This window comes from Amborella trichopoda, chromosome 3 (assembly GCF_054954075.1).
Source record: "Amborella trichopoda isolate Santa Cruz 75 chromosome 3, AtrichopodaSantaCruz75HAP2 v2.0, whole genome shotgun sequence".
NCBI lineage: Eukaryota > Viridiplantae > Streptophyta > Magnoliopsida > Amborellales > Amborellaceae > Amborella > Amborella trichopoda.
In genome coordinates, this window is record NC_142338.1 from 46,555,698 (window position 1) to 46,616,645 (window position 60,948).

A 60,948-nucleotide genomic window follows, 5' to 3' on the forward strand; every position below is an offset into this window, starting at 1 on the left:
GTAAAATTGAAATTTTAGCTAAAGGACAAAGGCACTCTATAAATAAAGTTCAAGGATACTACCTTCCAAAATGTCATTGTATTTTAGTGAAATTTTCAAATTTGCTTTAGCTTATTGGTAAAGTTACCTATTTTAATAATTTAAATAAAAAAGTAACTATTGTTTTGATAAATACACCCATAACAACCCCTTCTAACTTGTATTTTGAGAGGTTGTTAACTCTAGACAAAGCAACCCCTTCCAACTAGAACCTTTGGATTTTGAGGGGTTGTTAACTCTAAACAAACCGTTGTATTCTTTTCAAGGCTGTTAATACGTGAAGATTGCCTGCTAGACCATTGGAAAGAAAAATTCATAGCCGGTCTTCCATATCTATTTGCAGAAAAAGTCAAGGAAAGACTTCGCAAAAAACATAATGGAATAATAGTATATTCATCATATACCCTCGGAGAACTCTCCGCAGAAATTTGTGCAGAAGGCTTAGCCCTCTGTACTGATATGAAATTAAAAAGGCAAATAGATAAACAAAAGCTCACCAAGAAAAAAGAACTTGGAGACTTCTGTGAGCAATTTGGCTATTACTTAGATAGAAAAAATATGGCTGATTACGTCAAAAAGAAAAAGAAAAAATACAAAAAAGAAAAATATAGTACAGCCAAAAAGAAGAATAAGGATAAAGAATATTATAAAAAGTCAAAAAGAAATACAACGAAAAAGAAAAAACTCCCAGTATGCTATAAGTGTGGTAAAATAGGACATTATAAACACCAATGTAAATTAAAAAAGAAAATAGATTCTTTAAATTTAGATGACTCAACCAAAGCAAAATTAAAAAATATAATATCATATGATTCTTCTCCCTCTTCTTCAAGTGATTCTTATACTGAAAAAGAGACTAGTGAAATACCAACAATACCAAATCCTTCAGTTAATCTGATACCAACTCCTCTCCTCTCTTCCCAAAAAGCCGAAGCCTTCTCAGAGCCTCTATATATATATATATATATATATATATATATATATATATATATATATATATATATATATATATATATATATATATATATATATATATATATATATATATATATATATATAGTTGAGGGGTTGTTAACTCTAAACAAACCGTTAACAACAAACCCATATATATATATATATATATATATATATATATATATATATATATATATATATATATATATATATATATATATATATATATATATATATATATATATATATATGTGTGTGTGTGTGTGTGTGTGTGTGTGTGTGTGTTTATGTGTGTGTGTGTGTGAAAAAGTCTTCCCAACACCTACAGGCGAAATTGAATAGTGATTTTACCTACCCTCATCACCGTTCAAAGTTCGTCGCACGATCACGATTGCCAATATAATTTTTTTTTTCTTTTTCTTTTTTTAACAAAGATCTAAAATTTAGAACTTGTATACATCTAAGTAAGGCGTACCTAATAAAAATATCAAAAAAAAATTCACAAAAAATAAATTGATAAAAATACCCCTAAAACATTTTGAGGTTATTTTGGTCAATTAATTTCATGTAAAATATTTTTTTGATGTTTTTCGTAGATTTGACAATTTTTTATGAACACATGCTCCAAATTTCAGATTAATCCAATTTGTAAAAAAAAAATTAAAAATGAACAACTACCATATAATCGTGACTACGAAAAGAAGTTTGGATGGTGATGAAAGTACGCGAAATCATTATTCGTCAACCGTTATTCGAACCGAACTTGATTGCATTCCGCAAGGGCTTCATAAGTGTCTAGTGGTGGCCTCTCGAAGACTATGCGATATTTATGGGTTCAACCGTCTGACGGTGTCATGGAAGCTGCTATTTTTGCCTATAAGCGTTTTGTAGTATCTTCATATATATATATATATATATATATATATATATATATATATATATATATATATATATATATATATATATATATATATATATATATATATATATATATATATATATATATATATATATATATATATATAAATAAAAGAAAAAACTCATGTCAACCCATGAGCTCATGGAACAGTGTAAGCCCAACGGCCCAGATTGAATATGGACCGATCTAATGATCAAAATTGTATTTCTTAATTTAATTTCAATTTTTTTCTAGAAATCCAAATTACTTTAAATTTGAAGCATCTATTCTACAAGGATAGTCGAATCTAATAAAATTGTCAAAAAAATAATTCGCATAAATTAAATTGACCAAATAAACCTGAAAAGTTCCAGAGGTATTTTGATTAGTTTATTTTATGTGAATTATTTTTTTAATAGTTTATTTGGTGCACCTAGATGAAAAGAGTTTATGATCCAAATTTCACGCTATTTAGATTTATATAAAAATATTAAAATTACATTATTGATATACAATTCTGACAGCCAGATCAACTTTAGAAGGATTTTTTTTCTATTCAAAATTTTTAAATAGCTTTGTTATCATTAGATGAACAATTTTGAAAAAAAAAAAAAATTGATTTTCAGTTCAAAAGGCCTAGATTTTGAAATTGATCAAATGGATGGTCTATATTCATTAATGGAGAGGACTCATTTTAACCATATCTACAATACAAATTTAATTTTTCTTTTTTGGAAATTGACTATTGGTATGAAGAGAAGGTATATGCAATTGTTGGGGCGATACAAATGCTACAAACATGGTTGTTTAGAAGTGTAGTTGGATTATATTATTATACAACCGTTCCATAAAATTATTCCCCATATATATATATATATATATATATATATATATATATATATATATGCAATGATTTCATACAATCGTTGTATAATAATATGATGCAACAACCGTAAAAAACCATCTTATGGCCATTTGTTCGATCCAAATTTTGAAATATACACTCTTTTCATTCTAATGAACAATCACAAAAAAATAAAAAATTGAAAACACAACCTAAGAAATATTTTTTAGCCCAATTAACATAAGCCGTTCAATTTGGTGAAATACTTAGATCCAGGCCTTAGAAGGATTTTTTCATTTCCAATTTTTTTATATTTTTTATTTTTATATGGGGAAGCAATTAAAATATTTGGGGAAGCAATTAAAATATATAAGTCCATTATAAAGGCTTGATTCTACAATTCCTAAAAAGGAGTCAAAAAATTTATTACGACGTTCGTCTCTTAAACACATGAGGACAGAAATATACACTCTTTACATTCTAATGAACAATCACAAAAAAATAAAAAATTGAAAACACAACCTAAAAAGTATTTTTTAGCCCAATTAACATAGGCCGTTCAATTTGGTGAAATACTTAGATCCAGGCCTTAGAAGGATTTTTTCATTTCCAATTTTTTTATATTTTTTATTTTTATATGGGGAAGCAATTAAAATATTTGGGGAAGCAATTAAAATATATAAGTCCATTACAAAGGCTTGATTCTACAATTTCTAAAAAGGAGTCAGAAAATTTATTACGACGCTCGTTTCTTAAACACATGAGGACAGAATTATTTAAACGAAGTCGGGTTAATGGTTTTATTGCAATTTGAACAAGTCCTACATGTAAATATTTATAATCTTTATTTTTATGGTCTTGTATCATTCTATTTGAAAGAAATTGGAAACCATCTTGCTCATTAGTGATAGAAATACTTTGTTCTACAGTTTTGATGGCAAAACTTGATTTAAATTCAAAAATCCCTTTTTTGGATCAGAGAAAATATAAAAATAAAAAATATAAACCAGGTCCCAATAAAGCTGCTACCAAGGGAAAGTTTTCCAAAAAAATTTCCCCCAAAAGTAATTTCAAGAAAACCAGAGGAAAACGAAGAATACATGTTTACTATAATTGTGGTAAGGTAGGGCATTACAAAAATAAATGTAGAATCAAAAAGAAAATAGATGCCTTACAATTAGAAGATAATATTCGATATCAACTATTTCATATGTTACAAATAAATGAAGAATCTTCTGATAATTCTTCTAGTTCTGAAATGTTGGCTGGAGAAATAGAAGATGAAGATTTAATTCTCAACAGTTCGGACTCAGAAAATGATAATGCTGATACTAATTGTTTTTATAACACCCTTACCAAAGAAGAAATTTGATTATAGATATAATAGATAAAATAACAGACCCTGAGACTAAACGAGAAGCTTTAGTCCAATATATAAATATAGCTAAAATAAATAAAAAGCCCTCTCCTCCTTTAGTTCGAGCTCAAGAGGATTATAGTTTTGCAAAAATTCTTAAGAGAGTCGAGGATAAAAACAATAATCATAAGGAGCCTTCTGTCTCGGAATTAAGACAAGAAATTAATGAAGTTCGAGCTAACCTCCAACCCTGTGGAGGATAGCCCTGTAAATTCAGACAATGAAATAGAATTTAACAATATCATAAATAGTTATAAAAAGCCTCTACTGTCTAAAGCGGAAGAATTTCTCCCTAATATAGTTAATGATGAACCAGAATCTTCCAATGTGACACAGGATTGTAATTACGTCAGCCTCCTTGACGAAGTAATTACTCAAAAAATGGTTCACCATGATAAAATAATCGTCCAGAAAGAATATAGTTTCCAAACTCTTGCTTTAATAGATTTAGGAGCAGACTTGAATTGCATAAATGAAGGATTTGTTCCATACTAAATATTTTAATAAAACCACACAAGTCTTAAATACAGCAGATTTCAGCAGTATGATTGTAAATTATAAACTTTCAAATGCTGCAATTTGCAACAATGGTAAGTGCTTTCAATTCCCTTTTATAATGGTAAAAAGATTAAGCCAATCTGTAATCCTAGAAACTCCATTTTTAAATATGCTCTACCCAATAAAAATTGATAGTGCAGGGATTGAAGCTAATATAGAAGGACATAATGTGAAGTTTGAATTTCTTGATAAGCTCAAAGTTCGAGAAATCAACAATATTAAAGAGATAATTTCTAATAAGCAAAAATTCTTATATTACTTAAAAGAAGAAATAAAATATAGAACAACAGAAGCCAAGCTCTTACTCCCTGAGAATATAAGGCTAGTAGAAAATATTAAAAGTAATATTGAGAAAGAAATATGTGTTGAACTCCCAAATGCTTTTTGAGATAGGAAAAAGCATATCGTTGGCCTGCCTTATGAATCTGGTTTTCACGAAAATAAAATCCCAACCAAAGCCAGACCAATTCAAATGAATCCCCGGCTTTTAAAAATTTGCAAGAAAGAAATTGTTGATCTACTTCAGAAAAAGCGTATTAGGAAAAGCTCCTCTCCTTGAAGTTGCTCAGCATTTTATTGAGAAAAAGCTTCTGAGATAGAAAGGGGGGCTCCATGATTAGTAATAAACTATAAGCCACTCAATAAAGCCTTACGATGAATAAGGTATCCTATTCCTAATAAACGAGATATGCTAGATAGACTTGTGAATGCTTACATTTTCTCCAAGTTTGATATAAAATATGATTATTGGCAGATCCAAATAGTTGAAGACGACAGGTATAAGACCGCTTTTAATGTTCCTTTTGAGCAATATGAATGGAATGTTATGCCTTTTGGACTTAAAATGTCCCTTCAGAGTTCCAAAACATTATGAATGATATTCCAATCCTTATACAAAATTCATGATTGTTCACATAGATGATGTTCTAATATTTTCTGAAAACCTAGAACTTAAATGTTTTTGTTAAGGCAATTAAAATTGCTAGGCTAGTCATTTCTGCTAAAAAGATTAGTCTTTGCCAAATAAAGATTCAATTTTTAGGACACAATATTTTTCAAGGTAGAATAATTCCTATTGATAGAGCTATTGAATTTTCTAATAAATTGCCAGATATTATTTTAGACAAAACAAAGCTTCAACGATTTCTGGGACGTCTCAATTATATTGTTGATTTTTATAAAGACTAAGCCATTGATGCTAAACCATTATTTCAAAAGTTGAAAAAGAATCCTCCGGAATGGACGGATGTGCATACTTCGACTGTAAGAAAAAAAAAATCAAAGCCAAAGAATTACCCTGCCTTACACTCTCAAATCCTCTTGCTTTCAAAATAATTGAATGTGATGTTTCAGAAATAAGATTAGGAGGAATATTAAAACAAAGAATTTCAAACACAGAACAATTGGTTCATTTTACTTCTCGAGCTTGAAATCAGACACAGTAAAATTACTCTACGATTAAAAAAGAACTATTGGACACTGTCCACTGTGTCACCAAATTTCAAAATGACTTGCTCAACCAAAAATTCCTTATACGAACTGATTGTAAAACCGCTAAAGATATCCTCCATAAAGCTGTCAAAAACCTTGTCTCCAAATAGATTTTTGCACTCTGGCAAGGTGTCCTATCATCTTTCGAATTTGAGATTGAACATATTAAAAGTACTACTAATTATCTTCCCGATTTTTTAACCCGTGAGTTTTTGCAGGGGGAACAGGTGGATAGTACTACCAAACAAGGGAAAGGGAAAAATGGAAATAGCTCATGTGCTAGGCAAGGCTCTGGCAACTTCACCAATAATAACCCCAAACCAACTGATTAGAAAACAGGCGCAGGAAATAACATTCTCGCCTGAACCAATACCAATAGCTACGAACTCAGTCGGAGAAAAAAACAGGTTTTAGAAACCTCTTTTATACCTACTATTATAATAGAGGATATTCATAAAGATAAAGACGCATATGAAATAGCGATTATTTATTTAAATAATCACCTACATCCATCTAATAATGATAAAACCCGAGAATGGTATGAAGCCATCCTCCTTGAAACAGGGTCGATTACCATGGTCCATTTCCATAGAAAGAATACTAATATAATAGCATACTCAAAATTCCAAATACGCAAAATAATATCATATAAGGAATGGGGTATGGACTTGTCAAAACCCAGAAAATTGCAATCATAAGGGTTTAATAATAAATATTTTCAATATTCTGAATATATTGAAGCCTGGCATAAAATCTTTGCCTTTCAAAATAATAATAATTCTCATACATGGTTCATACAAACAAAAATACCAATAATGGGAGAATTTTCGAATTGGTTCAAAAACTGGTTCCGACTATGGGAATCAGGAACTGAAATATTGCCACCAAATATTCAAACTTCGCAAAGGAAGTTTATCGAATATAATAATAATGATACCAGAATAGATCTATATATGCATTTTATGGCTTTATACCAAATACCATGGCTTATGAAATGGTCCTACCATATATCAGATGATTATACAAATAATTGAGAATACATCCCAGAATTGGGCAGGCAAGTGTATATAAAGTGGTGGGATGTCTATGAAAATAAATCCCTTGATCCAGAAAATATAAAAATGAAGAAGGTGTCATTCTCACCCTCGGAAGCAGGAATTAATATGACCGATTATATAAATAAGATGCGCCAGCAGAACCCTACGGCCACAAAAGAAGAACTTAAAAAGAAATTGTTACAAATCTTCGATGAAGAAGAGGAGGCTATGTCTACATCTACACAAAACGAAGAAGATTATGCACAAGAAAATGAAGACATCGAGTTCAGCCTATCTCAAAGATGATAAAGATTCGGGCTATACTAAGGACGGAGCGACTGCAAACCAAAAGCACACGAGTCCTGAAAAACAAATAGTAAAAAGTTACCGACATCTTTTTGTCTCAACACCTTTTACTTTTCACTGTTCATACCTTTTGTCATATTACCGACACCTTTTTGTCTCATCACCTTTTATTGTTCACTGTTCATACCTTTTGTCATATCAACGACACCTTTTTGTCTCGTCACCCTTTACTTTTCCCTGCTCACACTTTCTATCTCATCAACGACACCTTTGGGGTCTTGTAAGTCAGCGAACTTGAAATAAATCTTTGGTGTCTGCCAACTATAAAACGGGGGTAGGAGCTCATTAAGGAACACCGCGAGTTTTTCCCCCTCAATCCTCCATCTCTGTAACCTTCTTCCATCTCTGCAACCTTCTTGCATCTCTACAGCCTTCTTGCACCTCATCTCTGCACCTCATCTTTGTACCTCATCTCTACACCTCAGCTTTGTACCTCATCTCGACAACCTCATCTCGGCAACCTTATATCTCTTATTTTATCCCTATGTTGTATATCTGGTGATGTATCTATCCACCTAGACTATACTTCTAAAAGTAAGTATATGAGTGTTTGATGTGTGATTGTAATTGGGACTCTCTGCCCAACTATTGTCCAGACGAGTGGAAGTTGTTTTCTAGTTTCTGTAAGTGTTACATGTAAGTGGTTTATTTGTGTTATTTCTTTATGTAGTTTAAGATAGTAATTTATGTAAAAGTTAAGGATGTCTTGTATATGAACTGGTTTGTTGTGGATATATCATTTCTTTTGTGCATCTTCTTTCTTATAGTGTTTATCTTTTGTTTTCTTAAATTTCAATTGAATATCCAAGTGTTTACGTTTTTATGTTTCCTGGTATCTCTTATATATATATATATATATATATATATATATATATATATATATATATATATATATATATATATATATATATATATATATATATATATATATATATATATATATATATATATATATATAGGTATGGTTTGCATAGAGCTAAGGCTTTAAACAATCAAAGTAACGCCCACCTTTAAATAGTGTGGACCAGTGTTTTAAAAAATGCCGAGTCGAACCAGAAAAGGGGACCGGATCGCCTAAAAAATCGAAAATCGTCCGGTTCTAGAGAGAACCGGACGATTCCGTACAGTGAATCGTCGATTCACTGTACGGAATCAACGAGTCCGAACAGTGAATCGGCGAGTCCCGTACGCAATTTTTTTTTTTTTTTTTTTTTTTTTTTTTTTTAATCCATGATAGATTTTTTTGTAATACTTGATCGATTTTTTTGTAATCCATGATCGAATTGTTTTTGTTTTTTGTAATCCATGATCGAATTTTTTGGTTTTTTGTAACCCAAAATAGAATTTTTTGTAATCCATGATCGAAATGTTTGTTTTCTTTTCTTGTAATCCATGATCAATTTTTTTGTTTTTTTTTTTTTTTTTGTAACCCATGATAGAATTTTTTGTAATCCATGATCGAATGTTTTGTAATACATGATCGAAATGTTTGTTTTTTTTTTGTAATCCATGATCGAAATGTTTGTTTTTTTTTTTGTAATCCATGATTGAATTTTTTATTTTTTGCTTTTTTTATAACCCATGATAGAGTTTTTTGTAATCCATGATTGATTTTTTTGTAATCCATGATCGAACTATTTTTTTCTTTTTTTGTAATCCACGATTGAATTTTTTGTTTCTTTTTGTTTGGTTTTTTTTGTTTTTTTTTGTTTGTTTTTTTTTGTAATCCATGATCGAATTTTATGTAATCCATGATCGAATTTTACGTAATCCATGATCGAATTTTATATAATCCATGATTGAATTTTTTGAAAATTTGAGATTTTTTTTTTTTAATCCATGATCGAATTTTTTTTTGTAATCCATGATAGAATTTTTTGAAAATTTGTGATTTTTTTTTTAATCCATGATCGATTTTTTTGAAAATTTGTTTTTTTTTTTTTTAATCCATATTATTCAAAGAGAAAATGAGAGAGATGATGATTCTGATGCCACCCTATCCCAGCCATATTATTCACATATCGAGTCCCAACAGCAACAGTGTAGGGATGATCACGAAATACTGTAAATTAAATGCTGAATGGCAGTTCATACAGGGAAAGAACATATCAATATTCGCATATTCATTCAAAAACATGAAAATTCTTAATGGAGTACCCTCATTTTTTATTGAATTCCTAAAAAACAATATTTATAATGAATTTTAATGATTTTTTCAAAATTTTTTTAAGCTTTATTCTGACCGATTCACCCGATTCCCGATCTGGATCGCCGATTCGCCGATCCGGATCGATTTTTTGGAAGCCCGATCCGAGTCACCGAACCGTTTTTTAAACCATTGGTGTGGACAAATATGGTTTCAACACTGAACTTTGTAATAGCCAAGCCAAGGCTCTAAATAATCAAAGTGAAGCCCACCTTTAAATAGTGTGGAGAAATATGGTTTCAATACTGAAAAACCTTAAAATATATTTTGATCTTTATTTATACAATTTAAAGCTTCAAAAATAGTGCAGATTGAACAGATATATGAAAACTTGAAAATATTGAAAATTGACAATCCAAAAATGCATCACAAGGTGCACTCTTTCTAAAACTTGAAATCCTTTTCTCATGTTGATACATCATTGATGTTGAGATGATCAATTTGAGGATATTTGGGTATCATAACCACCTCTTTTATTGAAATTTTTGTGGGCTCTAAATTGATTGTTTAGAGCTTCAGCTCTGTATAAACTTTTTCCTATATATATATATATATATATATATATATATATTGATCATGTGAACCAGTGGGCTCCCAAAAAAAAATGAGCCCAACGACCCAAATTACGATAATGTTCTAATTTTAATTTTTTTTCTACAAATCCAAATCACTTTAAATTTTAGTTGTGTGCTCTTCTCATTAAGCCGCACCTAATAAAATTATAGAAAAAATAATCAACAAAAAAAAATAGACCAAAATACCCCCAAAATTTTACTGAGGTATTTTGATCAATTTTTTTTATGTAAAATATTTTTTTGATATTTTTCGAAGATTTACCCATTTTTTATGAACTCAAAACTAAAATTTCAAATAATTTGGATTTGTAGAAAAAAAAAAAAAAAATTCAAACACTTTCGAATATCATGATCAGATCGGCCTAAATTCAATATAGACCGTTGGACTCATTTTTACTTGTGAGCCCACTGACTCACAAGATCATTTTCATATATATATATATATATATATATATATATATATATATATATGTGTGTGTAGATAGGAAGGGAGTAGATATACAATGTACTCGTGCAGAAGCACGAATTTTTTGGCATGAAAAAATGTGTTTGTAGAGATTAGACACAGGCTTTATATACTAAATTTCTTGAGCATACAATGTTTTGCCCCTTAACAATACTCCTAGATAAACTCCGGAGCATACAATATTTTGGCTCAAAAGCATTTGGTAAGTTGATCAAGTCATTCATCCCCTGGTAGATTCCAAAGCTTTTAAGACCAGAACATACCTCAACATCCATTCTTACAGGACATCCATGAATTTGGAGCTCCGAAAACAAAAGCAGAACCGATAATCTTTGAAGAATCAAAATGAAAGGTCTGACAAAATCAATACAAATAGTTTCTCTCTCTCAACGACTCAACAGCTCATTCAGGTATTATCAGTCATCAACCACCATAGAAGTCATCCCCTAACCTAGCATCTTTTCTCATCTCATAGGGAGGCCTCTCCACGCCTCCTCTATTATAATTCAGAGAAAGTCCCTTCACAATTTAAGAATGCCAGAGTCCAAAAATTGAGAAGCGAGAAGCATGAAGCATACTCATCAATTTGTTTTCAAGCAAGGTCACTCGCAGTCCAACAAAGAATAATAACCTTCGAGCCTCCCACATTCCAAGCTACTTCTTTCCCCACCAAAAATACACACACAAGAAAAAAGAAGGAAAAGAAATGGGCACGGGGAAAAGAACAACAAAAACCGCAGCAGCAGAAAAAAGAGGAAAAAGGGGAGGAGGCAGGTGTGGGCGAACATTTGGGAAAAGAAATCTCTCATCTCATCCCCACAAAACCAACCTTTCTCCAAGAAGCCAACCAGCTCTTAAAAACTCTTTACTAATGGGTCCAACAACATTTGGCTCAGCTTACTAAGGCACAGTGGTCGCCTTGGTATATGAAAATCGAAATGACACCCGCCCCAAGATAAAGAAAATAATTTCCACAGTAAAAAAGCCAGTTCACAAACTGCTTCAGATTTTCCATCGCTTTCATCTCTCACTTATTTTTTAATATAAAAACTATTCATAATATGCATAACTATATTATCCCATTCAACATTAAATAAGTCTTCCTTTCATATTTACAATACACAGAATGCCTGATTTCTTTCACTCCCAAAGCCTCGAGTCCAAGCACTCAACAGCAATCAAAACCATCTAAATTCACTTGTCTTAGGACAGACGGAGTCTAACAAAGGGTAATAGTAGATTCGAACCATCCGATGTCTCTACCTTAACGGTAATAATATTAAGATTCATCTAACTTCCCAAGAACAATGCTAATCCTTCTTAGGATGGTATTAGTCATTCCTTCTCAATCAAAGCCTTAACTAGATCTAACCTTTATTAAATAAAATAACTAAACCTGCACAGTTTGTACAAGACAATTTGCAGCCCCCAAGAAACGATATTAGAGGAAGATACGGAGAAAAATACAAAAGGAACCAATGGACATGCGAGATAATGAAGCATTCTTTACTATACAATCACACCAATAAGCATAACACTACAAAAATGGATTATGGGGTCGTACCATCAATCACTGTACAGCAAGCCGCTGAAGATGATCCATGAAAACTTCAAAACTTACATCATCAGTGAAAATAATATCACCTCCTGGTGGACGCGCATCAGAATTGTAGGTTGCAGAAGGATTCAATTTCACCAAGAGGAAACGAGCCTGATATTTATAAAAAATATTGGTCTCAATAGCATAATACAGCATCCGTTGGTCCGTACAGTGCACGTAAGCATAAATAGGTGTCCAATGATGCTAGTATTGACAACTCAAATGAAATGCAAAAAAATTACAAAACAAAGTAGAGTGAGTATAATGTGCTCCAGCAGGAGCACATTGTACACTTGCTCCCTCAGGAAAAAGACCCACTTCCTAGATCTAAAATAATGAGATCCAATTTAGAATCATTAGATAAGTAAATTTTAGAATCACTAAATAAGCAATTTTCCAAAAGAAAAGATTTTGAGTTAACTTGATAGCCTCATATAAACCCAGATCTAACCCCTCCAAAACTTGGACAGTCTTTGTTGAATCCAAGGGCATCACTTCTTTCAGGCACTTCTAGAGTGTATTTCCAAATTTTAATTCATGTTTTTTATTTTAAAGTTGGACGGAAGGTTGTGTAAATTTGCATCCCAACATTTGGGGTCCTAAAAGTACTAAGGTTTTACCTGCAGGAGCATAGAAGCTTTTCAGAACAAAAAATCATAACATAATATGTGCCTCCAGCAATAGATAGCGAATGGCCTGAGTAGCAGAAGCTAATTACTCTCTCTCATTGGATGCAAGTCAATTAGCTAGTTCTTAACTTGATAGCTTAATATAAACCTAGATCTAACCGTCCAAACAGTCATAGTTGAATCCAAGGGCATCACTTTTTTCAGGCACTTCTAGAGTGTGTTTGAAAATTTCATTTTCCTTTTATTTTTTATTTTTTTTAAGTTGGGCGCAAGATTGTGTAAAGCTATATCCCAACATTTGGGGTCCTAAGAATACTTCTAGCTAAGGTTTTACCTGCAGGAGCATAGAAGCTTTTCAAAACAAAAAATCATAACATAAAAGGAAAAAGCATCTCCAGCAATAGATAGTGAATGGCCTGAGTAGCAGAAGCTATTACTCTCTCAAATTGGATGCAAGTCAATTAGCCTATGCTATAGATAAGTAGTAGACTGTCATTTGGATATTAAGATCTAAGCAGAAATAATCAGCCACCACACCAATGCATTTCATTTCAGGACACGTATCGTTATAATTAGTATACTTCATTAAAGATAAAATCACTATGACAAAATTAGCCACTGAGTATGCGGACTTCCAATTGAATCAGTTCATTTTCAATAAAATCATCAGCAGACAATAGCAATGAAAGTTCAACTTACGAATACTGGGAAGCACAGCAAATCTGGAGTTACCTGGGAACCATGTTGGTCACAAATGACCAAGCGAGGAACAGGAAATCGTTCCTTTATAATAGTATCTGCTTCATCTCGAGGAGCTTGTAATAATAGGGCAAAAATCTGTACAACGATTAGAATCGCAATGTAATTTATTATGAAGTTACAGGTGCGAGCTCCCTCCCTCCCTCTCCCCTCTCTCATAAAAATGCTGTCTATGCTACACCATCCATGGCAAGGGCATCCACCATATGTCCTCATCAACAGACAGTGAAGATGAAGACTTCTTGAATTGAAGGACAAGAGCGGGGCTCTGTCACTACAGTGCAGCTCCACCATTTGCTGATGAGAAAAGGTGGATGCCACAGTTTTATATGGTCTATTAAGACATGGATCGGAACACTGCAATAGTCTTCTAAGAGGTTTGGGCCAAAACTAAAAAGAAAGACAATCATTTTAATTTTTAACAGCTGAAGAAATACATTTCATTAGGGTGATCAACAAATTATAATAAAATGGGAATCCAGGGTGCAAATTTTCCAAGTATGTAATTGAGCTGATGATATGCACAGAAGATTTACCTTGTGCTCTTCTTGGTTCTGGTAACCAGCATTTCGCCATTGAGCAACAGTAACCCCATGAAATATTACAACAGTAAAATAGGAATCTAAAAGAAGGATTCTATCAGCAGCAATGGAGGCAACATCAAGGAGGGCCGGTTCAGGGCCCGAGTGAAAGGAATAAGATATTAATGAAGGCTGAATCATTACAACTGAGTTGGTCACATTCTCTCGATTCAGAACCATGCGAAAATAAGCAGTTTCATCAGGACTGTTGTTAAAAACCTGCATCAATTTCCTAGTGAGAACCCAAGAAACAAATTTTGTGAAAACTGAACAAGACCACTTCTTGCTATGATGCACTTCAGAATTTATTCTAAGAAACCAGGTCAAAGCGGGTTGAACCAGATCGGACAGTCCTACCGGTTGGACGACCAACAAGTGCCTTGGCTGGTTTTGTCTAAAGAAAATCCATATTTGGTCGTAAACAAGCCAGAACCAAAGTTTGACCGGTTCTGGCAGGTCAGACCAGCAGGTTTTGACCAATTGGACAAGCAAACCAAGGTTGGGCCACTAATTTTGTAATATAGCTAATATTCTGAAACTATTCCCTATGTTCTCTTTATCTTTTTAAAATCCTGTCTAAATTGCTCAACTGGTAGTCCATCTGGTTTTGACAAAAGCAAATCCCTAACCAGTTAAAGGGCATGTCCAGTTCTGATACGATTAGTTTGAACAGTATCCCAGCAATTCTTAATCTTTTTTTAAGTCGTGTTTCATTATAATTAAATAAGTATTATGAAAATAATAAAATATTTTACTCAAACTTGTCCAAACCAGTTGGACTGGCATGTTCCAAAGAGAACCCTCCAAAATTCAAATAAAGAAAATGCCATCCAAAACTCAATAAAGAATACCTGGACAAACTGAGAGCGACGCAAATTAAAAATAAACTGAGGGAAGATTGAAAAACGAGGAGATAAGCTGAAAGATGAAGGGCTATCTTTCTGATAGTCTCCAAACTTTGAACATAAACGTATCAATGACCTATCAAGCCACCGAATGGCATCGAAATCAGCCTGTGGAAAAGATCATAGGTCAGTTTGAAAACATGTTAGTTGCACATTTAAAAGAATAAATATAAAACTTTAACAAGACAAACTAATTGCAAAAAAATTACAATTACCCACTGTGAAAATTCATGTAACTGTTACTGCTGTAAATAAATTGTGTTAAATATGTTTTGCCATGTCACCACCCAATAGAATTATGACTAACATTATGAATTTCCAACATTAGAAGAAAACACGATACATGTATACAAAAGTTAAGAGTTTCCAAAATTGTGTGAGCACTTTTTGGCCAAAATTGAAGTCATGTGCTCAAGGCTCCTCTTTGACATACAATTTAAGCCATCTTTTCAAACAAAGATTTAAAAAATAAATCAACAATCTTATCCCTTCCTCCCAAATTACAAAAATTAAAAAACGAGCGAACTTTTTCTACATCCACCGTCCAAATTTAATCCTTTCATGCTCTCGTACTTTAACAACTTTTGTTCTTATCTTAGACAAACAGTGTAAAATCACATTGACTGAGAATCCTCTACACCAAGGGGTAAGGCAACTAAGTCAAGAAAGTTATCCATGTGGTGAGTTCCGTGATGACTGTGTATACAGCGAGAGATATAAAATCTTACATATGGTTAAACATATAGTATACAGCAAGAGGCTAATTAGATTAAATGAAGCAGTATAAAACCAAGAAATATTGATATCTCTGCTCTGGAACCATCCATCACTCTGTAGCTTCCTAATTTTAAAGGCAAATCATAAAAATACACAGGAACATCATTACCATGCCCATAAGAGGGATTTTTCTTTGAAAATTGAATAAAAACTCAGAACAACCATAGTCTGAATCATGAATAGCATCAATGAGTTAAGTTCCTAGGAATAAAGAATCTCCCACAAACAAATCCAAATTCACTTAACATTTGTACTTTACCTCAGTTTCCATCTTTAGTGATACCAATCGCGCCATCACTACAACAGCTGTTTCTTGATCAAATCCAGCAATAAACTCCTACACATCCAAGCAAATTATCTATTTGTCATTAATTCTTATGAGAATCTGAAACAACCTAACATGCATTAATGCTTTAACACGAGTACCAAACCATCTAAGAAACTAACATTCAGAAGCTTGCATCAGCAAGTTGCCACCTGAAAACTAAAAACGTGTGCCATATCATAAGAACATTATAGATTATTTTCATTTCAGAGTTGATACGATTTCACATCTAAACTAAATCACAATGAGATGAACAGTGAAGACTCCTGGCAGTCTGCAATCCTTTGTTTTGTTTGCTAAGTGGTTGTCTTCAATCTTACAAAGGACGCACGATAGATCTTTCTAAGCAATTATTTATAACAAATTAAAGCATTGTTTGAAAAACATTGGACTTCGAGTACCGTATAGAAAGAATATGCAAGTGCATGCCTAGTGAGCACAAAAACATGACAAGTAAGACAATTCCAACAGGGTGGTTTACTCATTCTGCGTGAACTAAGGCAGACTCCATGTCCTTGTTGATGTCTTTATCGCCTAGAATAATTTTTAAGCCCTGAATTCTCAATGCTTAGAAAAAACTTAAAATAGGATATTTAATTGACTAGCGTGACAAGAAATTGCTACACTTTTAGAAATTAGATTTGTTCGGGGTTGCAGCTCAGAATATACTGATGTACACCATGTAATAGTACAAACATCAATTTCTACCACTATGTTATAAGAGGCCTTCAAGAACTAGTACATAGAAGTCATAAAAGTTAGTGGTTCCCCCAAATGTTCAAAAAGGGCAGTGGCAGCCACACCTTGCCCCCTCCAAGGCAGCGCCTCATGAATGACGCAGTCCAAAAGGAAGGAGGGAAAAAAGAAAAAGAGGGCCGGGGGGGGGGGAGAGAGGGAGGGGGGGCGATGGGTTCGAGGGGAATCTCAAACCGTTAGATATATTTGTAGTTTTGAACTTGTTAAATATAGAAAAAAAAATTATATAAGGTGTCAACCTTATAATATAGAAAGAGCAGATAAAGCAGATCTACAAGCACCTTGAAAATCTTGAAAATGGACAGGCTAGATAATATGATACAAGATGCATTATTTTTAGGACTCGAAATCCATTGTTTCTTTCATATCTATACATATCGAGGTCGAAATGATCAGTTGGAGCGTTATCCAGCATCCAAATAACCTTTTCTGATGGCGTTTCGAGTCTTCAAACTTTATAATTATGGGTGGAAATAGATTTTTCAGTTATAAAAAGACGTTCGCTACCGGAACTGCATCTTTCGGCCGAATTTAAAATTGCGATTTCCTTTGATGTTTAAAGTACGCACCTTATATACACCTCACTCTGAAAATATAGTTTTGAGCTACAGTCAATAGTATGATATTAATATATCGATAATATACCAATATATTGGTATCTGGTACAAAAATCATATAACACAGTCAATAATAAATATTTGAACTATTAATATTACATTGACAACAAATATTTATAATATATTGATATCTTAATATATTTGTACTATAACACTATGAATATATTATTAATCATTGTACAATGGCGCAAAACTTTTAATATAGTAGTACAGTATTAATATGTATTATTAATAGTAGTGCAGTATTATCCTATGTTCTCAATAACAGTATATATTACTGTTTTTTTTTTTTCATAAATAGTAATAGTATATATTAGAGGACCTGCCTAGGCTGCAAGGCAGAGGCGGGCGGGCGCCTTGTGGCATAGCCTAACTAGGAACCCCCATAAGCCAACTCATTTGGGTGAGGGACCTCAACCGCCTAGGCAGGCCTCTAGGCGAAGAGGTGATCAAATATTTTAACATTGGCCATACAGCAGATGGCAAAGAGGGAGAGGGGAGAGGGGGCGGGCAGGAAACCTTTCCAAGTAGAACGCAAAATGCCACTACTTAGCAGAGTAGCAGCATGTCGCATGACCGCCCCAATGCAAATTGGGAATAGCAAACCAATCCCCATTGGCCGGCTATACCATCTCATATAGCAGCATATTTCATTACATAAGCTTCCGCATATGCAGTCTTAGCTTATTTTAAATATGAGTTTTCAGCTAAATTTATTGCTTAGCTCGAATATGAGTTTTCAATTAACTTTTTTTCTTCATAAGGTTTTCATCCTGGGCGACAAATGGTGATTGAAAAGTTTGAGAATGAAATGAAAGATTCACCAAGAGTAAATAAGGGATTACATTCCTTCTGTACCAGAACATACATAAACAATGTTACTGAGTTACCCCTATGGAGAAACTTTCCTGCTTCTCTTTCCATGATAAAAAAGACAAGAAATATGCATAAGCTAAACATACACTTGTGAGCATCAAGAGTCCAGACATCAAAACCGATTCAGAAGTTTGTCATGAGATTAGAAAATTTTAGTTAAGTAGCATAAGCAAACACATACCTGTAGACTACCTGGTCCAGCCACCCATCTTCTAGAAACTGTTGTCACACGAGTTCTCATCTGCCCACTGCTATGTTGGTAACTGCACCAAAACAACTCTGACCATTGAAAACATTTCATACCCATATAATGGAAGAGATGAATACACCTAGGATCAATTAGAGGTCCAGTTTCCATACTAGGTTAAGAACTGGAAGTAGAACTGATTGCTCATGGATTGACCAATTGCACTTGGAATTTCCTTTTGCACAATCTCAAATAGCATGCAAAAAGAAGTTTTCTTATCGAGACCACACATCTTCCAGGCACTAGTACTGCCCTGACCAATAGCTAAATCAGAGCACAAAGGACCATTCTGTGCAAAAAAAAAAAAAATATCAATAGATCAATATATCATGCATGAATATTTCATGCAGTAGAGACTACACCAATTTTCAGCACACCTTTTCAAGAGATGCACAGGGACCAATTATGCCTTGTATCTTGACATCCTTTGAGCAGTTCACTTCAAATATACCACTGCAAATACAAATGGAGTATTTCAAGCAGTAACAACATCACTAAGAGAATAAAAAAAACGATATTTATTAAAAACATTATAATGAAACGGGGGTTATAGTTCCCGGTGACAGATTTGGAATAAATATAAAATCAAATGCAATAAATTAGGGATAGTCTCCTGGGTAATTGTACTATTGAAATGGCTTGCCCATCAAATCTTAAGTACCAAACATCATCATCCTTCATCATGCATACCTTGTCTAGCAGCCATATAAGGTCAGGACTGCCCCAGAAATACTAGAAGGAGATTAATGGTGGTGCAGGATCCACATAAAAATTTACCTAATGATTGAAATTTTTAAACTGACACATAACAAGAATCAAACTGGGCCCAGAAGACACCATAATCAATATTAAATTCTAGTGATTCATCGTCCCAAAACTAAAATTCAAATTCTACCCCTCAATTCTCTACAATATTGAAAAGACATAAATATCCCTTGGATAACTACAAAAATAAATGAGCAAATTACCCTAGTTTCAATCTCTTAAGAAAATAAAATAATATAAAAATAGAAAATCCTAACTACAATCTCTCAGGGTCTAGCTTCAATCGCCTAGAAACATAGTGATATAAAAATAAAAATAAAAGAAATAGAAAAAATTACCACATCAAATTTGTTTGCTTCATTCCCATTGAATAAAGCTCTAAAGCATGAAATCTAAAGGCATTGTTTGCCCAAAATTTGAATTTTAACTTCAAATACATAAATAAATAAATAAACAATTCAAAACAAACATATTCACCCTTTGGGGGCCTTTTCTATTTATGATCAGGGTACATCAATACCAGAGGACCCTTAAATGCTTTGTTAATTATATTTAACTATAATATTTGATTCATAAAACATCTGATTCTTCAATTACAATGGTTTATAAATAATACATAGAGAAAATTTGTTTGCCCCATATATTGCTTCCTTCTTGGTAATGTTTTCTCCTTTAAGATCTATCCAAATTACTAGTTTCAGTTTCTCACACTGATGTCTGCGATGTCAGAAGTCTCAGTGTTCTCCAATCTCTATGTTGTTTGTTACTGCATTCGAAGCTCAAGCTGTTTTGTTAAAATTCTAATTTTGGAAATGCGGTAATGGTTGCAGATAGCTAACAGAGGGTGGGACTTTTTCCAACTGCCACCGACAAATGCATTGATCCCAAGACACCTCTCATGAAGTGTCGATTGTACGTATTAAATGCTTAAGGGCATAATTGCCTATTTACTGTATTTTCTGTTTGATGTACTTAGCATTCTTGGACAAAAACGACCATGGCGACTTTTGGCTGCCCTAAACAGTAAAGCCACCTTTTTTAAACATGATTGAACATGGAACTCTGAGCTTTTTGCAACAATTTTATATGGGTTTTTGCCATTTTAATGCACTTTGTAGGCAGAGAGATGTATCATGGTATGTTGAATTCAATTTCATTAAAGGACTTAGGCTATCATTTGTATTTTAAAGGAATGTATCATTTTTTGGCAGCAGTTAAGACTATTCAGACACAGGCCACTTGAAGTTTGATCCCAATTTCTAGTTTATTACCAGAATTTGAATCCTTCAAGTTTCTTGACCTATTTGGTCATATTTGTAATTCCAAAGCCTATGGCTTTGAATATGTAATTATTAAATTGCTTGAACTTTGCCTCCAGACTTTAGGGCCAGAATGACTTTAGAATCACTCCACGATGTCTTGCTCTTTACCCAAACTACGATTTTTATCTTTGATCAGGTATGAGCTTGTTTCAGAGCTTGTTGCTCCAGACTTCATGAATCAAAGCTCGACCCCCCTTTTGGCTGCAGTCAAGCCTGTTTGAACTAGGGGTGATTCAAAAACACACCAAACAGGCATTCCATAAAAGTGGAAATTGATGCATGGGACCCAAACAACACCTAGGACTTTATGGCTTTGTAAGATTAAAACGGTATCCGATGAACCTATAACAAAGTATAAATCCAAGCTAGTAGCCAAGGGCTCTAGAGTTAAGAATACAAAGTAAACTATGAGACATTGTACATAAAGAGAATTTGACAACATGGATTGGTTCTGTCACTGCTGCTAGAAAATGGCCCCATGTCATGTTAGAATTTTATCTTATATCAAGTAGATTTTTTTAATAATTCCATCAATGTGATACTAAGAATGTTTTCCAACAGGCATCTCAATGGACACTATTTGAAACTTCCACCTGGTTATCCTAGACAACTTTCTTGTTTTGTAAACTATAAAAACATGTAGGGTTTGAAAGTGAATTACAGGAATAGGATAACCAATAAACCTGCCCAATCAATTGAAAAAACCCTCCTCCCTCCTCTAAATGGCAGGATGAAATTCATTAGACGTCAACCATTTCTACTCAATCCAAGGATCCAACCATTACTTACATGAGCTCACATTGGTTAAGCCCGAGAGGTGTCAGGCTTTCATTAGCTCAACCCCCCTAATTTTTGCTTTGATGGCTTCAATTGGTTCTCATCCCATGTGGCCATGTCTATGAGTGTGTATCAAACACTTCATTGTCCTGTTAGCAGTGTTCGCAAAATCGAACCGGAATGGTTAACAGGACATAAGTCTGGGAGAGCTTAGAACTGGAAACGGACTAACCGGGCAGTTAACTGGACTAACCGATCCGGTGGATTTTGAAAAAAAAAAAAAAAGAGTCAAAAACCCCAAAAACATTTAAAAAAGAAAAACTTAGATTAAGTGTATATTACCTTATTACCTACATTTATCTTACAAAAAAAAATTTGAAGCAACTTTTTACAAAAATTAATATATGAATACTATGGAGATATGCAAGGCAATTTATAATTTGACATTAATTTAATTGATGGTGTTACAAAGCCCAACTAACAATGGCTCGTAGTAATGAGAGCGGTATGGGGGGTCAGGGTATTCTTGTGTTTTTCCAATGTATTTTCTTTGTTTCTCTATTCCAACAAAAGTTTTGAAGTAATCATATTAACAGTTCATGACTACATTCATCAATTGAGCAGCAAAGTAAACGGCCATATCAGCAGTCCTTATGACAAAATAAGAAAATGGTAGGAAGGAACTGAGTATTATTGATCCTAAGTAAAATATCAGAATCCAAGACAGTTATTTAAAAGCAAGATCAATTTTTTTTGAAAACAAAAAAGTTTGAAATTGTGAATGCCTCTGCCAACACAATTATAATCCCATTTCCATTAAAAATTACAATCCCAATTCCATTATTACAACAATTAAATTACAATCCCATTTCCATTATTACAAATATAACTATATCATGCACTTGAAAAAAAAAGAAAAAAAATCGGACAAAAAAAAATGAAGCAAAAGTAAGACCGACATTATCATGCACTTATTTTTATGTTTGTTAGAAAAAAAAATATAACATTTAAACAAGAAGAATCGATTTTTTTGTCATATTCATCAAACAACATATTTTTATCATAAAAACATAATTTTATCAAAAAATATATAATTTTTGTAAGCAAAATAGAAAAACACTTCCCACATTCATCATAAAAAATAATTTTATTAACTTAACAATATTAAGTAAAATTATTTTTTTTTTGAAAAATCAGTTTCTCGAAAACCCCTAAAATCGAGTAACATTTCAAGCAAAAACAACCCTCAATGGTCAGAAAATCGAACAAATCAATACAAAAAATCTTTGCAAACGTTTCCATCTTGGTATTTTTTTATTTAATTTAAAAAATTGCAGAAAATTTAGACCTATGAAATTTTCATGACATCAAGCAAGAAATAAATTCATAAAAAAAAATTTACACAATTATACATCAACGTACCTATTTTATATGACAAATGAAGCCTTGATGATCAAACTCCATAAATTAATTTGATAAAAAAGACCAGTAAATTGATCCAAAATCTGTTTTTTGGATTGAACACAAGTTCTTCGAGCAGCAAATTTTGAGGCCATAATCAACCCCAAATATCTTGTTTTCTAACAAATTGAAACATGGATATGGTAACCAATTCGATTATGATTTAAAACCCTCAACTTTCATCAATAATCATTACCTATTGAAGATGAAATTAACGAAATGGTCGATAGAATTAGGGTTCTTCGAACAGCTCGAACACATGTTCTTCGAGCAAATTTTCAGGCCAAAATCAACCCCCTATATCTTGTTTGTTAAACAAATTGAAACAAGGATATGGTAAACAATTCGATTATGATTCAAAACTCTCAAATTTCATTGACAATCGTTACCTATTGAAGAAGAAATTGATGAAATGGCAGAAATTTCAAAGGGTTAGAAAATCCACCTCTTCAATCCACAAGAACTATTTTTATTTTTATCGTTGATTCGAATTTTGTTGTTTTATAGACAATCAATAATGGTTTACAACACTAGAGCACCAAAAACGCCAAAAAATGGCAAGGAAATCGAATCAAAAAAGCAAGAAAATTTGATTGACAGATCCTGTTGCAAATAACGGGCTCCATTTCAAAACACGGCCGTTATTTCGTTTTGCCTTTTTTTTGCCCAAAAAAAAACGTCGTTTTAACAGAAAACCGGTCCGATTAGATCAAAACGGGCCGGTTCGACCCCTAACCGTCTGGGTTTGGTCCGGACATTTTATGGGGTGATACCCAAGGTCCTTAGAACCGCAAAACTGCCCCTAACCGAACTCGGAACCATAGCGGTTCCGAGCCAACCGGCCGGTTCCGGTTAGAACCGGCCAGTTTTTCTAACAGTGCCTGTTAGGTATTTAAACACCATGATTGTTACTTACAGGCACGTGTTAATGAAGTATAGTGTCTCAAGCACATGCTAAAACTACAGTTTCACAATTCAGATGCAACTAATTGTGTTGCCATAATCTCTTGGTCGTAACGTTGCTTACTCAGCTAGGGCAATCATTGTCACATATAATGAGTCACCATCATCATCATCATCATCATAGCCTTTTCCCAATTATGTCACATATAATGAGTATGGCATGCAAATTAAATGCATAAAAGTTCTTGCATTAAAGACCGGACTTGGGCTCGGACTTGCCAGGGTTCCAAGCCCGTGTCAACCATTCTGACAAGGCCAAGTCTATGCGAGAAATACAAAGAGTGTATGTGACACAATGAGACTAACCCAAGTCTCAATGTTTTTCATCCCGATGTGGCATGATTCCTAGCCTGAGTCACTGACTTTTTAATCATACATACAAAGGAACTTAGCATAGATTCCTTAAGGCAACAGATTACTATATATCCTCAACACTGTAAATGCATTAATGTATAATAATATAAAATCCATTATATGAAATGGTTTGTGGCCATGATCAAAAATCAGCATAACAGAATGTTCAACAAAAGAAATGTCTGTTAATGTACTGTTCCCAACTTCCCATCAAGCCTATGCGCGAAAATGTTTACCAGCAATATTTATGGATTCCATACGAGGACTACATTCTAGATCATCCGAATCATAAGAGATACTAGCATTGCCAATAAAAACACCAAGATTAGGAATTAAGCACCATTCTCTTTTTTTTATTAAGAAGAAAATTGTGTTTCACCTCAAAGGGATTTGGTGCACTAGAATAGTGTGTGGAGAAAGCAAGTCATGTATAGTAGCCAACATATGAGAATGTCACTTATGAAGAAAATTAGATTATCAATACCCCTGAATCTTAGTAAACTAACAAAATGTCATCATATGCAGCCTAGATTCGTTGAGACCCCTTACTTGAATGAGAGACCTAGGTCATAGTCCGTGGACTGAAAGACTCGTTTCAGAGATTCCTTGAAAACAGAATGGCCAAAGCTCTCTGCCAGCACAACGAGCCCCCCAGTCCTTTCTACAGCAACTTTAAGCTCTGCCACTCCAACCTGTGAAGTCGAATATAAAAGGTAACAATATAAAAAAAACAGTCAGATTAGCGCAGCATACTATGCTTCACATTGCTTTTATCAGAAGGAAATGAAAATATAACAAATTGGATAAAATACATACAGCAAAGTCTAAAAAAAAAATCACAAATAAAGGAGGATATACGATGTATATTGAATATTAAGAATTTAAGAACAAAAACTGGAATGGCAAGCTTTAAAACAGAGAAAAAACAAATTTTGAGAAAGAAACAAGAGAACCCCTACACATGCAACACCAGGACACTATCACACAAATGAACAGTACACATTCTGATAATGAGATAATACCAATATCTTTAGAGGAATGAGGTGGAACCAAGGGGTTGTTAGAAAAAGTTTGATACTTTAGCCTGGTTTCTAACAAGAAAAATATAACACTGAGTTTGTAGTGGTTAATTTGCGCTGAACAATATCAGTATTTATGCCAATGACGTTATGAGAGAGTTTTGTGTGACTGTTGGAGTTGAGTCAAGAAGTAAAACTGTCAAATATTATATCCATCCAAATCCAATATCCATGTAGGATACATATTCAAAGTACACATTGGTAATCTTATGAAGCTCAAATAGAGGTTCAATTCTATTCATTATTTGCAAAAATCAAATAAAACAAAAATAAAATCCAAAAATATAGTTTCTAATTTTTGGCCAAAAAAATATTATGGGGGTGGGAATGCCCCATAATGACGCTAAATCACAACCAAAAGTTAATGATCAATACCCATCAACTTAAGGGCATTTTCTGCCCTAAGGTGCAGTTATGCAAGGCAGGCGCCTGAACGAGAGGGGCTAGGTGCCCACTTAGGCACTTGAACGTAGGGCGCAGGCAGCCACCTCATGAGGGTCCACCAAAGGCCAGCTACTTTGCAAAGGCAGAAGAAAGAGAAAAAGAAAGGAAGTTAGGTGGCAGTTTGGTCTGCCTTGCCTCAAGGAAGCCACCACTAAAAATAAGAGATAAGACTAGCATATCACAGAGAGAGAGAGATCCGTTGCTGATCAACTAATTGGTAAGGGAGCCAGGACAAAAAGGTAGTCTGTGGTGATGTAGCTAAGGAATCACCAATGATATAGTGCAGGTCCTCCAGAAGCCCCTGAAATCTTTCCCCATTAAAAACTGTAGATGTTTAACTCGTGAAAAACTGTAGATGTTAAAATGGTAGGCCCGGGCATAATTTTTTGTGAATAACGTGAAAGCCAGCCATACATGCATTGACTGTCATCGCTGTCCCAAGGTTGCTTTTCTTTGATAGGTCAAGAGTCAGCAGAGCACCTAGTTTGCATGTTACAAATTCACCTCAACCTGAAAATTGCTATTATTGAGAACATTTTCAAGTGCACAAGCAAATTCTTGTTGATTTAGAGTGAATACGTAATTTTTTTTTGTTTTGGATGATCAATTAAATAATATGTTAAGATATAGTGGTGGAGCACAGTAAGAAAAAGGAATAAAATACGCAATAAAAGATCTTATTTATCCAATGCAATATAATTTTATGATAATGTCCAGTCTAGAGTCTAGACCAGAAAGACCAATGTGCACTGCAACACTTTATTTTGTTGCAATTCCTTTTTTCACAGTTTCGTATTCTCTACCACATTCATAACAATTTATTTTATTTTATTTTTGGTTACGAGCCACATTCAAGGATGGAAAAAAAATGGAGAAAAAGGAAACCTGGTCAAGTGCGCACGCAAACAGATCAAGAACATGACCCTGATTCACAAGCTGCTTTGAAAGACCTTCATAGAACTTAACAGCCTTGTGATAAAGAGGGGCAGAATCTTTATCAAGGTCCTTGTGGGAGCGAATCGGCTCAGACAAACTCTTTGTTACAATCTGAAAACGTCACTGATGGTCAGCAAATGCCCTGAACTTTTTAAAACATGTAAAAAAGCATATAAACATGAAACTTCTAGACAGTCACGAATCAGGTTCAATAACATGATCTAAGACATTTAATAGACAAAGAAAAACAATAAATACATAGACACCTTTGTGAGAACCTCTTTCACCATAGCCAAGTACTGACCTTTTAGGCAAATCATCAAAAATCACAAATCACGTGCCTAAAGTTTTTACGTTTCTTGTCTTTACAAAGTTTTGAAAAATAAATTAAAATGAGATTTTAGGCAAATAATTGATATTTTTTATAACTCATCAAATTAAACTAGTATTACCATTAAAATAAAAACACTATGAACTAAAGCTAGCCTCGTAGCCCAAAACCTACATGGGTATTGATAATATCTTGACAGTATAATTCTATATACGATGATGTCTCAATCTCCTATATAGAATAGAAAAATCACATGAAACATTGATTTTATTGCAAGCACCCTAGAAACTCCTCGTGTATTCATTCCGAGTTACATCCTTTCATGTCTTGGCACTATCCATCTCAACATCCTCATCTCAACTACACTCATTTTAACGGTATATTGTTTCTTGACCACCCAACATTCCGTCCCATAAAACATGGCTGGTCATAAAGCTGTCCTATAGAACTTCTACTTCAATTGCATTAGTATGCAGCTATCACATAAACTTTTATGCACATCTCCACGTCCCACTCAGCTCTAATTCTATGTGCGACATCTTCCTCAATCTCTCCATTATCCCAAATTAATAACCCAAGATATCATAAATAATCTCTTTTATGTATTTCTTTGTTACCAATCGTAACTACTTCCTCGTTCTACTCTTATTATTACTAAACTTGCGTTCCACATATTCTTAGTCCGGCTAATTTTAAAATCTTTTGATTCTAGAGCATCCTTCCAGAGTTCTAACTTTGCGTTGATCCATCATCTAGTCTCATTAATCAAAACTATGTCACCTACGAACAACATATACCAAGGTACCTCATCCTGTAGGCGCTTAGTTGACTTGCCCATAACCAAAACAAAGAGATATGAGTTCAGTGCTAACCCCTAATGCAGCCTTATTGTCACTGAAAACTCACTTCTCTCCACTAATCGTCCTCACACTAGTTAGCGCTACCTCATACATATCTCTCACCATGTCAGTACTCTTGAGATTCTTTTTTTTTCCAAGAGCCACAAAATTAAGTCTCTATGGGCCTTATCGTATGCTTTCTCCAAATCAAAGAGGTCTTCTCCCTTCTCCTTAAACTCTTCAATCAATTGTCTAAGTAAGAAGTGGCCTCAGTTGTTGACCTCCCTGTCATAAAACTGAACTAATGGTCTAATACACTTGTTTCACGTCTTAGTCATTGCTCAATCATTCTCTCCCACAGCTTCATAGTGTGGCTTATAAGTTTGATCCCTCGATAGTTCATACAATTTTGTATGTCTCCTTTATTTCAGTAAATATACCAAAGTACTTTTTCTCCATTGACTTGCCATTTTCTTTGTTCTCAATAACTTGCTGAACAACTTGGTCAACCAGCATATGCCATTCTCCTCCATGCAAGTCCAAAGCTCTATCAAGATACCATCTAAACCTAAAGTTTTTTCTATTTTTATCTTTCTCAAAGCTTCTTTTATTTTGGATATCCTAATCCTATGAATGAATATATGACCTCCACCCTCATTTATGTTAAAGGTTCCTCCTAACGCTCTGTTTCCATAGTGTTTATTATTTAACAATTTTGAAAACAAATTCTCCACTTTTCATTAACCTCGTCATCCTACACCAAGACCCTCTAATCCTCACTCTTAATGCACTTAATATGATCTAGATCCCTACACTTCCTCTCTCTAATTTTTGCTAATTTGAAGACATCTCTTTTTGTTAATTTGAAGACATCTTTTTCACCTTCTCTTATCCCCAGTTTGTTATATGGATTATTATATGCCTTAAGTTTAGCTTTACTTACTATTTTTTGGGCACTTTTTTTAGCATTTTAATATTCTTCTAAGTTTTGATCACTTTTATTACAATGTCAAGCTTTATAACATAATCGTTTCTCACTAATAGTCTTTTAAACCTCATCACTCCACCACCAAGTTTCCTTATCGTAATTTCTTTTCCCTCTAGTTTCTCCTAAAACTTCTTTTGCCACTTTCTTAATACAGTCAGCTATCTCATTCCATAGAACATTAACTGCATGCTCATAATTTCATTTTCGTTTTGTTACCAATTTATCCTTAAATGCCTATTTTCTCCGTTTTCAAATTCCACCACCTAGTTTTTTAACACTCGTTTATTTCACTCATCCTCTTTCATCTCTTTATACAGACATCCATAACCACAAGCCTATATAGCATGATCAAATTCTCTCCTAAGACAACCTTACAATCTTTACATGATGGTCGAACTACCTTCTTAACTAGAAAGATGTCTATTTGGCTTTTATGTTGTCCACTTTTATAAGTTATTAAATACTTATTTCGCTATTTAAAGTAAGTGATTGCTATTGTTAGGTCGTAAGCCATAGCAAAATCCAAAATAGCCTCACCCATATCATTTCTTGGACTAGTCCATCAATATCATCCCAAAATTGTCTCTTAATTCTATCATCTAGTCCTACCTGTGGTGTATAAGCACTACGTAATGTACATTAATTATCTCCTCCCCCTAACACAAGTTCAATTGTTATGAGCCTATCCTGCTCTCTTGACATTAACTACTTTATACCTTAAATCATTATGTACTATTATACCTATGTCATTTTTACTGCTATCCTTTCCTATATACCAAAGTTCATATACATCAATTTTATTAGTTTTTTCTCCTTTCCATTTAGTTTCCTATAGATAAACTATGTTAATTCTCCTTCCTCTTATTATACCTACTAACTCCATACACTTGTCTATTAGTTTTCCTACATTCCATGCGGCTAGACGAATCATAATCCCTTGGAGTAGCTTCTTTACCCGCGTTCATCCAAAATGGCACAAATATCCTTGCCAACTTATCGCTGCAAACGGGAGTAGTTATAGCATGTCACTTCCTTGGAACCCTTGCTCATTTTCCACTGCAACCGGGAGTAGTTATAGCACGTCACTTCCTTGGAGCGCCTTAGCTAACCCTTGCTCCTTTTCCACTGCACCTGGGCACCGGTACAGTGCGTCACTTATAAGGAACACACTCGCATAAGCATATGAATAGGTACCGGAGTCATGAAAAGATGTGGCAAAGTTTTACGTTGATTGCCTACCTAAGACAACCCCCCTCCTTTGCCCAACCTTAGGACTGGCATGACTGGCATGGGGCTGACCAAGGCGGAGTTCGAAACCCGAGTCAAACACTCAGAAATAATGCTTTCCCGCTTAATGCATCTAATCACATTTAAGGCATCATCTAACTAAAGCCTTATCCCATAAAGTTATGACCAATGTTCCTCCCAACACGAGAATAAAAGCCAAATATGCCACATGATGGTGCATAACCAGTCCCTTAAAATTTAGGATGAAGTTTCTATGAGGCTCAAGCTTTATAAAAGCAAAATAAAGGCTCACCTCAAATCCTCGTCTGGAAAGCACTTTCGGCAATGAAAATCTCTATGTTGGCTCTAAAATCAATTTCCAACATTGACAATAAAATTTGAAACTCAAAGAGATATACAGATCTTGCAGATATATGAACACTTATATTTAGGGTGAATGGACAGTCTAATTAATTTGTTACAATATAGAGTATTTTCAGAGCTTGAAATCTTTTTTTCTTTTTCACAACCATAATGCTCAAGCCAGGATGATCGATGTAAAGGTTATCCAATGCTTGAACTGCAATTTTTTATGAGTTGTGAGGTGAGGCTTTACTTATTTTGATAGGGCTGCAGCCCTATGAAACCATTTTCCTACAATTTATGATGACTTCCCAAACCTGTTCGACCTGAATTCCTATTTCAGCAGTTACTACTGTCAAGCATTAGTGCACTATAAGGAGGTATTCAACACGAAAACCTTCAATGGTATTCATCCAACCACCCATAAAATCTTCCAATGTAGACCCTAGTATCATTGGTCAGGAAAGCAGCCAATGAACTTATAGTCTCTTAATGCTAGCAAAAAAAACATACTCATCACCTCTTCTAATTCTGAAAATGCAGTAATTTGGAATTCGGTATTCCCTTTATTTCCATAGAATGTGTTTGACAAAACAGAACTTTCAATTTCATAACTTCAAAAATCTTAATAAAGGCATAGTTTGTTTCTCTTATATCTGTATTACATGTCATTCTAATACATACTTTTTTGTAGCTATTTGACTGTGTACCTATATTTTCAGAATTTCCATAAATTTGTAAATTTTAATTCTTTGCTTGGAAAATTCTGAATTCTTTTTTATTGGGCACATATTAGAATCCTAATCTTCTCCCTCTATCCATTAAATATTTACACCCTCTATCATAAGGAGAGATTTGTCATACACCAATAATGTGCAAATTTGGGGTTTATCTCATGAATTGTATTCATAACGTTAGGGTTTATAATAGTAGACATTTATCATACTTCTTCCCAACCCACAGTTTGCATAGATATCAATTATTGATATGTGCACAAAAAATCCCAATTGATACCATATTTCTCATTGCAGCTATGAATGGAATCACCAATCCCAAAAAAACCCAACAATACAACCCTTCAAACCACAAGCAATTGTGAAATGATTCAATTAGGTAAACTTATAATTAATATGTACACAAAAAATCCCAATTGATACCATATTTCTCATTGCAGCTAGGAATGGAATCACCAAACCCAAAAAAACCCAACAATACAACCCTTCAAACCACAAGCAATTGTGAAATGATTCAATTAGGTAAACTTATAATGTATGAAAAAGCATGACAATGACTTCTCTATAAACTCACTTTTTTTTAATACCATGAAAGTAAACGCTTTCCGAGCATTTTCAATGGACACATGAACAAAACCACAATCTCAATACCTACATAAATACCACATAAAAGGCCATTTTGATAGTCAAACAACGCAAACCCTTCCCAGAACAAAGCATCCTAGTAATATGGCAAGGAAAAGCTCATACTCTTGAATACATATTCTTTCTCACTCTAAGCAGATGAACCCAAGCTCAAACATGGAGAAGCTAGTGCCAATTTCATCAAATTCACAAGCCAAAACCCATCTGATTGAACCTTTAAACATTTAAATCCAATAGGCCAAGGTTGTTTTTGACGCACTCTTCGTCACCTTCTCTCTCTAAAAATCCAAGGTCAAATTTGATTGGTCTCTCTCCCTTCAATTTGTTGTTTTATGGTTTATGCTTCATGGATTCACGAGAAAGAGGAGAGGGATCAAAGGAAGGAGAGAGAGCAAGGCATGAAACTAGAGTAGTGTTCACTTTGATTTTAGAGAGGAGAAGGATGTTAGAGAGAGGAAGAAGCCTTGTGAGAGAGGGACGATGAAAGTCTTGAGTGAGTGTAAGGCTTCAGAATAGAATCCCACAAGATATATTTAGACTGAGAATTGGTAACCCGCTAGCTAGAGTTCTCTTGCAGTCTCTAAAATTCAAATCCAAGTTGTTTCTCCTGGGATCCTAATTTTATGCCCTTATCTGAATTTTATTTAATTTAATTTGGTTCTATCAAACACATTCCTCGACTTATTGGATTATAAGGTTTTTGTATCCCATAATATTTGGTAATATCACGATACCCTTAACTGTTCGTGTGGGAATGTCCCACTGTTCAGAAAGTCAGATGTGGCTGCCTATGCAGTAAAGTGTCCTGGCATCCTACGATGCCACCTAGAAACTTAAGGCAACCCTAGAGTTTTGGGGGGTGGACTGCTAGAATAGTATGAAAAAAAAATAGAAAGGTACCATTAGAATTTCATCAAAAAAAATGGGGTTATTTGGAATATTTCTAATAAGTTGTATATTATATCTTCATTCTCAAGGTGAGCAAGGGAGGGAGGTAAGGAAGGAGAGAGAGAGAGAGAGAGAGAGAGAGAGGAGGCTTTCTGCAATGTTTGTGAAAGGGAGAACAAAGAGGGGGGAGAGAGAGAGAGAGGAGAGACTTCCTTCAAAGTTGATGGCAGGTCTTTCTTTTTTTACTTTCTTTTAAGGGAGATCACGTACTTCTTTTTTAGGACTTTAACAGTTTTTTAAAGTGGGCTGATTTAATTTTTTTTAAAAGGCGCTAGGTCTAGGCGTACACCTTGCCTTCCTAGGTGCCCACCTGAGGGGCATCTAGGGCAAAAGGCGGGCAAGTATGCATATTTCCACCTAGGATGTATGCCTAGGCCTCTTCGGTTCAGCAGCCCAGCTAGACCGCCTAGGCAACTAGGCGGCCAAATTTTTAACACTGGACATTACAGCGAGATAAAACTGCTTTATTCCTTCTTCTTTTTTCAAAGGAACAAAGCAATGACCTAAGGTATTGCCAACAAAATCATTGCAATCCTCTGATTCCAAGTTTCCAACTTCAATGAATCAAACGCTCACCAACTCAGTATCCGGTAAATGTTTTGTAAATAAAGTCATAATGTGAAGATGGTTGATAGTGAGGATATCAACGCTGACGACAGCAACAGAAAGGAGAACATGGAGCAATAGAAGCTCTATATTGCTTTGAAAACCTCCACACCAAACCATACAACCTCAAGTGCATAGACAATGAACCACACTATCAGCTCCAAGTCTCATTGTGACCTGTGTGGCACAGTGGATTAAGCCACCATTAAATAGCTTCTAGTTATTTTTTTGTTTGCGAATGAATACGTGTACTTCCCTTTTCTTTTTCTTTTCTTTTTTTTTCTGCAAGGTTACTTCCTTTTCTTCTTTTTTTCCCTGCACTAGATATAAAGAAATAGAGCACAATAATAAAGCGATTGTTTTATTTCTAATAATAAAAAACTGGATTATTCACCAGCGTAATTAGCTCAGGTACCGTAAAATTCAAACTTGTAGCTGGAAAAAGGTACATTTTCACAAATTGAAGTGCTTATTTTGTGAAATACCATGAACAAGAGTTCGGCATTGTCTAATTGAGGTTTTGAAGTAAAATGGAGTGAAAAGGGAACTTACAGCGCCTGGCCCTTCAGTTGAGGGGCCACCAATAAAGGCCATTATCCTTGCACTAGAGCCAGGCACACAAGCACCCAACAAACCAGCAGCCACACTTAAAGCAGTGCCAGTGCACCTCGCTGCCCTCTCCTCTGCAGGAACACCCCATAGATCCTTCTCCAACTCCTCCAAAACCTAAACCAAATGTTAAATAAGGTCAATTTCACTGCCAAAATAAAGCAAAGTTACATTTGTTCTTTATATGAATCGAAATACGTACCAATACCAATATTTAATCACAAGGTCTTAGCATGATACCGTAAAATCACAAACTCATGCACAAAATGAACAATTTTAGTCAGATATGGAAATCATAAGTACCATGCGGGAGCACGAGAAAAAACAGAAAGTAAACTAAATAAATTCAACTACCAAGTTTTTTTTTTTTGCTGCAAAATTACTTCACCAATCAAACAAAAGAAAAACATCAATTTAGGATCTAAATCAACCATGAAGAGACTAAAATCATTAAATTACAAATACCGCTTTATAGAGATTAATCAAACTACAGGAAATCAGGAATTCAAAAACAAAAATTTGAAGCTGGCAGCTCAAACAATCAAAACAATATGAAAAGTCGAAATCAAAAATCAAATCAACATCAAACAATAAAGTATACCGTATTTATTGCAAATTCGCAATCTGAAGCAGGTACAAGAAACCTTTGAATCATCTGAGGAGAAACACCATCTCTAACCCCACCGATTACCCCCCCAATTGGTTTTGGCTTCTGCACAAAAAACCCCAATTGCTCCATGACAATCTCCTTTGTAGCCCCCTTCGATCCCCTAAACACATAGGACTTGGGCATATGCCCAAAACCTAATTCATGGACGTTAACATAAGATCCAAAGGTGACAAGACCAACCATGGAGTTTTCAGGCAAAAGCCCAACTGCCTGGGACAAAGCAGACTTCAAATAACCTAATTCTTCCTCAATCACACATATATCGATCAGAAAAAGGAAAACAGGAGGTATGGCTCCAACTCCAGGGTCTAGGGTTTCATACTCCACTGTTGTGTACTGAGGAAAAAGCTCAGCTGGTAAGTTAGTATCAGTAATGGAGGCATAATGAGGAGGAAAGTGGTTTCTTTGGTAACAGAAGGGGCATGCCCAGATCTTGGCCTGAAAATCAACTATGGCAAAAGGGTTTAGAATCGATCTGCAAGTCCTGCAACGTAAAGGCTGATAAGGGAGAAGAGGGAGATTAGGGTTAGGGTTTAGTGGGGTGTAAATTGCAGATGTGGGAATTACACAGGCTGAGGCCTCTGGTTTGGTGCCAGGCCAGACATTCCATGGCATTCTGATGCCATCTTGTGCTTCGAGTTCGAGGAAATCCGCCATAAATGGAGGGTTTCGAAGTTTTCCTTTTTGTGATTCTGGTTGCTGGTTCGAGGAGAGAGAGGGTTTCGATGGAGAAGAAGAAATGAAGAAAGAGGTTTTCAGGGGAGGAGAGAGAGAGGAGAGAGGTTCTGGTCGGGAGTGTTCATTGCACTCCTCTCCAACAGTAACTTACCCCCCTTGAGTAATATTTTTTCCGAAAACGGGAGGTTTCTCTCTCTAGCTCCTTTGTTTCTCTCTGGCTCCTCTCTTTCTCTCTCCTCTGTTTCTCTCTCTTGCCCTCGTGGAATGTCCCTCGGGCACGAAGCTGAACACTGTCAACAGGAAGCGGCTGACGCCCGATATAACGGTACGAGACAAACATGACCGGTGAGGTTTGTATAACGTGCACCCCAAAATCGTATTTTAGGCGTCGAAACTTTTATAATCGCCCGAAAATATATTTTTTACCTCTATTATAAAATTGGAAGCTCCCATCTCCAAATATATTTCATGACTAGTAAATCTATAAACACTTAAATATTTTGATAAAGGACGGTTTAGATAATGTAGTACAAGATGTACTAATATTAATATTTTAAATTCAATTTTTTTTTCAAATTTATATATATCGAAGTGGAGATTATCAATTAGAGCATTTTTTAATGATGAAACAACATTTTCCAATGAGTTTTGAGATGCAACTTACTTGTACAATATAAGGCTGACACCTTATACAAACTTTTTCGTATGTCAAATGAATTGCTATTTAAAAGGGGAAAAGTATAAATAGAGCCGAGGCTCTAAAAAATCAAATTAGAGCCTACCTCAAAAAATTCACTAGAAGAGGTTGTTTTGATGTCCAAATATCCTCAAATTGATCATCTCGATATCAAAATGCATGGACATGAAAAAAAAATGGATTTCAAGTTTTGGAAATAGAGTATTTTGTAATGCATTTTTTGACCGTCAATTTTCAAGATTTTAAAGGTTTCATAGATCTGTCAATCTAAACTTTTTTTAAGCTTTAAATTTTATAAATAAATATGAAAATATATTTTAAAGCTTCAATATTAAAACTTTATTTCTCGACTCTATTTGAAGGTATGCTCTAATTTAGATGTTTAGAGCCTAGGCTCTATACAAACCGCACCCATTTAAAAGCTCTTCTTTCTTTTACATTATTACACTCATATCCAAAGCTCGTTTTATTTTAAAAAAAAGGTTGCATAAGTGCAAGGCTCTAAACAATCAAATTAAAGTGTATATTAAAAATTTGATTAGAAGATGTTGTTTTGATGCCTAAAAATCTTCAAATTGACCATCTCGACCTTAAAATGCATAGATATGAGAAAAATAGATTTCAAATTTTGGAAATAGTGTATCTTATAATGAATTTTTAGACAATAAATTTGCAAGATTTTAAAGTTTTCATAGATTTGCTCGATCCACACTACTTTTGAAGTTTTAAATTTTATAATTAGAGGTGAAAATAAATTTTCAGACTATCACAAATTTCCAGTATGGAAACAACAATCTTCGACACTCTTTGATCCGTCTTACGATTGTTTAGAGCCTTATAGCCTTAGCCTCGTACAAACCGCACCTTTTTAAAATGATGAAAACATAGATACTTCCTCTCTCTTATGCTGTTACAGTCGTACCCAATTTGATCGGCGTTTTTTTTAAAATAATGGAAATGTACGTACTTTTAATAAGTTTATCAAAATCCTTGTGTGTTTGAAGCCGAAAAATACTATTGAACTTTAAAGGAGGGCAGGAAATTTAAGATCTTGAAGATTCGAAATTTAACCAATCAAAAGTACCAATAATTTTTTTTGCTTCTTTTGTCAAGTAAAAACTTTAAATTTTCCAAAATTTGAGTTTTTATGCTAAAGATAAATGAAAAAACGACTTTGAAGTTTCAAAATCTGAGGTTTTTCTCTTGCTACATAGAAAATTCCGTTGGCAACTATGAATTTTTATAAATACGAAATTTGACATACCATATTTTTCATTTTTGCTTTTTTTTGTCAATTATAAACTTCATATTTTTAGAATATCAACATAGGTGTATTTTTTGACCCACAACCTATGGAGATGTATCCTCTTCCATCTAACAACCAATATCAAAATCTGAAGTTTTTTAGAGTCTTTAGATTTTGTAAAGTAAAAAACTTCAAATTTTGAGAATCTCAACATAGGTGTACTTTTTGGACCACAACATATGGAGATGTATCATCTTCAATCTGGCAACCAATTTCGACATGAATTTTCCAAATTTGAGTTTTTATGTTGAAGAAAAATATAAAAACAACTTTGAATTTTCAAAATCCAAAGTTTTTTTCTTGCCACATAGAAAATTCCATTAGCAACTACGAATTTTACAAATACAAAGTTTGACAAACCATTTTTAGTTTTTTTTTTTTGTATTTTTTGTCAAGTAAAAACTTCATTTACACACATTCAAGCTAACGAGGATCTATATCTACAGTACACCTAAAGCACAAACTCCCCTAGGAGCTCACGCTCACTAAACTATCGTTTTATCGCTGCGAAGGTTTGTAATAGGGTTCGGGCAAAAAGTATGGTGTTAGTGGTCTTGCAGGTTTACGAATTTATGGTGAGCCTGCATGTATTTTGTGAAGATTTGTTTTTGACAATTTATTTTATGTTTAATTTTTTTTTTTTTAAAAAAAATCACTCTTCATTGCTGGCTCTTGCATTGTCAGTATCATGATTTAAGAGAATAATCTATAGCCTAAGGTGTACCTAAACCTATATTTATTTGCAAGGTTAAAGGAAGCCGGGCATCCGGGAACCGAATTTTCGGTGCTAGTGAGGGCCTCATTATTTGTGTCCCGCTAGTTTCCGTAATCACCACTAAAATTTTTTGGAACTTTGTGGCACATCCAAGCTATTAGATTTCACCTCATATGTTATGAGTAATTGTGACCTAAAGATACCAAAGATAAATGGTCTCACTGTATATAATACTTTTCAGAAATATATTTAAGATCTCATTTTCATTTTGGATACTTAGGTTTATATTGTCTACGTCATAAAATGGACAAGATTTCTATTAGTCCATGTAGAAATGAGTCCCCGATTAAAAACTCATTTTTGGGATGGATTTTGGACCCAATTTTTAAGGATATATGATCTCAGACATGGAGATCAACGAGTAGGAAAAAATAAATAAATTTTAAAATAATAATTTTATGAAGGAACCATTTGGATTGTTAGTTTCAACGGCTTTTAGATGAAACACCCATTTGCGTCCATATCTAAGATGGATGTTTTATGTCTCAAGGCGCAAATGTAAGAATGTGTTCCCCCATCTGTTTTATGCCTTGGGCGCAATGTAAGAATGTGTCCTCCCAATTCATGAAACAATTTTCTCAACAATAAATTTTTTTTAAAAAAACTATAAGTATAATATTCATTAGATAGTGGAGCAAAGCTCCTAAATACAAAAGTACAATACGAAGAAATAGGGAGGAGCACTCCCTGGATCCAAGACGGACCAAACCTAACTCCTAAAACACACCTATCCCATATCAGATTTATAGGCACCAACTGATCCAAACAAAACTCACAAAAACCTCATATTCTTGAAACAAAACTTCCAAGCTCCAACTTCCAACATTTTCTAAACAATATCCTAACTTGTTCTTTGTTTGAGGGAGCAAATAAGTAGTTTGCTTTCATAATAACACATTGCCAATATACAAAGCTTCTTATGTTTATGCTTACCAATACGTTTGTCATATTTTTTAGTACAAGATAACGTATATTCGAGAAAATTTAGATATAGCACCAATAAGTGATAAGATGAAGGAGAGAATAGACTTAGATGAACTAGCTATATGTGCTGCAGACCCAATATAACACAGGTTGAAGGTACGAGTTAGTTCAAGTGGAAGGCTCAAAAAATATAAACAGTTTACCCAAAATAACGTGGTTGGAAATAATGATTAAAAAATATAGGAACTTAGAACCTCATTAAAGGTATGGCCATACCCTTAATAGAGCAAAATAGCGGACTAAGATTTATGTAACGGATCCCAATTAGTTGGGAAAAGGCTTTGGGGATAATAATCATATTATATTAAAATATTGAATATATATATATATATATATATAATAATGATCCTATGAGACCTTCTCATACCCTTATGTGTAGAACCTTCATATTCTTGAAACAAAACTTCCAAGCTCCAACTTCCAACATTTTCTAAACAATATCCTAACTTGTTCTTTGTTTGAGGGAGCAAATAAGTAGTTTGCTTTCATAATAACACATTGCCAATATACAAAGCTTCTTTATGTTTATGCTTATCAATACGTTTGTCATCTTTTTTAGTACAAGATAACGTATATTCGAGAAAATTTAGATATAGCACCAATAAGTGATAAGATGAAAGAGAAAATAGACTTAGATGAACTAGCTATATGTGCTGCAAACCCAATATAACACAGGTTGAAGGTACGAGTTAGTTCAAGTGGAAGGCTCAAAAAATATAAAGAGTTTACCCAAAATAACACGGTTGGAAATAATGATTAAAAAATATAGGAACTTAGAACCTCATTAAGGGTATGACCATACCCTTAATAGAGCAAAATAGCGGACTAAGATTTATGTAACCGATCCCAATTAGTTGGGAAAAGGCTTTGGGGATAATAATCATATTATATTAAAATATTGAATATATATATATATATATATATATAGTAATGATCCTATGAGACCTTCTCATACCTATATGTGTAGAACCCCAAAAGATCACCATTAAATTTTGCACAATTCTCTAAAAAAATTATCACATGAGTACATAGGTATGATACTTGACTTTTTAGAAACCTGTGCCAAATTTAATGGTGATTCTTTGGAATCCTATACACATGGGTGTGAGAGGGTCTCATATGATCATTATTTTATATATATACATATATATATATATATATATATATATATATATATATATATATATATATATATATATATATATATATATATACGAAAAAAGCTGGAGTTAGCCCACTAGCTCATTGAATATATGAGCCAAACGGTCCAAATTGAATCTGGACCGATCTGACAATCACAGATGTCCTACAGTATTTAAATTTTTTTTTTTCTACAAATTAAAATCACTTGAAATTTTAGACGTGTGTTCATAAAAAATATTTGAATCTTTAAAAAATATCAAAAAAATATTTTATATGAAATAAATTAACCAAAATACCCCTAAAATGTTTCGGGGGTATTTTGATCATTTTTATTTTTATGAATAATTTTTTTTAATATTTTTATTTAGTGCATCTTGATGAGAAGAACACACACATAAAAAATTTCAAGTGATTTGGACTTGTAAAAAATAAAATAAAATTCAAACATTACCGAACATCCATGATCGTCAGATCTGTCCAAATTCAATCTGAACACTGTTGGGCTCATATGTTCATATGAGCTAATGGGCTAACCCTAGCTTTTTCCTATATATATATATATATATATATATATATATATATATATATATATATATATATATATATATATATATATATATATATATATATTATATTATATGAGGGATAATCTAAACTTTACAACCCTTCATATTACAAAAGTTCAAAATAAAAAGAGTTGTGAATGATGGATTTATTAATTTTATAGTCTATTTTTTAAAAAAAGTTACTTTTGTGAAATAATTTTATAATATTACTATACGACAAAAGGTACTTTTGTCATCTCCTTAAAAAATAAAATTAAAATTTTAATTAAAAAATAAAGACATTCTACAAATAAAATTTCAAAACGCTAACTTCCAAAATACTATTATATTTTTGTAAAAATTTTAAATTTGTCATTGTTTAATGATAAAATTACATATTTAAATAATTTTTAATAAAAAAAAAACGCATTGTTTTGATAGATACACCCATCACAACCCCTTTGTATTTTGAGGGGTTGTTAACTCTAAAAAACCCATATAAATATAATAACAATTTATTTAATACAAAACCTCATGTATGCCTCCGCATAACCGTAGCTGGAGGCTGCTAGGGCCATTCTGGTCTTTCTAACAATTCCCAATGACTTTTAGCCAAAAGATAACCCAACTGATAAACAGAGAGATCAATCACACAATCATGTGTTGACCACCAGCACAGAATAAGCCAAAATCGTCATCGTTTGAAACCCAAATCCTGAACTCCGTTTAAGTTGGTTTGAAAAATCTGTAGATCAAGGCCATGACCATGTAAAACCAACAAAGCCTGCAAATGCTTGCCCATCATGAAAAGCCCTTTGCATGACTTGGTGGACAGAAAACATCTCCATCAAGTGAATCATAGAATATCTATGATAGAAAAGTAACATACATGAAGAGAGAGGTAAACGAGCCAGAAATACAAATAAATTCAAGTTCTCATTAAAATTACACCAAAATTTCTTTTATGAATCACATTCATAATAAATAGACCCGAAAACAGGAAAAATCCGGATTTGCTGTATGAGAGATAATGACCGGAAACCAAAAAGAGGTGAGAATGTCCTGTTAAGAATCACTTATGAAGGTCTTCAAATCATCTCTGAATTTATCCACAGTTTGTTTGTCTGCTTTCACCACCATAACCAGACCCATTTGTCTATAATTTCTCAGCTGCAAATCCCCACACAAATGAATTCACAACTAGCACATTTAATTTCTAAATACAAGTTCACCTTATTATATTTCAATAAAATGCAACAATTGAACTTCCTAAAATAGTTTACAACTAGGGAAAAACACCCAATGTACAGGAGAGAGAGAGAGAGAGAGATAGAGAGAGAGATGATAAAGAAGGTCTGAGAACACATAAAGATGTCATGACTGGCATTCAGAACTCTTTGTCACCAAAAGCTTCTTCAATAGACCATAAACGAAGCTCACATTTTCAGAAACACACTTATGAGGGTTTGCTTCCAATTACTTCATGCACTATCTATATAGTATTCTCATGATTAATATTTTGGGATAACTTCCCAACATCTTTGGCCGAGACAAAAAATCTAATGACAATTTTCTAGGGTCTTTATCAGACATTTCAAGAAGTCAATGATATTATTAGCTAGAAGCTTCAGTTTCAGTTTCCAGCTAATGGTTCCAGGCAATTTTGGCCAAAATACAAGCCATGATTAAGCCTGTTTCAACCAAGAATTTAAAGTCCAACATACCTCATGAGTAACCGTCTGTTGATCATGCAGTTGAAAGGTAAAGGACCACGAGCACAACTGGCAAATATTATAGGAGAGAGAGAATTGAATCATAGAAGAACAAGTGAAAAATATCACCCAAAGATAAGCAGAACTGCAGAATCAGTACCTTAAAATATCACCCAAAGATAAGCAGAACTGCAAGAATCAGTACCTTATTAAAAATCTCATCTTCCAGATGATTATATAATATTGGTTCAGCATCATTTTCTCCTAATGCACCTTTACCTTTAGGTTTTCCACCATGACTTATCTACATTTTACAATGAGAGAAGCACTAAAGAAATCAGAAAAGGGACTCAAGAAATCAGAAAAGAGACCCAATTAGGTGGAGCCCGCACAAATTAAGAGCACAAATATGAATACAACAACAAAATGAATGGCATAAGAATATCAAGTAACCAAATGATATAGAGTTGTCACCAAACATTGAGTGTCTGAGCTCATACGAGGCAATGACAAAACACCAAAAGACCAAATAAAAGTAAAAGAAATGCACCTGGTAGATTCTTGTGATTATTAGATAATATTTAAACTGGAAAGAATCCCTTTGCTCCTGTGTGGGCTATACAAATAAAGGCAACTGGATAAGTATGCATTTGATAATTTCTTCCACAGTAACGCAGTGAAATATTCATTAGAGAGAGAGAGAGAGAGAGGGAGAGAGAGAGAGAGAGAGAGAGAGAGAGACAAAAGAAAAAAATAATGAATGACACAGCAAATCCAATCAAAGAAGAGGTGGCTAACCTCGTCTTCAGTCGCCCATGAAACTTCGTCAAAGAGGGCATCATATAGGGGAGGTAAAATCTCGAGAGGAAGATTCACAACACGCTGAGAGACCAGGAGACCCACACCCTGTGCTTGCTCTCCCAATAAGATTTTCAGTTGATTGCTTATCGATTTCTCATGGCATACATCAAGAAGAAAGCTTTTAAGATCCACAATGCAGCGGTGATCCTGAGAAGGAGATACTCTTATCAAGAATAGGAACTGACTCAAACATGAAAAGTAATGCTGATATCAAGTGTCTTTGAGCATAATCCATCCAGAATAAGAATTTATATGAAGTAGTCCATTGTAGAAGCAGGCTGATCTTCACTGCCATGGTGAACTAGAAAACAGCATGCACACTGTTTGTTACTAACCCATGCAAAACATACTACACATCAGATGCCAATGCACCTAGCACTCCACAAATGATTAATTACCAAAAGGATTTTCAAAAGAAAACTGATTAAACCTTGAAAACCAAAGAGCAACTATTGACGGAAAAAAGACAAAACTGCAGCTCCATTCAACAGCCAGCAGGAACCCATCTAACCAAATTATCAGTAAGGCAATGGAAGAAATATCCAAAACCATCTGCATCATCAAAGAAAGCACTACTAACTCGATACTCATGTTAGTTGTATGTCATATTATACATATATTCCATCCTTGAAAGGTTGGTAGTTTTCATTATTGAAATTCTTACATTACATTACGCTTATTGAAATTCTTACAAAGCTACATTCATTTCAGTTACTGGGCATCTGAATATGGAATTTCTACATCAAGTAAAACTGTAGTCCTCTATCAGCATTCTATTTTATTGATGTAGCAAAATTTGGATCTTTATGAGAAAATTGCTACATCCTTTACATGATTAAGAATTTCATTTTATTTTATTTTTTCTTTTGATAAGTAACTGTAGAATATTTGAACTCCCAAAACTTCAAATAACATGGTATGAGATCCCAAAATTTGCAAACAAATGCAGCAAGAAAGTCAACATTCAACAAGCCACCTCACACCAAACTAAAGCCAGTTGCCTTTATTCTTCAAAAGAGAGAGTTCATCCAACCAACCACTCCAGCAACCCAGCTGATTAACATCAAATCCTCTATATAAGCATTGAACACAACCCCTATCTGCAAATATTAAAGAAATAATTACACCTCATCCAGGTCACACTCATTGTAAGCATTAGACAAACATTGGCAGAATTTGACATTTGTTTCTCCTTCTTCTGACCATACCACACTAGATCTTTGCCTCTAACTAATCTTTTCTAGTTTAAAAACTGTTTCCCATGCCTTATCACTCACATTACCCCTTTTTATCAATATCTCCAAATCGCCACTTTATTTTAATAGCCTGGCCTTTCCAAAAAGCTCCTTGCACCAAAATTTGAGGTAGGACTTGAAAAATTCTCATTTCCAAAAAGCACCCATATCCACCTCAAATAGCTAATAAGTCATCATGATAACACAAAGGAACTATGTAAAAACTTCTTTTTATTCACAATATTGAATGCTTAACTTAATAAGGGAAAACATGCTTGAATAAATAAACACAACAAACTATCACAAAAAAAATGTTGGCAATTGCTACTGCATTACAAGCATGGATGCTAATAGCCAGATACATAGTGCCATAAATAATTTGAATTTCCATCCTCTCAATTAAGTAATGAAGTACAGATGGGCCTATGCAAGTGTTTGCTTAAACAAAGGCTAGATGAAGTTTCATTAGCATTTACAAAGTAAAATGTTTGTAGAGAGCATAGAGGCTGTGTCTGTGCATGAGGGCGTGTGGGGGGTGGGGGGTGGGGGAGAGAGAGAGAGAGAGAGAACAGGCCTTATAACGCTCTAGATTGATAGCTGAAATGACACCAAATGGGGCACCATCATCACCCGGCTTAACTACTGTCCCAACTGTCGTCTGTCCCAGAATCAAGTCTACAAATCCACTCAAATCCCACACCTTAACATCAAGGTAGTTATTTAGTAACATTTTCAGTCCATGAAAATCATCTGGTTTGGGGTCGAAGAATTCCAAATCCACATTGATAACAGTCTGCATAATTTGACTAGTTGATCAATAGAAATTCCACAAGTAGAAGGCAATATTTTAATTATCTTGAAGCGAATAACTGTCGGAGACAAAATAGAATGTGAATTGAAATTTTAAAGGCAAACCCAATCCATAAAATGAAAAAACAACTAATCTTAAAAGATGAACAAAACATTTCCCTTCATTTTTGTGGAACATATAAAGTGCATGTTTTAAATAACAAATGATAGAAAGCTCTCAGTCCATCAACCATATATAAATAACACCTTCCCTCAAGGTCAAAGCAATCTGACCAAAAAAGTATTCGAGCAAATGAAAACAGCCTTCCTACATATTTAAAAGGAAACATATGCAGCAAGGTGTTACTAGCAATGCTTCTAGTTATGTTGCACCAGGACAATTGTTGTAGGAAAAGCATACTCAATTGTTTAGGGCATTTCGTAGTGCACTGACATCAAATTAATCAATATCAGAAAAAAATAGCAAAGGAGTACTCACAAAAATTAGGGAAAAGGAAAAAGAAAAAGAGAACTCACATGAGAGATACTAAGAGAATCAGAGAGATGTAAAGAGAATAACTGCATTGGTAGAAATAGTGAGACAACTACTAGATAAACTTCCCCACTAATTTAGCAAAACAAACTCAGGAGAAAATATGCTTCAAACGTAGGTAGCTATCATAAACAAGTAAACATATGTCATACATAAGTGTATCAATACATGCACATACACAGAACCATGTAGTATGTATGAATGTATGTATGTATTTATGCATGTAGGCACATGCACACAAGCACACACATTTTCCTCTTGATCATCATCACTAGAGCTAGTAGATTCAGACCCACTTGGTCTCCTCAAAGAAGCTTGATCGATAGATGCCCCACCTACAAAAATGCAAAAACATAAAAGATCGTATATTAGAAGTTGGGTCAGTTTATCAAATCTAGAACAATACCATTAAATGACAGATAAAATCTCAAAATCAATAGTGTGAATTAAGCATGCATAGACACAAAGAAAAAGATCGAGAAAAAGGAAAATGTAGAAGATCTTCATCCTTTATGTCCAAATACCTTATCTTTTCTAAGAAAGCTCCAACCACAAACAACATCTACACAAGGCTAAGCATTCGGGTTCAACTTGGCCCCAAATAGAGTCTCCATAGCTACTAAACAAAATTTCAAACTATTTCATTTGTTTAAGAAAAAAACTAAGTAGATGCATAAAATAAATGAACCTCTATAACAATTTCTGAATAATAGCTATGACACAAGATTGGAGGACTGTCCAACAGTGTTATCTAGATGTGTGGGTAATGGCACTACCAGAGTTTGCCAATATTAGAGTTATGGACCTTCTCAAGTGGAGGGTTTTACTACTCTCAGGCTACTTCCATCAAAGCCTGCATCAGGCGATCAAGTTCAATTTTGATGGGTGTTCTAGAGATAATGCAAGGTAGGGAGTGGGAGCCTAAAGTGTTGCTTTCAACGCTCAAGATAAGTTGATTTTCTTTTTGGTAGATTCAAGATAAGTTTATTTGGGGGCCCCCTCAGCTCTCACTGTAAAAGAGGATTGTCTCAATGTGATCTGATGGGCTTAAAGGGTGGCAACTATTCCCTCGCAGTTAGTGAAGGTCTTCTAAGAGATTTTCGATATTTGTTATTTGGGAGATATGCGGATGTGGGTTATCAACATGTGCCAGGTGAAGTCAATCAAGCCATCGTCACAATAGCATTAGGTGGATAGAGGTAGTAAACTCATAAAGTTGGGAAAGTGAACCGTGCACTTGTCGTCTTGCCAATGGCTTCATTGTTTTACTTTATTTTTGTACATTTTTTTCTTTATAAAAAAATTTACAATAATAGTAAAAAATTGTTGCCTCGTCATCCTTTTCCTCCTTTTGTTCTACTGGTTGTGCGTCATATATAAAGTGCTTGGAGGCATGTGTGCAAAAAAACTATCCAGGGCACAAGTATCTAAATCAAAAATACAAATTATTTGATTGACATAGCTTAGATCAATCACAAATCACATGTGTAGCATCCAAGAAGCATAGTGACATGATTCTTCCCATCCTGAAATGCCTAAATTAATCATTGTAGGACAATGTAAGGATCGCAATAATTTCTTAGACTTAAAAGAAAATTATCAAAAAATTATTCTTATAGGACTCCATAATTCCTGAGTTTCTAAAAGCTAAATCAGATGTGAACAATTTATCATCCAGAAGGTTGAGAATATTTTGGTCACAAATGGGAATATCATCCAAAAGGTTGAGAAAATTTTGGTCACAAATGGGAACTGCAATGTCTGGTTTTTCTTAACACGTAAATTTCTAATCAGTGAGTTCTATATATCTAGTGTTAAACAATAGTCCAATAACAAAAATATCATCCGCACATTACCAAAATAACACAAACTGATACATGCTTAAAAAAAAGTGAACAGCAATGGCAATATGCCATTGCACTTTTTTTCAATGCTCCATGTGTTCTCTTGGGGAGGGAAATTCATCCATTAGTAAAGCTGTTAATGATTGCTGAAAACCCGGTACTAAGACATCAGCTCAACAATTAACGATAAAATGATGGTCGGGTCTATAGTGGTGGTCCCAACGAGCCAGTATAAAAGGGTGCAGGAAGTTGAATATGCCTTGGCATTAACTTACTACACTGGCACTCTTTTTAGAATTTTTTTCTTCTTTTTAATTCTTTTCATCTCTTATATAATTGACACAATCCTTCAAAAATAATGGGAAAACCCTAAAAGTAGGTCATCAGAGAAACCTCAATAAACCAAACACCAATTCAGGCCTAAATTAGAAAAACATAAACAACAAAATACTATAAAAAATATATACGGATAGAATGACTACAAAATGTGGCTGCCGAAGTTTGGAGAAACCATAAAGAGAATATAAGTGACTAAAATTCCAAATCCAATCTATCTCAGTAGTAGTGTTCAATGATTAAAAACAACAAAATCATTACCTCAAACACTGAAAAAATGACAAAATTATGTCATTAACCAGAGCAATCGAAACCCTACCCAGAATTGCATGGACCAACACACACACCCACCCAACCCTCCCCCCCCCCGACCCCAACCTTAACAAAAAAAAAAAAAAAGAGAGAGAAAAAAGACTAAATGCGAATTTGGCACTAAATGAATCAATTCAAGGGACAACTGACATCAACTCAAAAAACCATAATCAAACAATAACTAGTAATAAAAACAACCCAGTAATATCAAGGAACAAATGGCAGTCTGTATAACGAAAAACCTAGAAACCGAGAGGAAATCTTTATGGCACAAAATACCACTTAAAAACCCGAATAAGAAAAGCCATCAGTAACTAAAAATTCAATAAATAGATCTACGAGCACAAGAAACCAGTTTAAACACTTGAAAAAAAAAAAGGACAACAAGCTAAAAGAACCCTGGAATTGCTGTTACGCGTCAGGACACAAAAAGTGGCCGCACCTTTGGATTTAAAGGCAGTGGAATTTGGGTTAATTTGGCGGAGCCTCTGTAAGTTATTGCGATTGTTAATGGAGCGGCCAAATGAAGAGAACAGTCGGATTTTTCGGCCATGTCTTGGCGCCATTTCTGCTACTTTCTTCAAGTATGAAGCGCGATAGGGTTTTGAAAGAGTTCAAGACAACTCACAAAAAACCTGCTGTTTCGCAAAGGCCCGTCTGTGTCCCGGGATTTTTCGGGTTTGGCATAACCTAAGGTTTGGGCCCTTTACTTTTTTTGATTCCATCCAGATCCGTGTTTTGTTTCTCCATTTTGATCTTTTTTTAAATTTCACTTGTAATCTCAAGCCAATAGCCCCTTAGGTATAGAGGTGGCAACCGGTCGGGTCGGGTCATGCCGGTTCGGGCCGACCCCAACCCAACCTGGCTTGACTTGACTCATCAAACTCGAACTTCATCGGAACCGATCCACAAATTGAAGTATTTATATGTTTAATTATATTTAAATATGTTTTATATATTGGAACCCAAAATATATTATCGGATCCATACCAAGCCCGAATAGTGTCATGTCGAGTCCAATATTTAGACCTAGACGTAGACCCGAATGGAAACTACCGCTCGGGTCCCCAGTCAAATCCGGATCCATTGCCACCCCTATAGGCAATATTGGATATCAACTCCTAGAAACAAAGAGAAATATAGGAACAAATATCCTATTGAAAACGGCAAAGGAAAGAGAGAATCATAAATTCAAGCTTGTGCCCCTTGTAGCAATACACACTTGTATAGCATATAACCAATAAAGCTAGATTTTACAAAACTCAGGCCTTGGTAAAATGGCATTTTGGCCCTTTTTTTTATCTTTTCTTTTTTTTATCTCACTTGTACTCTCAAGTCAATAAACCACCGGTTAACTTTTGTAACAACTCCTAGTAATAAGAACAACTCCTAGTAATAAGAAAGGTATAAGAGCAAATATTCTATTGAAAACATTTATTGGATTTCAACCTCCAATGAACTTGAAACTCTCATACGCATTTATTGGATTTTAACCTCCAATCAACTTTAAAACTCAAGAAAAACTCTACTTATTGAATTTCAATCCTCTTGAATTAATCTCAAAGGATTCATTGTAGTCTACAAACCTCAGACAAGCTTTGCCCTTAAGGGTGGAACTGGAGACATTTGACAATTTATGGTTGGTCTCCTCTATCTTCTCCTTGTCATTCATCTTCACCCCTGGTTATGTCAACAATGTAACCGTCTAACAAATATAGCTTTTGTTTTTTGCATTGATGTTAATGACTATAATTTTCATCACTATTATAACATTACTCCCTTTCTCGTCTATCTCGCATCTTAGCTGGTGAGAGCATTCTGATTTGTGGAGTGTCAATATTCTCTAAAGTGAGGGAAAAAGGTATGCATGCTCTCCAGATGAAGTAGAATTATCCAAATTACTTTACATATGTAAGCATCCACTTAGGTGCTTCTGCGCAATTGACAAGTAGCCAATTCATGCCATGCTTCAAATCATGAAATGCGCCCTTAACACTCTTTCTCTAACTCAATATGCTTTGACAGAGACCGGATGGAGTTTGGACAGCTGGTGCATACAACACTTGCCAACAAAAAAAAGAAAAGAAAAAAGGAAAAAGGGCAACACCTTGTACAGAAACAAAATCTTCGAAGTGACAAAAACATACTCTTAGTAAGAATAGCCATATTCCCACGGTGCGGAAATTTGAATAAATACAACGATACTTTACTGTTTCTTTCCAATACAGGACTTCAGTAGCCTAATGTGTTCCCCTTTCCATTTTAGACTAAAGAAATACCACTTTAAAACGTGATATTTAACTTGGATTGAAAATCTAATTTGATATTCTCGATAAGCTTTTTAACTTCATTAGCACATTTGCCATGAGGAAATCCACAAACTCGAACTGTTCTCTTCCTCATTCAGGCATTCTCTTATGTACAAATCCAATAAGTATATTGAAAAAGCTTTTCAATATTTCGACTTCCCAAGCAGTAGACACTAAGCACCACTTCGATCAAGAAGCGCTTGAAACATTCTCTCTTTTTGTGTTGCTAAAAAATGGGCTCTTTAAGGGAGAAAAGACAGGCATTGGGTACGTAAGGTTAAGGATGCAGGTATGAAAGACAAACTTGGAGAGGCTATGGGCTATGGATGTTGGACCTAACAGAGAAATACGAGAGCCAAAAAAGATTAGTGAATTGGATCATGAATTATCAAGGCCTGCGACTGAGTCAAGCAACAACTCACTTGAATCAAAGCTTAGAACAATAAGATCCAAGATTGGTCAACAAACCTTAAGAACAAAAGGCAATGATAAGGCAAGCTCAAGCAACAAGAGATCCAAGACTTCGGGATAGAAGGCAAAAACAAGGCAGCTTCGAGTAAGAGCATATCAACATGCTTCAACAATGACCGAAAACTTCAAATTTTCACTAGATACATAAAAACAATTGAGACAACTGAACGAACAAAATGGGCCGCTCTCGATTAAGAACAAACAAGATCGAACAATAACATAACAATAGACTCAATCAGCGTTTTAAAAAACGCCGAGTCGAATCGGACTCGCCCGGTTCGACTCGGAAATAGTGAAAAAGGAACCGGATCGCCCAAAAATCGGAAATCGTCCGGTTTTAGAGAGAACCGGACGATTCTGTACAGTGAATCGCCGATTCACTGTACGGAATCGGCGAGTCCGAACAGTGAATCGGCGATTCCGTACGAAATTTTTTTTTTTTTTTTTTTTTTTTTTTTTTTTTTTGGTAATCCATGATAGATTTTTTTGTAATCCATGATCGAATTTTTTGGTTTTTTGTAACCCATAATAGAATTTTTTGTAATCCATGATCGAAATGTTTGTTTTCTTTTCTTGTAATCCATGATCGATTTTTTTGTTTTTTTGTTTTTTTTTGTAACCCATGATAGAATTTTTTGTAATCCATGATCGAATGTTTTGTAATATATGATCGAAATGTTTGTTTTTTTTTTGTAATCCATGATCGAAATGTTTGTTTGTTTTTTTTTAATCCATGATTGAATTTTTTGTTTTTTGCTTTTTTTGTAACCCATGATAGAGTTTTTTGTAATCCATGATTGAATTTTTTGTAATCCATGATCGAACTATTTTTTTCTTTTTTTGTAATCCACGATTGAATTTTTTGTTTTTTTTGTTTGTTTTTTTTTGTAATCCATGATCGAATTTTATGTAATCCATGATCGAATTTTATGTAATCCATGATTGAATTTTTTGAAAATTTGTGATTTTTTTTGTTTAATCCATGATCGAATTTTTTTTTGTAATCCATGATAGAATTTTTTTGAAAATTTGTTTTTTTTTTTTTTTAATCCATATTATTCAAAGAGAAAACGAGAGAGATGATGATTCTGAGGCCACCCTATCCCAGCCATATTATTCACATATCGAGTCCCAACAGCAACAGTGTAGGGATGAGCACGAAATACTGTAAATTAAATGCTGAATGGCGGTTCATGCAGGGAAAGAACATATCAATATTCGTATATTCATTCAAAAACATGAAAATTCTTAATGGAGTACCCTCATTTTTTATTGAATTCCTAAAAACCAATATTTATAATAAATTTTAATAATTTTTTCGGATTTTTTTGAAGCTTTATTCTGACCGATTCACCCGATTCCGATCCGGATCGCCGATTCGCCGATCCGGATCGCCGATTCGCCGATCCGGATCGGTTTTTGAAAAACCCGATCCGAGTCACCGATCCGGTTTTTAAACCATTGGACTCAATCATACAAAAACAAGACATCACAAGGTGAAGTTGATCTTTGGCTCCGATACCATGTTAGATTCTCATGTTTTTCTAAACAGACTATTTGTGTCTATTATATACATGAATACACAAACTTGTTTATTTTGACAAATAATATACAATAAGAATATAAATAAATCACTGACGCTAGACTAAACCCACACTTACCATAAATTCAATATATTGCACCTACCATTCTCATACGTATCGATTACAATATATATATACCTTCCATACTAACTGTGTAGACAATATACACTTCAATTAAACTTACACAGTCTTCTACTAGGGAGCACGGTTTGCTTCTACTCCTCAATTGGAAGGTTTTTTCATTCTGAAAATTTCGGAACACTAACGGACTACTAGATTATTTTTTCTTAATAAAAATTTTAAAATTTGAATTTCTACTACTTAGATCCCACCCTCTAAAAATTGGATGGTCTCTATTCAATCTCGAGACATTATTTTTTCAAGTGCAAAGAAAATACAATTAAAACTGTCTTCTTATTTTTTTCTGAGATTAATCTATGAGTTGAAAAAGTTACATCCTCCAATTTTGGAGGTTCTAAAAGTAATTATAGGGGAGTAAATAGACTGTGTACTCCCGAGGGAAAAGAATATCTTTTGGCTAAGCTATATCCACTTTCACGTACTTGTTGAAAGAAGCTCACCCTAATTGAGAACTGTGGCAGGAGCGGCAAGAGAGAGGTGCCTGCCCTTAGAGAGAGAGAGAGAGAGTGTGTGTGTGCTAGAGAGAGATGCCCTAAATATATAGGAGATGAGCACCCGAGTTCATGAGTGAGAGAGAGAGAACAGCCTCCTGAGTTCATGATGCGACTATTAAAGCTTCTTAGAGGGTGATGGCCTAACAATTTACAGGTCCATTAACTCTTAAACCACCATTATTCTCCTTCATTAACAAGTAGAAGATAACTCTTAAATCACCATTATTCTCCTATAACAACAACTATAAGTAAAAGGTGTTGGAATACTGTTTGTATTATTCCATAGACTTTACTTACAATGGGGATTTAGATATGAACATACGAACATGTAACTGTTTACAGTTATACAATTTCTATAACTGACCAGGTTCTTATAATTGTTCACATTTTTTCTCAAATTCGAGATGATTTGACACAAAGCAGCTCGAGTTTGAACAATAAATGACATAAAAGAACCCAGTTAGATATTCAGGTGCAGGGTGTGACTATTAGAAGTAGTGGTCTCCATGCTTAGATTGCTTGTAGTAGATTTCAGGAACAAACGGCCTCAAGAACAAACAGAGCATTTAGGATCGAGAAATTCGATCATCAAATAGAAGGCTTTTGGAAGAGCCAACACAAATTAATAGTGGATCAACAGCACAGTTGGATCTTAGATTCGGAGTTGAGAGCAATAAGATCCAAAGCAGATTAGAAAGTCGAAACACGACTTGACTGAAAAATAAATAAGAGAGTCGAAACACAACTCGGTAGAGAGGATAGTACGGTCCTTGAAGAGTAAAAAAAACAATATCCAAAATTAAGGGAGAGAAGAAAATAAGGAAGAGAGAATCCACTAAGAATTGTACGACCAAAGGACCAAAGTGGACCAGCAAAAAGCACTATGGACCACCAACTATTTTTCAATGCAAATCTCACTTTACTTTTAGTGAGAGAGAACGAATAGGAGAAAGAGGCAACTTTCTTTCTTTGACCGTAATAGATAGGGAGAGCTACAAGGAAAGAGAGAGAGAGAGAGAGCTAGAGAGAGACTGAGAGAGATCTAGAGAGAGAAACAAAGACGGAGTTGAGAGAGGGAGCTAAAAGAAAGGCAAAGCGAAGAGAAACAAAGAAAATAGGTAGAGGAGAAAACAGGAAGAGAAGGTCAGATTTAGGAAGCAACTCGGAGAGATACGACCCACAAAAGAAGCAACAGAGAAGAAAAATAGAAGAGATGCAGATGGCAGAGATTCTCTCAGGCGCAGATGAAATAGAGGGTAGATCCAAGTGATGGCAGAGTTTTGCAGGGTGGCAATTTTAGGGATTTCAAAGTAGAGGTGGTAATTTTAGGGATTTCAAAGCAGACGTGGTTTCAGATCCGGATGTGGTTTAAGAATCGGATGAGGATGAAGAAAATCAGAGATTCAAATCAGGTTTCAGGAGGATCTTTCAGAGGCCGGTTAATTTCAGATGTAGTGGTTCGGGGTGTTTCAGATCTGATGGTTTCCAAAGATAGTTTTTAGAGGCAAAGCGGTGATCTGATTTGGAGGTTTCAAAGACGGGTTTTAGAGGGTCGATTTCAAAGGCGGGGCAGATTTCAGTGTTTTCCTGAGCATCCGAGGGGTGAATTGCACAGAGGTAGAACATGAATTTCATATCTGGTTGGGGTGAATTGCACAGAGGTAGAACACGAATTTTATATCTGGTTGCGACACGAACACATACCAGGCTCCAGAATTTTATATCTGGTTGAGAAAATACTGAATGTTACTATGTTAAAGCTCTGTGACTTTGAAAGAGATGGATCTGACAGAGTAGAGAGAGAATGGGAGAGAGAGAAGAAAGTGGGTATTACTTGGTTTTGTGAATAGAGAGATGGGTATTACTGGTTTTGTGAAATGTTAAAGGGTGGAATGTTGCAGGTGATATTACGAGGGGAGAGAGAGCGAGAAGAAAATGGGTAATGGTTTCAGTTTAAGTCAGACAGCAGTTCCAATTCCATTTTAGAGAGGGAGAGAGTGGATAATGGTATTCGTGAAATGGAGAGAGAGAAAGATTTGGTCCTGAAGAAGCCAGAGAAGAGAGAGACTGGAAGCAATATACAGAAGGCTTTACATTTGCAGAAGCCAGATCTAACGTGCGAGCTCAAATGTGTGAATCTGAAGCCGAGCTCATATCCGGCAACCTCAGATCTGAGGTTGAGGCTATGGCTCTGATACCATGTTGGAATACTGTTTCTATTATTCCATAGACTTTACTCGCATTGGGAATTTAGACATGAATATACGAACACGTAACTGTTCACAGTTATACAGTTTCTATAACTGATCACAGTTCCAGTTATACAGTTTCTATAACTGATCACGGTTCCTATAACTGTTCACAAAAGGTACGAGCTTCTGTCACCCTGTTCATAGGAAACCATCGTCTTTTCTCCCATGAAGCCAACTTATACTTCCCCTTGTGCGTATTCACAATGCGCTTGCTAACCCAAATGGTTTTATCAAGATACATGATTCAAAGGTTTTGTAGTCCACTTCATGGATTCCCTCTCGCTAGATTTAGTAACATATTCAACCCCCATATTGTCCTAATCCTTAGGCCCTTCCATGAAATAAGAAGCAGTGTTGCTCAAATTTTCACTCAGGAAAGTAGCCCAAAAGACATTTTCTCTTCATTTTCTAGACGGAGAGTATCAAATAATGACCCAAAATCGAAAGTTTCTATGGAGAGAGATGAGGCCCTTAAAGATGCTCCAAAAGCTGATGCTTTTCGTGATAAAATGAAAAATTTCAGAGATGCTGAAACGGTAACAGGGATATGCGATATGCTGAGGAAAGGTGGGAATTGGGACGATTTAAGCTTGTGTTTTGGAGTGATTAATTTGAATGAGGCCATTATCGAACATGTATTGCTCAATTTAAAAGAGCTCAATGAGGCAAAACTTGCATTGAGTTTCTTTCACTGGTCCTCTCTTTGTAAAAAGATCGATCATGGCCTCAGCACATACTGTATCATTGTTCACATTCTTGTTCGATCTGAGTTATTTACTCACGCTCAAGCCCTTTTGGAATCTGCCGTGAAAAAGCATTGCATTGAGGATTTTGGCTTTCCCAAGCTATCTGAATCTCTTCTAGGCACTTATTACATCACTGGATCGAGCTTTCGAGTTTTTGATTTTCTTGTTCAAACATATGCAAGATTGCGAATGTTTGATGAAGCTATAAGTTCTTATTCTTTATTGGAGAAGTATGGGTTTTCTCCCAGTATTGTAACTTGGAACATTCTGTTAAATTTTGTGCAAAAATCGAATCAAAGCACAATAGTTTGGAGAATTTATGAAGATATGCTTATGAGAAGAACTTACCCCAATGTGATTACTGTTAGAACATTGACTAATGAGTTATGTAAGGAAGGAAAATTGCAGAAATTCTTGGACCTTGTGAACATGATTCAAAGAGAGAGATGTGATTCTGGTGTGATAGTTAATGTAGCTCTGATTGATAATATGTTTCGAGAGAAAAAATGGGATCAAGGTATTGTCTTTTTAAGGAGAATGGTTCAAAAGAATATGATCCTTGATAAAGTTGCTTATTCATTGATAATAAATGGGTTTTGTGAGAAAGGAGACTTGGTTAGGGCAAATGAGATGCATGAGGACTTCCTTAAGAAAGGGTTCCCTTCAAACTCATTTACCTGCACTTCATTTATTGGTTTATATTGTAAGGAAGGTAAGTTTGAAGAAGTAAACCGATTAATGAAGGAAATGGTTTCAGAAGGTTTGAAACCATATGACATGACTTACAATTTTTTAATTGAGGGATTATGTAAGCTTGGGAAATTAGAGGAGAGTTTAAATTTTTATGAAGAAATGATAAGAATGAAGTATTTACCCAGTGTATGTACTTTCAATGAGCTTGTTTTCGAGCTCTGCAAATTGGGTAAGGTAGATAAGGCTAATGGCCTATTAACTGATCTTCTAGACATGGGTTTTTCGCCTGATGAAATAACTTACTGTCTTCTTATTGATGGATACAACAGAGAGGGTCGTACTATCCAAGAAGCCCTTAAACTGTATTATGAGATGGAATTTAAAGGCCCTTCACCTGGTCACATGGCTTATAGCTTGTTGATTGGGGGTCTATGTAGGTGGGGAAAGGTGAAGGAAGCGGAGAAGTTTTTAAAAGTTTACAGAGATAAATTATTATCTCCAACAAAGAGTATCTATAATACATTGATTATTGGGCATTGTGAAAGTGGGAACATAGAAAAGGCTCTTTATTACTATGATGAAATGATCAGGGATGGATTGGTTCCTGATTCTCGTACTCTCCGAGCGCTTGCAGAGCTAGCTAACAAAGACAACACTTTGCTTATTGTGAATGAGGTATTTGATGGCCTAGCTAACATTTAGTTATTTGTTTTCATTTGTTTATTAATTAAAATGAGTTGTTTATGAAACTTTATGTGTTTTGGTAGTTCACTTGTGAATAGCTTGTAAAGGGAATGAAGGAATTCATCACCATGGATATAATGTAAATGGGTAGTATTTATTAAAAAAGGTAAATAAAGAACTCTTGATGCGGTGTATTCTTTCAATGAATTCTCTCCATCTGCAAGGCACCATAACTAATTATTGCTTGTACCGATCATTTGGAATGTCTTGGGGCTTGTGGTTAGTAATCTCAGTCATGGTCAAATTGTTTATTCGAATTTTCAGTTTTATAAGTAATTTACTCAATGGCTCATTGTCTTTAATCACAATTAAAATTTGTATGTTGAAGTAGTACTTTGTCAAGAAAAAGGAAGGTCACAAATGATTGGAACCTTTTCCCAGTTTTGTTGAACTAAGAACTGATTTAAGACCTAAGATGTGAGAGGTCCATGATCTTCAATATTTTAACGTAGAGAAGGGTTGAGCATCTCGGCTGAAGTTTGTGAAAATAGTCAACTATGCCTGGACTAGGTCTCAATCAGAAAAATAGAATTCTTTTAATGAGTTCCTTACTTTTTTTTTATTAATATAATGTGCATTCCGCATTACCTGAGGTTTCAAGACATTCTATCTGACTCAGTTTGCTGAGTTTGCCACTGTTTGAGATGGAGGGAGTTATTCAAAGGTTTGATGTTCCTGCCTTTCTGGAGGCATTACCTGTGGATTCGTATGGCCTGGTTCTATGTAGTAGATATAATTTCTTGTTGTTCTCTTGGATATTTTTCCTAAGCTTGTCATTCCATGTCCCTGCAATTGTTCAACCATTGGCTCACTGGCAATGATGACAAAAAGGCCGGACTTACAGCTGCTCTGGATCCATTTCAGCTGGTGGCAGGGTGATGTGAATTTTATCAGGGTATATTCTGAGCCAGTTGAGAACTTTGAGAACATACTAAAATCCAAATGGAAAAATTTGTGGTCAAACCTACATTCAGTTCTCTTGAAAATTGACAAAATTCATTGTTTTTTCCTTCTCTCTAAACTTTCATGCTTTTGCATGACAAGAGGAAGTTCACATAATAATCTTTAAAAGAATGTTATACAATTGTTTATTGTTGTCTGATAGCTTAGTTCTCTCCTCCCACTTGTGCATGTGCATTACTATTTTTTTTGGTATTACTCTTTTTTTTGGTATTGGATTCTGAACCTTAACTCGTTCATTAATCTGATCATTTCTTGATTGTAATAACTGTTTTTATTCTTAAGTTGCTCTAGTGTATATCAAGTGAGGACAAAATCCACAACTCTGCAAGAAAGAGAAACGACAAAGTGGGCTTAATGTTGCCTAATAAAACAAAGTCTCCAACCCTGAGACTTGGATTATGGCTCTAGTCCTTGACAGATAACCAACTCACTTACAGGTTTTACATAGGACATTCCAGAAAGAGATTTAAAGACTTTGGGCTCATTTGTTTTAATGGATATAGATGGAAGTCTCCACAGGTATTGCAACTCACAATTTGCTCAACTGATCACATTTACCATGTCAATCTACACAAGCAAAGGACTTGATGCAATGACTGTTATTTATTTGTTTTTGCTAGTTTTTAAAAATTTTTAGGATTAGGGATATTTTTGTCTTTTGTCGGTTGTATAGATTTTTAGTGGTAGTATTGAAAAGTTTATTTTATGTTGAATGATGAAGTGATTAGAAAACTAGAGAGAGAAAAATAGGTAAGATAAGGATATAGAGTGAGATCTACATGAGGTTAAAGATAGAAAATGTTGAAGATATAGAGATGGAGAAAAAACATGGGGAGATGAGGTTTTGTTAGCTTTTGTTTCTATCTTACTTTTTTAATTAATTCTTTTAGTTGTATTTAAAGGGGAAGGATATCTCTCTTTGAAACTAGGTTGAATTGAGTAAATAAATTATTTATGGGTCGGGGTAGAGACCCTTGCATATCTTGAGAGAGGGTATATTTTCAACTATTGATTTTTATGTATTATTATTATCTAGTATCGGAGCCTGAGATCCATAAAACATGATGCTTTTATAAATATCTACAGATCCCATTATGGAGTATGTAGATTAAATATTTGAGCTATTAGATGAAAAATTTGAGAGAATCATAGAAGACATGATATAAAAGATCTATTTAGTTGATTGTAACAGGAAGATGAAGAACACAAAGAGGTAAATCCCAGTGCAAAAGATGTAGACAATTATGAAGAAAAAGATACAATAGTTGCGATGTTTGAAATACCATCCTTAGAAATCGAAGGAGAAATTAACATCAAGTTGGATATTTTAGAGGTTATGTTACAAGTTGGGTATGTAAGTGTTTGATCAATTGTTTTATTGAAGAAAAAATACCCAACGAATGGTGTTTGATCAATTGTTTTATTGAAGAAAAAATACCCAACGAATGGTTGGATTGCATCACCAACTATTGGAAAGATTATTAGAGGAGTTTAGATCTTCAAGCTCGAGGTCATGTTTCTCCCAATCTAATGAGAAAGGTACAATGATTTTTTTTTGTTATTTTTTAGATTTCTTGAAAAGTGTATTCTGTATTAAAAGATGAAGTGGGTTTTTTTTGTAGAATATTAAAAGATGAAGTGGTTAGGAAATTGTAGAGAGATAAAATAGGTAAGCTAAGGATGTAGACAAATTTACATGACGTTAAAGAGATACAAATGTGGACGATATAGAGAAAGAAAAAATGTAGGTACATGAGGTTTCGTTGGTTTTTCCTTTATCTTATTTTTTTATTAATTC

The 60,948-nt window shown here is 34.4% G+C and overlaps 3 protein-coding genes and 1 non-coding gene across 10 annotated transcripts; 2 read left to right on the top strand and 2 right to left on the bottom strand.

Annotated features, from left to right (window-relative positions):
• Positions 1-12,202: 12,202 nt before the first annotated feature.
• Positions 12,203-35,857, bottom strand: LOC18443891 (protein transport protein SEC23 C). Of its 4 annotated transcripts, none has more exons than XR_016051346.1 (12): positions 34,916-35,857; positions 34,258-34,431; positions 26,974-27,135; positions 25,115-25,257; positions 19,301-19,376; positions 19,037-19,212; positions 18,858-18,955; positions 16,362-16,439; positions 15,272-15,433; positions 14,376-14,639; positions 13,813-13,917; positions 12,203-12,562 (listed from the first exon to the last, which is right to left on the bottom strand). XR_016051346.1 is itself a non-coding variant. In XM_006854072.4 (12 exons), the coding sequence occupies exons 1-12, from the start codon at positions 35,639-35,641 to the stop codon at positions 12,422-12,424; spliced, it is 2,289 nt and encodes a 762-aa protein (XP_006854134.1). In that variant the 5' UTR covers positions 35,642-35,857; the 3' UTR covers positions 12,203-12,421. The 4 variants fall into 4 exon arrangements, 2 of the variants coding, with proteins under 2 accessions (XP_006854134.1, XP_088717066.1); XM_006854072.4 differs by having other exon boundaries at positions 18,858-18,939; XR_016051347.1 differs by lacking the exon at positions 26,974-27,135.
• A 6,172-nt stretch (positions 35,858-42,029) lies between these two features.
• On the bottom strand, positions 42,030-49,342 carry LOC18443890 (CDK inhibitor P21 binding protein). Of its 4 annotated transcripts, none has more exons than XM_006854071.4 (8): positions 49,197-49,342; positions 46,512-46,597; positions 45,495-45,713; positions 43,623-43,832; positions 43,375-43,440; positions 43,030-43,128; positions 42,837-42,893; positions 42,030-42,282 (listed from the first exon to the last, which is right to left on the bottom strand). In XM_006854071.4, the coding sequence occupies exons 1-8, from the start codon at positions 49,318-49,320 to the stop codon at positions 42,178-42,180; spliced, it is 966 nt and encodes a 321-aa protein (XP_006854133.1). In that variant the 5' UTR covers positions 49,321-49,342; the 3' UTR covers positions 42,030-42,177. The 4 variants fall into 4 exon arrangements, with proteins under 4 accessions (XP_006854133.1, XP_020529064.1, XP_088717068.1 ...); XM_020673405.2 differs by having other exon boundaries at positions 46,441-46,597; XM_088860942.1 differs by having other exon boundaries at positions 46,415-46,597.
• A 4,450-nt stretch (positions 49,343-53,792) lies between these two features.
• Positions 53,793-58,330, top strand: LOC18443889 (uncharacterized). Its single transcript, XM_006854070.4, has one exon. The coding sequence runs from the start codon at positions 56,208-56,210 to the stop codon at positions 58,143-58,145; it is 1,938 nt and encodes a 645-aa protein (XP_006854132.2). The 5' UTR covers positions 53,793-56,207; the 3' UTR covers positions 58,146-58,330.
• A 669-nt stretch (positions 58,331-58,999) lies between these two features.
• On the top strand, positions 59,000-59,098 carry LOC148782908 (small nucleolar RNA snoR113). Its single transcript, XR_016053136.1, has one exon. It is a non-coding gene; the product is annotated as a small nucleolar RNA snoR113 (small nucleolar RNA).
• The last annotated feature ends 1,850 nt before the right edge of the window (positions 59,099-60,948 follow it).

Coding starts and splice junctions, on each gene's coding strand:
- LOC18443889 (XM_006854070.4), top strand. CDS start 56,208: ATGCGCTTGCTAACCCAAATGGTTTTATCAAGATACATGATTCAAAGG.
- LOC18443890 (XM_006854071.4), bottom strand. CDS start 49,320: ATGGCGCCAAGACATGGCCGAAAAATCCGACTGTTCTCTTCATTTGGC. Junction 45,714..46,511: donor ATGATGATCAAGAGGAAAAT/GTGTGTGCTTGT, acceptor CAAATTATGCAG/ACTGTTATCAATGTGGATTT. Junction 43,129..43,374: donor TAATCACAAGAATCTACCAG/GTGCATTTCTTT, acceptor TGTAAAATGTAG/ATAAGTCATGGTGGAAAACC.
- LOC18443891 (XM_006854072.4), bottom strand. CDS start 35,641: ATGGCGGATTTCCTCGAACTCGAAGCACAAGATGGCATCAGAATGCCA. Junction 27,136..34,257: donor CAACTGAAGGGCCAGGCGCT/GTAAGTTCCCTT, acceptor TGACGTTTTCAG/ATTGTAACAAAGAGTTTGTC. Junction 25,258..26,973: donor TTGCGTGCGCACTTGACCAG/GTTTCCTTTTTC, acceptor TCGACTTCACAG/GTTGGAGTGGCAGAGCTTAA.